Source organism: Antennarius striatus, chromosome 15 (genome assembly GCF_040054535.1).
Source record: "Antennarius striatus isolate MH-2024 chromosome 15, ASM4005453v1, whole genome shotgun sequence".
NCBI lineage: Eukaryota > Metazoa > Chordata > Actinopteri > Lophiiformes > Antennariidae > Antennarius > Antennarius striatus.
In genome coordinates this window covers 4,179,316-4,236,282 of record NC_090790.1, presented here as the reverse complement: position 1 = coordinate 4,236,282, position 56,967 = coordinate 4,179,316, and the positions used below count along the sequence as shown (strand labels likewise).

The 56,967-nt window shown below is 38.5% G+C and overlaps 1 protein-coding gene across 2 annotated transcripts; it reads right to left on the bottom strand.

Annotated features, from left to right (window-relative positions):
• Positions 1-11,102: 11,102 nt before the first annotated feature.
• On the bottom strand, positions 11,103-39,077 carry onecut2 (one cut homeobox 2). 2 transcript variants are annotated; one of them, XM_068335252.1, is made up of 2 exons: positions 37,569-39,077; positions 11,103-11,392 (listed from the first exon to the last, which is right to left on the bottom strand). In XM_068335252.1, exons 1-2 carry the CDS (start codon positions 38,794-38,796, stop codon positions 11,103-11,105), a joined length of 1,518 nt encoding a protein of 505 aa, XP_068191353.1. In that variant the 5' UTR covers positions 38,797-39,077. The 2 variants fall into 2 exon arrangements, with proteins under 2 accessions (XP_068191353.1, XP_068191355.1); XM_068335254.1 differs by lacking the exon at positions 11,103-11,392 and adding an exon at positions 14,249-14,346.
• Positions 39,078-56,967: the final 17,890 nt, after the last annotated feature.

Sequence of the window (56,967 nt, the reverse complement as noted above, 5' to 3'; positions counted from 1 at the left end):
AATGTAATTAAATATAATTACTCAAGCGCTGTACTTAGACAAAGTGTAATTTTGAGTGTTTTAACACTTCACAATTCTTCACTAGTTTAAGATATTGACTTTTTACTGTCAATAAAACTTATTAAAACAAATCTGAGCTGATGAAGGGCATAAAAAAAATAACAGGATAGGTTGTATATGGATAAGACCATTGTGATTTCTTTATTGTTTTTTCTTCTTTTATACATAGAGTGGAACAACATTAATTCTTCAAATATCTCCTTCATGTTTGATCATTTTATTCCACACCAAAAGTTTTCAGTCACCTCTCTTTTTCTGTTACAACCAAATGTAAAAAATAAAAATGGATCATTTGATTTTTCTTACTGTATGACAGTCATGAAAGAACAAGAGAAAAGAAAGAAACAAGAAAAGGAAGAAAGGGTCAGAAAACATAAATAAATAAAATACTGTTTTTGTGTTGGATGAAGTTTTGGCAGCACAGCATGTGATTGGTCAATTTTGATATTTTGGAGAGTAATCTGATTACTTAATGAGATACACTTCACATGTTGAGCTTTAAAAACTGGCCTGTTACAAGTTTGTTCAAAAGCTCCTTGACTTTTGACCCCTCAGTCATGGATGCTAATATCAGAATACAAAAAATATTTATAGATTAGTTAAGACTACAAGTAAAAAATAAATATATTCCTTAAAAGCACATTCTACCAGAATTGTGATAGTGACAGAACTATTTCAGTCGAGACCTATCGATATAGTTTTCATCGATTTTTCGACCCTAATGCTGCAAGTTTGCAAAATATAGTCCAATCAGGAAGAAAAGATGTTTGATGCTGAAACTAAACGCTTACGGAAGACAAATTATGCTAAAAATGCTGTGAAATGTAGCTTACTAACTATTGCTGCATGAAATTTAACACAAAGCACCAATTTCTTAATTTTTTTTTACTCATCTTCTTGAAAAAGAGACGGTCTTAATCGTCTTGTCTTCAGCCGGTTATCTGCCTTGCGGGTCACGGACCTGCTGGAGCCTATCCCAGCCTGCTACAGGCGAGAAGCGGGGTACACCCCAGACGCATCACCAGCGTATCACAGGACCAAATGTATTTATTTACAGGTAATTTAAAAGTTTTTATCTTACAGTTCATGATGTGAGTTAGTATAATTTACTGATTTATTCATTTTGGTTAGATCCTGTGGTCCATGATTCAGAGTGGAGGACTTAGTGTATGCTAGACTTCCAGTGTTTGTATATAATGGGATATGGTTTTTTTCCACAACCTCAAAAACAACTGGGCTGAACTGAATTTAATTTCATACACATACAGACTCTAAAGGTGTGCAGCTCACAATTGTTTCTATTTGTTAACATTCACATTTTAGCTGCATTTGAGCGTTTCTTTCATCAGTGATTGACGTTTAGGTTTATCCAAATCAACACGAATCAGGCTCTCTTGTGCCCTTTGACATAAGTGTTATCATATCTTTTCAATTAGTTTAAAATTGGTAAATAATATTTTGTTGTTATGAATATAGATAAATTTAAAATTTCCCAGATTGGGATAAATAAAGTACATCTTATCTCAAATCTGTTTTCTTAAGCTTGAACAGACAAAAAAATGAATAAATCCGAGTCATTATCTGACCGAGGGGTACCACCAATTATTGCCAGTCATCTAATTAACAATCTTTTCCTTTCACATGTTGAATTTAGCCAGAACTCTTTGTAAATCTCATTATTTTAAATAACAGATGATGTCCAAATGGGATTACGAATGTACCTCTAAGCTATCACTGGAAAACTTCCAATTACTTCTCAGTGATGAAGCGTCATCCACTGACAATGACTAAAATGGAATAAAGTTTTCTACCAGCAGGTCAGTGGTCACACTGATGTGAGCTGCAACATAAAGTGTTGTCTGACTAGCATACAGTGTCGGAAATGAAATAGCAGGATAACAATAAGGTTAATAATAAGAATCACAATGCATTACACGGCTAGCTAATCGTAAATATACACATGCATAAAATCTGGGCTATAGCGCTGCTGTTTGGATAATGGAACTGTAATGCTAGCATTATGACACAGAAAAAAGAAGGACACCAAAACAAGAGTCTAAAAAGGATGCAGAAAATAAACGTGATCATGGCTGGATTGAAAAAGAAATCGATGCATCAAAGAACACAGCATTATTCTGGATTGAAACAAGTTAATACTGGTATCATTCCAACAATGTTCCCAATCCCAAAATGATCCATATGTGGGGATAATAACCCCTACCAAAGAATCTGAGATCAAAAAACAAATTAAGATTTTAAACTATAATCTCTCAATCCTCAGCAAATTGGATGGAGAGAAAACAGTGACACATCAACAAGAAAAAGAGCGTAGAAGAAGACAAGCATCTTTCATTTTTGGTTTTAGCGCACCATTTTTATAACTATTACAAAAGAAATTACAACTTAAAAAAATGTGTAAAGCTTTGTCACCCACATTTGTTTCATTTAAAGTTACAGTTACCAAAAAAAAGTCAGAAGAGCCAGTGAATAATTAATGACATACGCTATTATAACATCATCCTAACACTAGTGTCTATGAGGTATATCTGCAACAGTTTGGTAAAGAGAGCACAGTCTGCGCACGACTCACACAAATTTGTCTCCATTTTTCTTCATCATTTAAAGCTTTACAACCATTTAAGAAAGAGAAGAAAGACAAGTAAATGGGACAAGCTGTTTCCACTGAAGCTGGGATTAGATGTTTTATTTGAATTAAATAGAAATGCTTATTTAAAAGGGTTTATCGCCATATCAAGATAATTATTTGTAATGGTGAGACACGGTCAGTTTTTTCTTGTGATCACAAATATTTCATTATATTGTGGTGACAAGAAAAATAAAATTTAATTGAGGAAACCAAACCTTTTTGTTTCCTTTAACATTTATAACTGAAGTGTTTCATGTATATTCAGTCAATGTAGCTCCAGTTCACCCTCTCAGATCTGTGTCTTAAGTTAGTCTTTGTGTTGAAAGTTATGAGAGGATGATTTTAATCTGAAATACAAAGAGCTGAAAAACACACATTTCACGTGGAATTGTAGCTCAAGAAAGAGAAGAGTCAAATGGAGAAGAAAGGCTTTGGTATGCACTCTGGAGGTGTTTGTGTTGATTGCACTGCAGTTTCAGAGATCAGAGAGGAAAACGAGGCACCGGCACAGAGCGGCAGCGCTGGCTTGTTTCTTTTCACAGGGATATAAAGTTTACAGCAACGGAGAGGTCTAGACTTCAAGCAAGGCACTCTTCCACGTTTATCACATATTTTACAATAAATACCTCTCAGGTTTTGTTGTTGGATTTTTTTTTTAATAAATTTTTTTTAAGTAACTTGGTTTGGAAAATCCATATTTCGTCTAAAAAGTGGCTCAAACCTCGTCTTACCCGTAAATCCACGGATTACCATTTGACTTCTCTGAATGATTTTTAAGCCCAACGCTTAGAGAGGGAAGTCAAATGGAGTGGCTGGATTTATAGAGCTCAGACATCTCATCTAACTGCATATTGTTGCCTCTATGAATACATTATTAAATTCAAATAATTACATAAAAAATTATATTATTTTCCATTGTTACTCGAAGCTTGGGAACATGTTTGTATGTCTTTATTCTCCCTGGCGGTTCTACATGTTTTCAGTATGCTTTTGTTTTCCAATCAGGCATGAATGATGATCAGAAGTCTGGTTGTCTTTCAATTAAGAAAGAAATCCAGGGGTGGGAAAGACGAACTAAGAAGTTTAAAAGCAACACAGGTTAGATTTCCTGTGGGCTTTGCAATCAGAATTTTTGACATAATGCTGCTGTTATGCACTGAAACACCAGCTGAGGATTCCTGTGAGATTTTGGGGAGATGTCCTGCTAAATCACCAGCATATTTTAGAAAAAGTACTTTTTTTGTCTAAGTATCAGTCAAAAAAAGGGCTGGAAGAAGGATCAATGGGTGTTTCTAAGTGACACAGATATTTAAATCACTACTGTTACCGGTGTCTGGAATAAAATACTTCAGCTAGCATTGGAGCATCTTGAGTATTCAGCTTTTTGTGTTTCAGAGCAAAACTGCGATTTATTTTAATTTCCATGTATTAAAGTTAGGAGGCCACATTATGCTTCAAAAAAAGTATTACAAGTATGTTCCTAAATTCATTTGAAGCATTCTGAGGCCTTAAAAGCCTTCTAACATTTATTACATCACACTTTAATAGAAATCATCATTTCATCAATTAAGTATTATTTCGTAAATGTCTGGGATTGTTTTTCAGCGGCTTTTGTGTTTGGCATTTCTTAAATTAGAAGCACTCTGCTCTAACTTGCTTATAACATTTTTGACCTTTGTATTTCGTGTGCCTCCTGATATCCTACCATGGGACACACCCGTCTGTCTCCCATTAATTCCTATTGTTTTTCGGGGAGAAAAGACAAATCAAGGCAAAGAGAGAAAGAGAGAGGAAATAGAGAAAGACAGAGAGAGAAAATGAAGAAGAAATAAGGACAAAATGTGCCATCGTCACTAAAAATAGAGCACAAAAGTGTGGAGCTGAGCACAGACCATACTGAAGAGGACAAAAATCTTTGGTTTCTTTGGTTTCATCAACACGATTAAAAGGACAAATGGAAAGTAAGTGAGGTAGCCTCTCTGGTTCTCACTGTTGAAATAGAAAGGTTTTTTTTTTTCTTTTTACATACACACAAAGTCAGTCTTGGAAGCAGCTAGCTTTAAGGGACTCCTCCGTTTTCCTTCGTAACGAGTGAAGTAAGTCAAGTGTGTTTGCATTCACGCAGTCACACACACATCCTACATCCTAGTAGCTAAATCGGGAACCTCACAGGTATTTTACTGTAGCATGTGGTGACATTACATCCTGTTTACAATATTATTCATACTAACAGAGAATCACCAAAAATGCTAGAGATGAGCAGCATGAAGTGCTCAGTGTTTAGAGCTAAAGAAATTTTTGTTTTATCATGTTAGCCCCTAAGTGTCCACCAGAAGACCATACAGAAACATAAAGTGCAACTTAACACTCTCTTTTTAACTTGATCACGTAATAAAAATTACAAATACGTATTAAAGCTGTAATACTGTATATCATGGCAGAATTATCGAATGAATTTTGAATTGATTTAATGCTGGAAAACAGGATTAGTGTCAGTAGATCTACATACAGCAGAAAAAAAAAATCTTTAAAGCATCTGCTGCACAAACACCTGAGTTTTTGTAGATATCAACTTAGGCCGCCAAAAATTGTGATCTCAATATTTTTTCATTAAAAAAATAAAAGACCTAATCACATTATCCTTGTTATCCTACCAAAGATTACAAGGACACTCAGGCATGAGGGATATAATCCAACTCAAATCTGTTCTACTGCAACATGCCACAAATAAAGCCTTCTTGCTGATATGCAAGAGAATGCAAAGAAATGGACAAAAAGACTTTGGTATACAACCAGTTTTTGGGCATAATAGGAATATATAGTAGGAATAATAGCTTAACCAGGATATAAGCTGCGTGGATGTAAACACACACAGTTTATTGGCCTCTCAAGGATTCCAGTTCTATTTGGTGAGTCAGTTTATATCAATGTGTGGCCCTTACTTCACCTGATCAAGTCATTAGAACATCAGTCTGAAATTCATTGCTTGTTGAACAATGGTCAGCAGGATGCAAACAAATAAAAAACAAAGCAACTGATAAATTAGCCATGAAATTCAAAAAGAAGAAAAGAAAACAGATGCAGTGCTCATCGTTCGGTGGGGCTATTACTTATCATAAAGAGATTCTTTTCAATTTTTAAGAAAGAAAAATAAGGAAAAATAACTAGATTGGCCAAAGAGCTGACATTCAGACATATGCAAGTCTAATCTGACATTTCTAAATTGTTCTTTCAAGTCTAAACATTCAGAAAACAACATTTCATTCGCTTTTTAAAGTAAAGCTAACTAAGAATAAATTAACAGGTCTGGTGTAAGCACTGCATCTTTGATGCACCTAACATTCTTAAATACTCATAAATATTCATCAAAAACAATTACATCTAATTAAATAACATTAAATTATTCTTAAGTACAAAACTAGTGTGTTCTAAAACACCACATAAATAAATACAGCATTGAACAGAAAGAAAAGGGAACATACAATGTAAACTTTGGCAAAGCTAGTCGTCATCAAGGGTAAAAGGGTTCAGAGGGAGATTTGGCAACAAAATTTGTTCGCTTAAAATCAAGTAAAAATCAAAAAGAAAACATAAATTGTGTTACATTAAAAAATCATGTATTGCAAAAACCTAGGAAGGAACACAGCAGTAATAGTAGACACGTAAGTATTAGCTAATCATTTTTAAGTATAGTTAAAAACAAGCAATGAAAACCTCAGGGACAGTTTTTTTGGTTTCATACCCATTTTTTTTGGTTTGGCAGGTTTAGCCTGTTACATCCAGACAGAACTGCAAGTGGGAATGGACAATGGCCGCCAAATCCTGAGCCATAAACCCCGCCCCTCCATTGGGCGTGGCTAGTAGGATGGGAGCGTCAGGCAGCGGATGATATCTTTGGACTAAAAGCTTTACATACAGAAAGAGAGAGAAAAAACTAAGGATAAAGCTATTTGACCGATATTTTAGCAGTTTCTCTCAGCGGGTGTAGTGGGTTTTTTTTGGTTTTGTTTCAGTTATTTTTGTTATATTTATGGAGCAGCAGCATAGTTCCTCCCCCCCTAAGAGCAAGCAATACGCATGTTCACTATGTGAGATCCTTCCTCCAGCATGGCCGTGCAGGTAGTAACAAACTGGTGAAACGTGTTGGGCTGTACGTTTTAGATTGTCCCCTGTCCATTCATTCATTTCTCAGTCTGCTACCACACATCCAAATGTGAATACTGGAAATGTGATTCTGCATGCTCTTTGAACAGGTAGCTACGTAAATGAAACTGGTCTCTCTAGATGTGTTCAAGAGTTGTGGGGAAAAAGAAAGGGAAAGGTGTCAGTGTGCCATTGTAAGTACAGCAAAAAATCTTTGGTATGCACTGTACGTTTCACATAGCATTACATTGTCACGCTCTCCACAGTAGGAGGTGTGCCAGACAACAGCCAGGTTAAGATGGAAAAGTGGCGACTGAATCCCGCAAATCGGTGGAAACAAGTGGAAGATGGAAGCATCTGAGTGCCAGTTAATCCTCTCTCTCGAATCTGCCCCCCCCAGCCCCCCCCAGTGTGGATGTGAAGGTGGGGCTGTTGTCTGGCAGCTTTTCTTACTACTTGGAGATTGTTGGAGGTAGACTTTGTCCTGTGGAGCATGAAAGAACGTAACACGGGGACTGAAAACCCCGGCGGAAAGAGCAAACAGAAACACCTTCTTCAGGATGAGTATCAGAATTTTTTTTATGTTCATGGAGGTTTGACTACCTCCTATGAAGTCTGCGTATGTCAATACCATGCTGGAGGAATTACCGACATCGAAATACTAGATGTAAGCATTTTATAATCTCAAATATATTGTACTTGTCTGCTGTGGGGAAATTAGAGAGTGCTTTTCTAGTTTATAGGTAGAATAGTAGTTGACCTGAAAGAAATTACGAATTCTGTAGTTGATAATGGTAGTTAGATGCAAGAAACACTGCCAGTGTGAAAGTTTAAGGACAAGGAAGATAGATTAGCCTACATGGTAATCCAGGAAAGATCAGAATTTGTTGAAAAAGATTTACACGCAAAAAACAAAAAGAAAAACTTATAGTGTTCCTTTTCTAGCATAATTGCGTTTTATGCGAGATTTGTACATGTTCGCTGGCAAAAAGGGGTTTCCTTTTAGGGGGGGAGAAGAACTGCTACTGTAGTCAACGGAGAATCTTTGGTTTGTTAGCTGATGAGGTTTCTGTTGTTCTTTTAACCATTTTTTTACTTTGAAAAACTGCATAGGCACACGTTAAAGACACTCTTCAACCGTGAGAGACACATTAATGTTCTGCCTTTTTCTTTGGGTCAGAGGGATCAACGGCATCCTCCGTTGGCTTCCTTCCCTCCTTCCCGTGTGGTTTCTACTCTTTTCAGTCCCCGACTTGCTTTCCCTTAAAGATGGCCTGACTCAACATCAGGCAGAACAAAGCTACTTCTCCAATCCAAGTGGTGTCATCCTTCCTCCTATCCTCCCTCCTCCTCCTGGCCGTTGCCATCCTCCATCCTCGACATCGTCGCCACTCTTTTTTTTTCCTTTTTTTTTTTTTTTTTTGGTAATAATTCTCTTCCATCTTCAGTTAGTTTTTTTTTTGTTGGAACAGTTAGGTGCAGAAAAAGGTTTTCTTTGGTTTCGATTTGTCAATAAATAGAAAAAGTCTCAAGTGTCCATTTTTTGTATTTTAAATCGTTCTTAAAGCCTTTGGCTTGCCTCTAACCAGGCTGGTCCTCAGCCTGGGTTTTCTAAGGAGCAGGGGCTGCTAACTGACGCTTTTCCTTTGGTTTTGTTTCTTTTTTGGTTCAATAGCTTGACTTAGAGATGATTGATGAGGTGATTATAGATGATAAAGGCTGACACAAAGCAGAGGTGGTGGCGGTTGAGGTTTTTTGGGCATGTTTGTATTTATACATATAAAATTTATACGCTGTGATGATATCGAGCTAAAATCAGTGGTTATAGTGGGATGTGGTAGCCACCGATGCAGAGAGAGAGAGACCGGCAGTGTGCCAGTCTTTTCAGGAAGCGTCCATCGACCCTACACGCTGCAAACAAATTATTTTTTTATCGTTTGGGTTTGGTCTTCAAAACTAGACTTTTTCCTCAAAAATAACTTTTGATAGCAACATTTCTCAACTATCAACAAGGACACAAATCAGATTATGCAACTTAACTAAAGCAATCTGTTTGCAGCGTGATGTGTTGGAAGAGACAAACTTGCCAGGCATCGTCTTTAGATTGTCCTCTTTGACTATAACAAAGGCCCTGATCTGCCTGGACAGTTCATCCTCCACGGGTCAGATGTGTTACTTGTGTTTTACTGCATCTGGTGAGAGATGTGGTCACACTCAATTGTGGTAGCTTTAGATTTGCAAAAAAGCACCTTGGCACTGAATTTGCACCAAAAGGGACCATAAACCAAGAGTGAATATCTGTTAAATTTTGGACAAACTCTCGACATGGAGAGCAGCGTGATTTCTACTGATCTTCTAGAGAAAATTAAGATTAAGATCTAAGAGTGAGATTTATGGCAAGGTATGGTCAAGTAGGATTTAAATTTCAATCTTATTATCTTAAAACTGGATAGCCCTGTAGATGTAAATAGTCCTAGACGTCGTGCTCATGTTATGGAGCTTTTTTGCAGCTACCGATGTATTGAAAGCCCTGGAGCTCTTGCTTTAAGTTTGAGTAAATCAAGGGGTCCCTGAAGAATTGCCGTAGCTGTAGAGATAATGCATGCTGGAGACTTTAGCCCTGGTGGATGAGTTACCATAATAACAAATGATGGCTGGGTTAACCCTGGGAAAACTAAGCTCAGCTTTGGTTTAGTTCTTTTGGTCAAAGTAGGAATTCTGAGGAACCATTGAGAAATGACTCATTGAATCTGTATACGTGTGTTTCTGTAAAGCAGGCGTTGTTGCTTGTCACAGTGTCACCTTGAGCGTTTGGACGTTTGGACGCTACAGCATACCCGAATGGATTCCAGCAACTGTTTTAGAAAAAAGGGTATCCTGAGTTTTCTAAGAAGTGAAGACCACTCGGCTTGGCGAAGAGCCCCCGGTTCTATTGCAAAGAAAATGTGCTTCAAGATTGTGCTCAGACATTGTATATATTCGTATATAATAAAACTAATACTCCAGAATGCTGAGAAAAGGCTTGTAATTTTACATGTTGGCTCAAACTATGAAGGATGTGCCTTGAATGTTTGTGTTTGTGCTTGCATATTAAGCCATGACCTAGCTTTTGGGAATATTCTCCGCTCCCTTTAGAGAGTCAAATCATTACATGTTGCCCCTCTGTTGGAAAAAAGGAAATGTTTTGTCCAAGAAATTAAATAAATGTCATCTCACTGAGAGACATCATTAAGTTTCGGCATTATTTAAAATATATAAATACCAAAGATCAACTGTAGAGACACATTCCTGTTAAATGGATATACAGTAGAATACTTTAGAAGCCAGCTTGTTAAATTATCTACAGCGAAAACAGACTGGTTTTACATCAGTGTTTGTGAAAGTAACGAATAAAATCAGAGACTGCTCAGACGGACTCATTACCTAAAATGAACCGTTAACCCTCAACCTTCCGATTTAGATAAATATATAATTATAAATTTGATGAAATAATCTCAGGAAGACCCACTGGATTCTCTGAGCACACTATCAGTACCAGGATGTGGGCCTCATGCTTGCGAGATTATCTGGTCAAACTATATTCATGGTCAGGAATGATAGAAATGCCTCCCCACATGTCTTTGGTTAAGAAAAATGTACTTAATAAAGGTTTACAGTCCAGCTTCACCTTCATCCTTTGGTTTTAATTGTCAATTTGGCCATGAAGGCTGCCTTAATTTTACCATACAAGCTCCGAAATCTTGACATCGAGATGCTGCCATTTTTGGACACCTGCGTGTCTGTGGTCACAAAGCTTTCAGTGGTTAGTTGTTTGTGTAGTTGGTTCCTAGCTTATGTTGCATAATAGAAAACACACATTGTCTTCTAGTCTTTGGTATTTGGGCTAGTGTGTCAGCCTAGTCTCCTAAAGAAGACATTGATGGTGGAAATCTATGATTTGAGCGACTATTTCCCCAGCGAGGTGTTTGACTGGTGAGTTTCGCCTTCAGCTACTTTATGGATCCATGAAGAAGAAGTTGCAAAAGGTATTTTAGGCTACAAACAAGTCGTCACAGTCAGCAGCCCCTCTCTCAGTTTGACAAAACAGACAAACAAAATAAAATGTAAAAAGTTTGGTTTTCTTCCTCGCTTCATCCGGACAAAACCGTGACTCCGCTCTCAACCTCTCCACACCTCCCCCTACATCACCCGCCCCACCCAAGACCCCTCCCTGTTCCTTATCCCGTTTCCCCCCCCTCCTCACTATCTATCATCACGCTTTGGTACAAGTGCTGGACGCTGACGATTGGCCGCCAGGGCTGCCTCCGTCATCTGTCCATTTGTCCAGGCTCCGGCGGCGGGCGTTCATGAAGAAGTTGCTGACGGTGGTGAGTTCAAGGCCCAGCTGCTGCGAGATGGTGAGCTGCATCTCCTTGGATGGTCGCTTGTTCTCCTTGAAGATAGCCAACAGGGTGCGGCGCTGCAGGTCGGTGAAGACCAGTCGGGACTTCTTTGGCGTGCTGTTGCGCTCCTTCGCCGTGTCCTGCTCCTTCCGCTTGCAGGCTGCAACGAGCAAATCGGAGACAAAAACACGACAGGAGAGGAAGTGGGGTGATGTGAGAAAGAGACAGAATGAAAGTGTTAGTGTTGTTTGCACTATTTGAGCAAAGGTTCAATATTAGAGAAGGCTTTGGCAGTGTGCCTCAAATTAAACACAAACAGAAGATCATGCTGACAGACGCTCATGTTCCCGTGGACCTGTTTACTTGACCTGCTGTCTGTCTCTGTCTGTTTGTCCCACTCAAAAATTAGGACACAGCATGAGAAGCAAAAAAAAAAGAAAAAAATCTGACAGGTATTGCGGTTTCTTTATCTCTGCTGCTTTCTCCCTCAGGGCTGTCAGCCCAACGAGACTAGCAGACTGAGGCGGGATCATCTCCACATCCATCTGTCCGTCCATCCGTCCGTCCGCTTAAACTAATAAATCATCATTTAAACTATCTAAAGTATCTCTGCATTTAAGTATGTGTCATCTTTCTGCATCTGTGTCGTCAGAGTTTAGAAATTCCGCTGCCAAGATTTCTGAGTTGGGAACTCGTTTTTCCATTTATTCCAACAGCACATGATTAAACTATCCACTACCTGCAACGCTGTAGGCTTCTCCATACTGTAGAAAGGTTGTGTTGTGTTTAAATTACTGACACCTTGTTAGCATCAATATGTTATCAATATGTTAGCATCATTTGAAAATACATACAGTACCTTCTGCACTATAAGGCACACATCTAATGAATGGCCTATTTCTAAAAAAAATTCATAAGGCACACTGGATTATAAAACGCATTTGAGAACTTATCATCAATGTATGTCCTATTTTAAAACTTTTTTTAATATATGGATTTTAAAAAACTGAGAAAATTAAAGGCTTTTAGGTGCGCCTTATAGTGCGGAAAATACTGTACTCTTGCTAATATTCATCCACATGAGGTAAAACAAATGCATTGATCACGCTTTGTCTGTTCTGAAATCATGTTTTGCATCTGGTTTCTACCAGTTTGCCATTGTGTATGGTAATCTGGTCCTGCTGTTTTTTCTCTAAACTCTAACTACACGGTTCAGCACATGGTCTCGCATCAGTCGATAGAATTAGATTTTCCTCCTGGAGTCTGTGCAGCGCTGATGATTTCTATCTACAAGCAATAACACCTGAATCCACCCTCTAATCACAGAGAATCCCTTGGAGTGTAATAATGTCTAAAACATGTGTTTGGCATCTTATCTGTTGACATACCCGCGTGTTAGCGTTTGATACAGTACACTTTATTTATTGTGTTTCTGTCTTTGCTGAAGGGAAAAGTTCACCCTGATCCTTCAAGCTGGTGAATTTTCTTTCACTCAAAATGTTACTGCAATATTGAAACACATTCCAGAGATTAATATTTCATGATCGAATATTTTAATGTGTTTTCTAACCGTTTGCAATCAGCAAATATCAGGATATCACTTTTAATTCCAGTATTTGAACATACAGTGCCTTGCGAAAGCATCGGCCCCCCACAAGAACTTTTTGACATTTTGCCACATTTCAGGCTTCAAACTTAAAGATAACAAACTGAAAATATTTTTCATGAATCAACAACATGTGAGAGACAATCATGAAGTACTTTTCAGTTTTTCATTTGTAAACACAATATAAAATGTCGAATAAATTTGGTTCCACCTCACGATTGTGTCTCAAGTGTTGTTGATTCTTGAAAAAATTTTTCAGTTTGTTATCTTTAAGTTTGAAGCCTGAAATGTGGCAAAATGTCAAAAACATTTTGGGGGGGGCAATACTTTCGCAAGGCACTGTATATAAGTTGACTCGCCATGGATCTGCCAAAACTCTAAAAGTCACTGCAATTTTTTTTTATAAATATGAATTCAGAGAAAAATAGCGACGCTAACAGTAATATCATATCCTCTGAATGTGTGTATTCTCTCACTGAAAAGGATGAAGAGAAGGAGGAGGAGGGTTGGGTGCGTTTGATTTGATTATCTTTCTGAATTGAGTATGCATGTGTCAGAGCCAGCTGATCAGTATGAATCAGATTAAAGACTCAATTCAGGCACAACGCTATTATGTAAGGTGAAAGTGCCCACACACACACGCACACACACACACACACACACACACACACACACACACACACACACACACACACACACACACACACACACACACACACACACACACACACACACACTGACCTCACATCACTCCTCTGACTGCTGCCTTCACCTCCTGATGGCTGAGTTAGCTGGTTAGACGCTACGTGATAGAAACACCTTAGTGATGCTGACACTGACTGAAACCTGAAATCTGCATCACCCGAGACACAATTACCCGTCAAATGTTTGGCATTTGTTAACAGTCTAGTATCTGTACTGGAATTTAGTGAAAGTGAAATGAATCAAATACAAAACTATCTGCTGTGACTTCCAGGTGGCGCTGCTGACCTATGATGGACGAGTGACACATTGAGCGCAAAAAGAGACTGATGTTTTTTTCTTATTTGTACTTTTGTACATGTCTTTTCTCCTAATGTGTTTAATAACTATAGATGGACTATAGATGGAACATGCTATGTAGTATAGAGGGAACTGAGTCACAGGATCTGTTTGCTCAACCAACACCGGAACAATCTTGGACATCGGCCCAGACTATTTACTGGATCATTGTGATGAAACATCTTTACACATTTACACATGAATATTGTCTTTAAAAAGTGTTTAATGTGAATTCAGACTTGCATCACTCTGGTAGGTAACCTGTAAAGCTGCTTAAACAACATACGACAGGAATCTGATTACTGAACCTCAACACTTGATTGGTGCTCGTAGCGCTGAGCAGAGCCAGACAGGGATAATATTTCAGGTGGGTAATGTGATGTCAACCCAGTCCTAACTCTCATTTTTCTGCTGAAGCTGCTTGGCTGATGTTCTGTCTGTTTACGGCAGACCATCTTTTAGGACTCCTGCACACAAACACGAGTCCAAAATCAGCCACAACTGAGAAATAGCTCCATCTTCATTACATTCATCATCTTAGTATATGCGCACTTGTTACATCCCGCTTCAAAGAGGTGATGTATTGTAATTGTCAGTGTTCGTGTATTCGTCCGTTAGTCCCTTAGTCCACCAAATATCTTCACAACCATTGCAGATAGAAAGATGAAACAAAAAGCACATTACTGAGGCAGCAAAGGGGAAGAAAATGAGATGATGACCGTGACCTTGAGAAAACTAGGTCAGGGTCAAATTTAAACTTTTATACATTTATAAACCAGATAAGATAGAAAGATGAGGAAGGCCAGTGTGAGTAAGACCATAGATCTACCTTAGCACTAGCTTTAAACTATGGTCTTTCTTACACTGGCCCTCTCCATATACACTAGTCTATGCACTACTCATTTATGATCATTTTCCTACAAGAATATTCTATTTTTACTTTAAAAAAATTTTTGAATGGTTTTCCGTCTCAGAGCTACACTTGAAACAAATAAAAATCCTCTTATCTCACAGATGATCAATGAGCCAGTTAGAATTAATAAATAATTCACATAAAATTTCACACATTTTGTCCATTATGATTCTTTATGTTATAAAATGCTGTTTTAACTAATGTTTTTTTAATTGAAAACAAGTTTATATTCTATATACAGTATACAATATATAAAGACAATTAATTATATGACATTATATCAATTTATTTTTATACGGATGTAATGTAATACCGATCTGATTTTTAAACTCTGGCTGACCTGTGGTTGTTTTAGACAAACAACCACATTATATGCAAATGTTCCAAATCAGTCTGCAAGTAAAAAATAAATGCTGATAAAATTCTATATGAAACACTGCTTTCCATTTATGTCTTCTGGCTGCCGGCAGCTCAGCATCATTTCAGTACAGACCTGAAAACTGCAAACATTTACATGTAAAAAACAGAGCAATCATAATCAGCCGCCCACGAGCAGCGGCCGCCACCAGAGAACCAGCGTCAGAGATCCAGTACAGGTCACAGTGATGGTGAATACACACTCACATTATTCAAAAAGGGTTTACCAGTTTGAGAGGAAAGAGGGGGAGGGCGTGCTTTTCTTTGAAGGAGAGGGTCCAATCAATCTGATCGATAACGCAGGGTTCCTCTGCCTTTCATCAGCTCTCTCTCTCTCTCTCTCTCTCTCTCTCTCTCTCTCTCTCTCAGGCATCAGGTGTTACTAAAACTGTCTCTAACAGGGAACAAACTCAAGGCAGAGAATTGCTCGCCTTCTGTATTCCGTCTCTTCATGCGAGTCAGCTGTCAGGTGAGTATCATCACTCAACATAAAACCTCAGTCATCGTCAGCTTCCCTCTCACAGCGCAGCCACTGTTACACCATCATCCATAGTCCCACAAGGTATCTCCACCATCTCTACGGTTTAGCCTAGCTAGCAGAGCTCAGGCCAAACTCCAATGCTAGGTCAACATGTCCAAAGCTCTCTGATGAAGATGTTCTGTCTGACTGGTCAGAACAGAAATCTATACGGTGGTCAAAAATGTTGAGCAAACACAGCTTTAATGAGCTCATGACAGAAAACATGAGGCAAACCAGTGCTCTTTGAACGAGACAAACACAGACACACACGCACGCACACACACACACACACACAGACACACACACACACACACACACGTAGTAAATAACTAATAGTAACCATCTAATCAATTTTTTCTACCACCTATCCACCATTATCATTTCATTCATTTTCTTGAAGATAAGACTATCAGTAGCCGTCTCATCTTCAGTCACTTATCTGAATCTGGGAAACGAGTTTAGACTGGAGTCTAACTCAGCTCACATTGAGTGGAACACAGGGTATATCCCGGGCAAGTCGCCAGTTTAACGCAGGGCAATATAGAAAGACAGTCTTACAGTCATACAAAGCTGGAGAAGCCAGACAGAACTCACTCAGAAACGGGAAGAACATGGGAAGCAAAGTAAGCAATCAAACCTGGATCCTTCTTCTAGTGCTACCCAATGCCCCACTGTGGTGCCCTCCACCAATATCATCTTTATCAATAACACTCACAGCACAGTCATATAGGCATTACCACTGTACAAGTGATCACAGTCATCCATTTGTGATTGTGTTCACCAACATTACCTCATGGTTACCCATGATCACTTTCATCATCCCATTGATGACATGATCAGACCACGGCTGGAAGAATGTTTTCGCGATCATTTGCAAGTAACATCAACTGGTTTTATGATCAATCAATCAGCTTTTATTTATAAAGCGCTTAATCACATCAACAGACATTTCAAAGCATAAGTGAAAACTCCTTAATTGAGGAAGAAACTCCGGGCAGGACCCAGACTCTGGAGGTTGGTCATCCGCCTTGACCGGTTGGGTGGAAAAGAAATACAATTGACTAAGTGCATATTTTCACCCAGCAAAGCAAGCTTCACTAACGGTAGAACCGCCAATAAAGTCTGCAGTGACATCTCATCCAAGAGACTTCTTCAGAACTGAAGAAGTCTCTTGGATGAGAGACAAAACTTCTTTAAGAACTTTCTTAACGTTCAGTGGATTGACTTAAACAGCTTTGGATAACCATGACCTGGATAACTGAGAACCTACACAGACATCTATGAGTTCAACAGCTCTGAGTGAACCTGCTCCTCTAATCCCACAAGTATCACCCCTCATCTATCCATCAGCTGGGATCATGCTCCCTTTCTTTCTCCGTGCCATCATAGTCATCCAAGCAGCTGTAATCGTGCTTTGAATTAACCAACTACATGACGGGGAACATGTATTGAAGACAACAACCCAGGAGTTGGTGAACGAAGCCTGACTTTCCCATCCCCACTTCAGCGCCTGCATCAAATTGCCTAACTAAAACCATAGACGCTGACTCTATCTGGCCTATCTGCCACTCTCTCTGTCTTTCTCTTTCTCTTACCCTGTACTTCATTTTATTTCTTTTCCACCCAACCACTCAAGGTGGATGGTCGCCCTCCAGAGTCTGGGTCCTGCCTGGAGTTTCTTTCTCAATGATGGAGTTTTTCTTCGTCACTGATGCTTATGCTTGCTCTTGGAGGGTTCTGTTGGGTTTCTCTGTCTGTTAAAGCACTTTGAAATGTCTGTTGCCATGATTAAGCGCTTTATATATGAAACTTGATGGATTGATTGGATCAGTTCATGTGGAACCACCAGGGTCACTTTGTAGTAGAATCGTTTGTATATAGAGCCACATGCAAATATGAAACACACTTGTTCACATTGAAGACCAGACTAAACTGAATAAAAGGAAATATTCTGATAACACACGCTGTACTGCAGAACAAGAGGTCGAGTCGTCCACTGTGGGAGCTGAGAGGCTTTATTTCACCTTAAAGCCTCTTCTCTGCTCACTTGAATGGGGCTCAAGAGCAGGTACCACTCACGGCCAACACAACACTATATTATACAGAGGGTTTAAAAGCTGCTGCTGAATGTCAATAGAAACATCAAGGTGATGTTTTAATGGAGCATCCATCTCAGGTGAATAAATAGAAACAGAGTAGAGAGGTTAAGTAAGAGGAGAAGGCATGAGAGTAAAAGATGGATGACACGGGAGGCAAGGAAGGAGAAAAGGGAGAATGAGGAGATCAGGTTAGGAGTGAAGACGATAGCAGAACTTTACCTTCAGATGTATTTTTTAAAAATGGCTCGACTTTGCCTGAGTCAGTTTTTGAATTTTCCCCTTTTATTATTAGTGTTGTGTCTATGGTTGTGTTGTGCTGCTGGAACAAAGGAAATGTATCCTTTGAGAGAAGAAAAAAATCTTCTCTTCTCTTCTCTTCTCTTCTCTTCTCTTCTCTTCTCTTCTCTTCACTTCCCTTCTATTCTATTCTATTCCACCACCCTGTTAGCATTAGGTGACCAGATCATCGTGTACTAACAGCGACTGGCATTGTAACCTAAGGGGGAGGTCTGGTGTGCACTGGTTTCCACAGGATGTGTCTGTTCCACCCAGAGGGATGGAGAAGAGTTAAAGACTGTGGAGTAATGAATACAGAGAGACGTTACAGACGCACAGAGTTTGATGGTCGATATACCTGAATATAAAGACTCCAAGAAAAAAAACAATAATTTAACAGAAACAGCCTCCTCTCTTTATGCGCAGTCTCTTTTGTCTCTCAGACTTTCTTTGTTCATAATTTAATCTTCTATTGCTGTCTTGCTTTTTCTTTTGTCTCCACCACTATTTCCTCATCACTTTCTCTCTCTCTCCTTTTCAGACCTGCCTTTTGTTCCTCTTGTTCTCACCTATCATCTATCTTTTTCATTGTACTCATTTTCTCTCATCCTCTGTCTTTTGTCTCCATTATCTCTCCTCTATCGTCTCTCCTCTTCTCTATTCCTCCAAAACTCTCCCCTCTCCCTCTTCGCTCTTCCTCTTTCCTGTCTCCTTGCCTGGGTGTCTCCTTCCCCTCCTTCATCTTCCTGCCCCTCCTACATTTCTGTCTCTCTCTTCCCTCCGTCTTTCTACTTTCTCCACGTCCATTCTCGTCTTCTCTCTGTATCTTTTTTTATTGCACCATTACCACTTAAGCCTTGGTATCCATTACATAGAGGGCATGTAAGTGCAGGGTAAGTACTAAAGTCGCCCTTCAACATACACTTCACTGTGTGTGGCGCCACGTTTGGATGCTTCGACACTCTGTCATGAGCCAGCAGCGCTGAGCAATGTTTGGATGAAATCATTAATTAGCTGAGCATCGTTCCATTTTTAACATGTTTGATGCCTTTGCAAGTTCATAGGTCACAACCCTCCTAAATAATGAGTGCTAACTGTCATTTGATTTTGTCACCTGATTTAATGACAGTGTTGACGGTCACATGGGTTCCACCGAGGACGATGATAGTACAATGGTCGTGCATTTTTTGAAAACCTCACTTAGACAGATTTGAATATTTATGACATCATGTTGTCTCATTTATGCTATGCTTAAAATACTGGAAGTTTTCATTTCATTGGATTCTTCCCAGTTCGTTGCCTGATCTTTCCACCAGGTCTGGTGGAAAATCTTTCAGCAGTCTTGGTGAAATCAAACCAGCCAACAAACAAACACGCTTGGGTGAAACACTCAGTACTAAAACTAAGAGAGTGAGCAGATGGATGACAATCTGGACAGGGAGGACAGGAGCCGTGAAGACAACAACCCATCACATAGCCCCTTAATTTATTGTGGAGAACTCTTACATTACCACAACTGTCCCAATGTTCACAAAATATAGAAGACAACACAAAAAAAAAACAGAATAGAATTTTTTAAGTTTAGTTTTCAGCATGTGTTGCTATGACTTACAAAATCGCAAGTTTTAATTAAAGCCTTGTCTGACGATGTTGTATTTTATGACCATGTTTAACTTGATTCAACCATTACCTGTCCAAAAAATGGTCATAGGGCAAAAACCTTTTTTTTCCTCATGAGAATATGTGACATGAAAACAAGAAGGGGCTGCTACATGAATTTTAAAAAAATCATTATGACATTTAATTTACTTGTTGTTTTCAACCATTGTTGTTATTTTTTATGACAACAAATCATTTTAATTAAGAGTGCATGTCGATAGTATATTACATGGTATTCAAGGCAAAAATTTTGATGGGTGTACAACAAAATTTTGAGAGCATTGACCAGATGAACTGGTTGAACACCTGAATGCTGCATCTTCTTCCTCTGTGCTTTTTGTGTTGCGTTGCCCTAAAGGACCCTGGAAGCCTCTGGTTGGTCTTTCAAGTGTCGTGTTACGGTTTCCTTCACAGCATCCTTTAGTTTGGAGGTTTAATTTAACATGTGCTCTCTAGAGTCCAACAGGAGAAATAAAATGAAGTATTTGTTAAAAGCGCTTCAGGCTTCCTCCTGTTAGAGCAACACAAATGTTCACGTGGAGGCTGGAGTTGTTGTTCACTTACAGTAGTTGGAATATTGCTGTATAACACAGTCTGCAGGCGTCATGAGATGTTGAGGAAAAGCCTGACACACACAGACACGCTTGATGCATTGCATCTTAGCACTTAAAGCTCACACACACTGATGCATACAGAGACATACAGCATGGTAGCAATCAGCAGTCCACTAGAAGCTTGTGTGTGTGGTTGTGCTTAATGCACCATGATGCTTTCCTGCTTCCGTTTTCAGAGAACCGGAAATGGAGCGACAGACTGAAGACTCTCTAACTCCGTTTCTCTCTTTCATCCAAACGCATTCATCTGTGAGAATATTCCTCCTTTTACATGCAGTGTTACACACTATGTCTGTAAGAAATGACACAACTAGTTAGTCCATCTCCACCCACACATCACCCACTCTCAGCCACCAATAACCAAACTTCATGTATTTGTACCTTAATCTGAGCTAAACTAAAACTCTGACTCCCTTAACTTCAACTCGGTCCTGTTCCACTGTCAACGTGTCAAGAAGACGTCACAAGTTTTATTTATTTCTCTTCCCTTTTTAAATCTGTAGTGTTTTTGACCAAATGCCTTCTAAACCAAATACATAGATTTCATCAATCTTTAGCACATTTTACCACGCTAAAACAAAATGATGAAAATTACACTAGAATCAGCATTTGTAGTATTACTGCTGTGATTATGTCAGCATATTTAGCAGCCAGCATTTAGCTCAGAGGTTTAGGACAGCCTCAACCAGCTGCTATGGGCAGCAAGTCTTCTACTCAGACGAGTCACTCAGACGAGTAACTAATCTATCACTGTTTCTGTACTAATGAGAGGTCAGTCATCTTTAAGATATTAAATATGTCCATTAAGATATGCTTGGAACTGTAAACTCCTGTAGTCTGCTAATATTTAATTTTCTTTAGACATGATTTAATGATAAATATTAATGGTGATACTGTTCTTGGCCTCAAATCTAAAACCTGCAGTAAATTCCTTTCTGACAAATGTTATCCAAACCTGATGGATCTTCTCTGTGCTAGAGAGCTCAAAGGTTAAAAACTAATGCTTTAGGACCGTGAACACACACTGGAGTTTATTTTGGCTCAGACCCACACACACACTATCCTGCTGCCCCAAATATACTCTCAAGTAATGAGTAATAACGAGTATTAATAAATTCAACATGAGCTGTTTCCTCATGTTAAGAACATGCTGCATCAGGAGTGAACACAGTGGGGCTCTGTTTGAACTGTGTTTTTGTTCCGTAAGATAATTGTGCGCATCCTGTACAATAAATGCTGACAAATCTGATTCTATGATGAGAAACAAAGAGGAGAGAAAGTGTGTGTGCAGAGAGACGCGTTATCAGTGTCTGATCTGTAGGTCCACACAGTCTGTGATGACATCACCGGACAAAGGTCTCACTCCCCTCTGTCACACACACACACACGCACGCACGCACGCACACACGCACACACACACACACACACACACACTGTAATGTATCTCCAGTTGTTTACCAAGAGGATAGCGGTGACCAATCACAGCCTCAGGTTGTCCAGTGATGTCATTGAGCTGATGAGGAAATGTCCTCAGAGGAATTTGAAGTCATGCTTCTCTTTCTCTCTTCTCTCTTTCTCCTTCTACGCTTTCTCCTTCCTTCATCTCATGCAGGTCTTTAGTTTGACACTATGCACCACACAACATCACGTAACTTATACTAAAATCAAAAACACTGACATTAGTTGTTTCTATAAACCAGAGTAAAGGATTCATGTGTTGAAATAATATCAGAACTGGATGCAGGGGACGCTTTGCAGCTGCGACATTTGACACTCAAATTAATGTGAACACAAGCCAAACCAAAAACAATGTGTTTTAATGGTTTTATGTTTTAGTCATAATGGGGAGTGTTGCATATTTGCAATACTTTGTATTAAGTGGTGGTATTTCTGCTAAATGAACTTCCACAGCTTGTTGACGTACATTCATCAAAGATATTGGAAATACAACCCCCCCGCAAATTCCTAAAAAAAACCCCACAAAAAAAAACACTCTTTAAAAAAAATCATAAAGGTAAAGATTGATTGATTTTTTAAAATTTTGTTCTAAGCCCTTTATGAAAAACATGTGAAAATTATTTTTTGCAACACAACGTTGTGAGATTTTTAGAACATGATCATAAGTAACAAATGGAGCAGCAGCAGACACAGTTAGCAAAAGCAAACTGGCCCAGATACACACCTAACAAGAGGAGAATTGTCCAACATTTTATGTTTGACTTTCACCATTGTGGATGTTAGAATTCGTCCTGTGGTGAAGCTGAATAATTCTCACTGTTGTTTTTCTTTTGAAGACTAAACATATAAATCTGTCCCTATAACATCTTATTTTAAAAAATCCCTAAAACAGGTAACCATACAACACACCATCCATCCATCCATCCATCTTCATGACCCGCTTGTTCCGCTGTTGTGGGTCGCGGGGTGCTGGAGCCTACCCCAGCTGGCTGGGAGCATAAGGCAGGGGACACTCTGGGTGCAACACCGGAGTGGTTATACAGAACATGAGGTTATACAGAACAGAAAAACATGTAAAAATATTTCACAGAAACCATGATGTTAACCTAAACGTGACGACACCTGTATCGACTGATTTAGTCTCTCATATCAGATTATTAAACATTTCATAATCTGATTTAACAGCTTTCTGAGTACTGTATAATAAATAGGTGAAGTTCACAAATGGTAATTTTTTTCATCTTAATAATATGAATAATTAGAAATGGCATCGTTTCCAGGAGTTGTTAATATAGTTAAACTGAACAACTAACCTGAGATGAGATGAAGCAGACTTCATTTATTGACTTTATGACAGTCCTAAAAATGTGATAAAATCGTCATTAAGACAAGTGACTGCACTATAAACCTTCCAGGAGGGAGAGAAAAGCATAAAAGTGTAAAAGAATTAAAGATAAATAAAAGTCTTGTGTCGGACGTGAATCATCTTTGCACAGAAATCTAAAAAACATCAGGAGAAAAAATTCACAGACCTTTAACCTGTTAAATGTTGACATGAGGATAAGTCTGTGGACACACACACAGTAAAGACAAACTAATGGCTGATGAGTTAACCAGCCTCTCACTACCTTTTCTTATCAGTGCAGTTTTTCGGCCTCCTCCAGTCATCGCCTCCCGTCTTAGAGCACAGCGCTATGACGGAGAGCAAACACGGACGGAAAGATAATCTTCCCTAATCAATAGCTTGTATTGTAATCGTTGATTGATCAAAAGGTGGTTGGGTAGCTATAAACAGACATCCTGGCAAACCGCTCACCACTGAGTTTGTCTCTCAACGATCGGTGGCATGTTAAACAAGTTGATCGTGTTTCCTGCTCAGACAGATGGAATATGATGAAACACTGAGGAGTGGCCACATACTTTTGGCCAAATAATACTTTTTTTTAATATTGTATAGCCTTTTTCTTCACTAATTCAACATTGTTGCTCTTTTAAAATATATTTGTCTGTTGTTTTTTCTGTTATTTTGCCTCAGTTATTCATTTCTACGGTAATTTTCTGTCTTCATTTTTATTTTTTCTGTCTTGTGAAACCTGTCTACATTAAAGGCTGTAATATCTACAATCAGATCCCATTCATCCAATATGAAAGGTAATCCAATAAGAGACAGATCCAGCTAAATGAATCCATTTATGTGGTACAATCAAATAGAGGATTCCCCTTCAAACCTATCTGTCTGATCCGCATCAAACTGGATGCTTTTAATGCTTTTACCACTAAATCTGCAGGAGGTGAGCCGGAGGCAGAAACGAGAACAAGCTGACCCGTCTGGATTTCTTGATCTGAACTACCAGCAGAAACAGAACAAATGAGGAGACAAGAGGTGTGTGTGGTTTGTGAGTCACATAAAGTCCACAGGTCACACTTGTAAAGTGTTCACATACGTCGAGGAGGGTTGGGGACAGAACTTCCTAATTTTTGAATCTGTGCAAAATCTTTGGACCTGAGACTAAATCTGAGTAGAGTAATCACACAGAAACACAGCACCAGTAGTTTTATAATTGTACAATTACAATGTACATTGTACAATTACAATGGTACAATTTCCTCCGGGATTAATAAAGTATGTATGTATGTATGTATGAATGTACAGTATGTATGTATGTATGTATGTATGTATGTATGTATGTATGTATGTATGTATGTATGTATGTATGTATGTATGTATGTATGTATGTACAGTATGTATGTATGTATGTATGTATGTATGTATGTATGTATGTATGTATGTATGTATGTATGTATGTATGTATGTACAGTATGTATGTATGTATGTATGTATGTATGTATGTATGTATGTATGTATGTATGTATGTATGTATGTATGTATGTATGTATGTATGTATTTATGTATCTATCTATCTATCTATCTATCTATCTATCTATCTATCTATCTATCTATCTATCTAGCTATCTATCTATCTATCTATCTATCTATCTATCTATCTATCTATCTATCTATCTATCTATCTATCTATCTATCTATCTATCTATCTATCTATCTATCTATCTATCTATCTATCTATCTATCTATCTATCTATCTATCTATCTATCTATTACGGTGCAGCTGGTAGATGCGGTGGCCTTTCTGGTGCTGCATTTTAGGTACGTCTGTAAGTTTGAAGACTTTCATGTCAGCTTCTGTCCAGCTTTTCAGACGGTTTTTGACGGTTCTGGCTCTGAGTGACCTGGACCCTGGCAGCATTATCAAAAGTCAACACTGCTGTAATCTCTGTGATGTGAAATAGACTGTAACTCCAGTGTATTCAAGAAGGAATAGCTGGAGTTACAGTACCAGTACCAGCAACTGGTATCGACTCAGAAGTGAGTGGGAACCAATCCCAAGCTATCCTAGTAGCTCAGTCCACCAGGTCTTGGCTTGGGGACCAGAGGGTTGCCAGTTCAAGACCAGACCAAAGTGATGAGTGTGGAGATGGAGGTGGCAGTTCATCTCCTGAGCACTGCAGAGGTGCCCATGAGCAAGGCACCGACCCCCACCAGCCTCTCAAAGGCGCTTCATGGTTGCCTGCCACTCTAATATCTGTCTCCATTAATTGCATGTTTACAGGCCCTTGGTGTGTGTGTGTGTGTGTGTGTGTGTGTGTGTGTGTGTGTGTGTGTGTGTGTGTGTGTGTGTGTGTGTGTGTGTGTGTGTGTGTGTACATGTGTAAAATATATATTGAGTGAAAGAATTTCCCCACGGCGATCAATAAAGTGTCTTTCTTCTTCTCTCAACAAAAACACACATTGAGGCTAATCACAAGCTAAGATAACACTAAGGTGACGAGACAAAGGTGTAATAAAAGAACATAATAACAACAAGAAGTAACAAACAGAAGTAGAACGCCCTCAGAGAGATGTCCCTCCATCATTATCATCACGATTGTTCTTCATTTGCATTTCATTCTGCTGACTGAAGGGGCCGGGTTATTTTTAGGATTATCATAAAGCCTTCAGATCCAGGCTCTCTCTGTTGTATACTGTATGTCAGCGCTCCTCTCTGCCCCCCCCCCCTCTCTCTTCCAGGAACTGGTCTGGATCAGGTTCCTGCAGATCAATGGGGATCTGGGTCCACACCGTTTACGTTATCGTTGCCAGTATTAATGCTCTTTTAATCTGCTCGGGATTACAGCCATTGATCCACATCATCTTTCTGCACGCACAGCCAAGCCCAAAACTGCTGCTTCATACACTCACACACACACACACACACACACACACACACACACACACACACACACACACACACACACACACACACACACACACACACACACACACACGCAGTCACGGAAAAGCACGCACCAATAACCTGATGGAGACAAAACAACACAACACAGGGAGCAGAAAGATAACAGACACTCTGTGTGTGTGTGTGTGTGTGTGTGTGTGTGTGCGCGTGCGTGCGTGCGTGTGTGTGTGTGTGTGTGGCAGCTGCGTTGTTTGTATTTGTTTTCACAATCTGACTATCAGAGTATTGATCAGGTAAAGATACACATCAGCTCATTTACATACAGACAACAGTCACACCAATCACAGGCTGGATCCAAGTAGTAAAGATCTGTTGGGTTTGGGATTGACACGTATAATAATGACAACAACAACACTAATACTAATACCAATACGAATGCTAAGACTGAAGAATACTAATGCTAATAATACAAATACCAATAATGCTAATACTAATGCTAATACTAATTCTAATATTTAATAATTCTCATAATAATACTGTACTCATATTACTACTACTACTAATAACAAAAAAGATTAAGAAAAAGATTCCAATCCAGGAAATAAGGAACTATATCACATTTTGTGAACTTCTCCGTAAGTCTCTGTGTGTCAACACTTCAGTATGGATTTAGACGTTGATCCACTGACAGTTTCATTAATTTCCCTGTGATCATCTGTTATGGATTATTGTGGGCATGTGATAAAGTATTTTGAAAATCACAAAGAAACCCTAACCCTAACCCTTTAACACATAAACATGACTCACAGCAAGAATGTTCTGGGTTCAGTTCCTATGGGTGGAGTTTGTATGTTCTTCCTGTGTCTGCAAGGGTTCTCTCCAGGTTGTCCGACTTCATCACAGCTCCAGAAATATGCAGCTTAGGTGCAAATTGTATGTAGTGTGTGTGTGTGTGTGTGTGTGGGGGGTTGTCTATTTTGACGATTGCAATCATCTCGTCCTCAAGAAAATGAATGGATGGATACCCAATAATTTTTATATTGAATATAATCTAAATTATTACTGGAAACAGTATTTTTATTTTTTTTAAGGATATAAAAATAGACATTTTACTAATAATGTAATAATGACAGATGCATGAGGTTTACAGAATTTTAATTATTCTATTTATTTTATTTTATTTTAATTTTTGAGTGGTCTAATTTGTCATTTTTGTAGGGTTTATAGCTTTTGTATATTTTTCAAAGTTACTAGTAGAACTTATTTATTTTCTTTTTTACTTTATCTTTTTAGATCATTTTAACTTGCAGAACGGTTGCAAAACCAACTAAAGGAGAATTGCACAGAAATTCCAATGTACCTATACTGTCCTGTATCTGTGATGGCAATAAACCATTCTATTCTATTCTATTTTATTCTATTCTTTTCTATTCTATTCTAACCACAATGATCATAACAGAATTTTTATGCACTGATTTATATATTTCCCATCTCTATAGGTTTCGTTGGACACAAGGTCAAACCACACCTAGGATTGAATTTCCTTTGTTTTTTATACGTTTCTCTTCCACCATAAACTCTGGCCGCTGCCTGACAGCTTCGTCTCGCCTGTCGTCGTTCATTACGCCTCCGGACAGACTTATTTCAGCAGCAATGTGACACCAATACTAATGAAGCCCAGGCAGGCAGGGATAACGAAAGAGCAAGGACTAAAAAGTGAGAGAAAGAAAATTCAGCAGGAAGAAGACATAAAACGGAGAAAACAAACCAGGAGCGACAGAAAAGAATTAGAGGGATTGGGGGGTGTCCAGTGGCCCGGATCTATTTTAGGGTGCTACGTTCTCCTCATAGAAACATCAATGGATCAATGCTGCTGTTGTATGAGACGTGTTGTTTACAGGTGATCGCCCTCTGCGCTGCCCGTCCCGTCTCCACCCGAACAGGGCCTCAAATCCAGGCCTCTGGCTCTGGCTCTGTTCTGGGTCACGTCTGACCCAAATTGAGTCTCCGCTATTGATCAGACCTGAACGTCTGCTACTGTGAGCAAACACACTGCTGGATCGTTGAACAAGTCTGAACACATGTTATTGTTTACAGGATCAACCTAGTGATTCAAACCAGTCTTGCAAACCAAAGGTGTAACCATGGAAACAACATTTTGGGGACCAAACACCCCCCACCCGTTTCTAAATGAAAATAACTTAATTTCCTTATGGGTAGAACTTTTTAATTCAAATAAATGCCTAGTAGTGTAGTGCTTCATAATTTAACAATTACTTCAGATTACATGTCTTTCTTTTTTTGTAAAGATTACACATTAGGGATTAATGAAGTACAACCATGGTCACAATACTCATATAATTATCATTTACGTTCAAACACGTAGATCTGCAATGTTGTTGTCTACACTGGGATCACAGTGAAGTTTACACATTTTAATTCATTTGAAAGTAATGGAGTGGAGAGACAGTGACTGACATTGATTTTATGTACTTCTGCTGGAGTACGACAACACCACTTGGACAAACCATAGACAACACTGCAGTAAAAAAAGAATGGTTGTGAATAAAATAAGGACCTATTATTAACAATCATTACCTAGTGTAACGATTATTTTATAGAATTATACTATATAAATTATACTATATTAAAGTATAATTACCATTAGTCCGCTGGGATAGGCTCCAGCAACCCCTGTGACCCATGAAAGTGGAAGCAGCAGATGCAAAGAATATATAATCATTATTTATGGGGAAATATCTTTTTTTACTTTGATTATGTTTTGGACATAATGGGTTTAAGTAATAAATATCAGTTAGACATTTCTTAAACTGTCGTTTGATATGTTTTTACTTAAGTTGTGTCCCAGCTGGTAGCATTCTCTGACAGGACGGGTTCAGCCAGAGCCACAGCTGAACCACGAGACCCAGCATCAACAGCCAGAGGGATATGTCTGCTGGGTCCTCCTGTTCATACCTCAGATGTTCATTCAGTTCATTCAAAACCTCTGCAGATCTCTGGAGACATAGAGGAAGGGCGTTGGGTTACAATCAGTTGTCTGTTCTTTTCTGACCAATAGGCTTTAACTGGCAGAATGCTAGCAGTTTGAAAGCGGCAGGCCAGGCTTACTGTAGTCACGGAGGCAAAAACGCTGGGAGGAGTTCGGGGAGGCCATGGAGGAGGACTATCGGTCAGTCTTGAAGAAATTCTGGCCTAAGGAGGGGAAAGTGGTGCACAGCCAACCCCTTTCACAGTAGAGGCGGAGAGCTGCTGACCTCGACTGAGGATATTGTCGGGCAGTGGAAAGAATACCTTGAGGATCTCCTGAATTCCGCTACCATGTCTTACACAGAGGAAGCAGAGGCTGGTATTTTCATAATCAATGCTATATTTGCACAATCAAAACAAAGAAACTTCGGTGAGAACGGCTAATTCAGCACTTTAGCTCCATTCATTCCCAATCATTTGTTAGCGCCCTCTAGCTGTGATGACGCGCTGATCGTCACACAGCAAGGCTGGATGAGTTAAAGAATGTATCACCTACAAAGCCAAGAAGACCCCACATGCTACATTACCCATAATGCAACAATCACGTCTATCAACCGCCAGTCTATCAACCTTTCTGTCAAAAAGTGTCCAAGCCCAAAATGAGAAAAATCTAATGCCATCATGACATCATTAGGGTTACTTTTCCCAGAGCATTCACTCGTCTCATGTAGATTGAGGCACAAAGACTGATGGAGAAGCCCCGTGTGTCTTCAAGGACACAACACTGGTACTAAATGAGCTTTTAACAATGCTGCTGCAGAGAGATATTACCAACAATGCACTGCTTTCACAATACATTTGGTAAATTATGGAGAAAGTTCTCAGAGCATGATTCAGAGTTATGTTCCTGTCCACCATGCTGCCTCTTACCTGTGTGTGTGTGTGTGTGTGTATGTGTGTGTGTGTGTGTGTGTGTGTGTGTGTGTGTGTTTGTGTGTGTGTGTGTGTGTGTGTGTGTGTGTGTGTGTGTGTGTGTGTGTGTGTGTGTGTGTGTGTGTGTGTGTGTGTGTGTGTGTGTGTGTGTGCAGCAGCTCTGTCTGTCGGTGCCATGTATTCTCTGAGCGCTCCACCTTGATGAGCTCAGAGGCCCGGTGTCACGTTTGATTTGACCACCGTAATAAAGTAGCGACAGGACCATTTTCTCTTCTCAACACCAAGCGCTCAGTTTGCCCCAGCAACACCTCCACTGCTCCGGCACGGCCGGGCGACATAATCGTTGTGGACAGTCTTAACAAAAAAATCACTAAGCCATTTCTCTGATTTTCTTATTGGGTGCTACAGTGACGGTGGTGGATTGTGTGATCACACAGGGCTGTTTGGAATTCACCGATTCCATAACAAGCTTGTTGAATTGCTGACCGATGTCCGACACTCAGGACATGCGTGTGCTCTATGTTTCTGAGGTCAAGTCTTCCACGTTATGTTGATCATATCTGCACTGCGATCAACAAATGAGCTGCAGAAACCGTTGTTCAGGTCGGATCCACCAAACCTGACTTCAGCAGCATTTTACACATCAGAGCAGTAGGGTGGCCATCGCTGTTACTGTTGCATCTCTTGATAACATGAGTGCAGGGAAGCTCAACGACTGTCCAAACATCTGCTTTCTAAAATGATGACATGCATTTCAATTGGTAGTCAAGGATACCAGCTCAGAACTATTAGCTTAAACCGCCACAGGAGGCAAGACGATGGATCCAGAGGTCTCCCCAAGCTGCTTCAGTTAGCTTTGCTGATTAGACTAACATTACAAACACTGTAACACTGGTACAGTCAGAAAAATGTCATGCATGAGGAAAGAAAAGTGCCACATCGGAAGTGAACAGTTTTGCTAATGTCTCTGCGGTTGGCCAAGATGCCTAATCCAATCCCTCAGATCTGGTCCAATCCAGTTCTACTCTGGTTGTTAACGCAAATAAATGACAAATATTATTTGTGTTACACCCCAAACCATGCCTTTTCTTTATCTAGACATCACATACCAATACCTGCTTTTATACTACAGTTCATGGTCTAACAGAGGTGGTTTTCACACCAAACAGAACCAACAGGATGTTATTAACACATTATTTCAGGGATAGACTCAGATGTCTCATGCTAGCATCAGCTAACGTAGCCTAGATCCTCCAGAGATTAGGATCTTCAGTCTGATAGCATCGCATCTGTCCGGCTCGGCCCAATCTGACACTGACTTGAATGACATTGCTTGAGTCAAGGTGTGTGACTCACACAGTTTCCTCTGGAGACGCAACAGCACCAACACAACTATTCCACAAATGCAGCGGATCCACAACACCTCCAAACACACACGCCATTCCCCTGTGTCCAGCCTCCATCTATTATTACTGATCAATAGCAGACATGAATATAGGAGGTCAGAACAGAAACCTGAAAATAAGAACAAACTGAGCTCCCACCGACTCACACTGCAAAATCAAACACACACACAAACACACATACACAACTGCTGCTGGTAATCTGTGTCATAAAGCAGAGTCCGCCTCATAAATAATGCACGGAGACTGTTAGCAGCAGGATGCATAAAATGGAAAATATTTAGGTTCAGTCATTCATTGTACAAAAACTATTAAAAATACATCAATGAGTCGTGTTCCTGCAGGACTATGAAAAGCTTTCAGCTCGGAGCACACGAAGCCGCTCCGGTAGGCTTTTAACGCCAAGCGTCTGGAGGACGTGCTGGGTTTCAGCGACGGCAGTTTAACGGCAAGTGAGAAAAGTAGAAGTGATTCGAACATGTATGTTAATGAGACGCACTAGAGCAGCGGTTGTGATGACGGTGCCAGTCGCCTGGTGAAATTTGTGCTTTATCCTTCATCATCCATCCCTGCTGCTGCAGGGCCATCACTTTAGTCCTTCACTCGCGTCGTTTTCTGACCTCTGTTTGCTTTGTTCACTATTTTAATGAGCCCTGATTTGGACATCATTGTCTTTTCATCCATTATTCACATAGAATCCTAGGCAGGCAGTCTCCTCCAACCAAACAATGGACTCCTCTCTCTCTCTCTCTCTCTCTCTCTCTCTCTCTCTCTCTCTCTCTCTCTCTCTGTCTCTCCCTCTCTCCCTCCATTTTGCCTGGTTAACCCGGCTCTGAGGTGAAGAAGAAGTGAAGTGAGCAGACCGAGGCAGGTCACGCCGAGATTCCCATCAATAATTCATCGGGCCGCTGCTGCCTCTGCTCCTGTGTTCAATTCCCCCGACGATCACATAATACCTCCCCCCAAAAGAGACGGGCAGGGCAGTGGGAAGGGAGGGGTGGCCAGAGAAAGAAGATTAAAAATGAGGGAGGAGGAGAGGAGAAAGGAGCATGAGGAAACGCTCCAGAGAGACATTTAGTCTTTAAGTATAATTCACTGGTTACTAACAAGCATACCGTTAAAAATCAGAATTCCTACATGTGTTCAGTAAAAAGCCCTGACATGACTCCCATCTAACCGTAGTCAGGAGGTCAGAAGAGTCAATCAGAGGTACGTGCTATAATTACCACCATTCTAACATAATAAAACATACATTTTGAATGGAGACTAGTTTGTAATCCTTCAATGTCCCCCCCCATGAAAGCTGAACTTTGAGTCATCAGCATCCATCTGCTGCATCAATCTCTGGAACTCAGCAGCAGGAAGTCAACCGCTCAGAAAACATGACTAGAAGGACACTGATTGATCAGTTTGTCCAATTAATCAGGAATAAATGTCCTCTGAACCAACATTTTTTTGTTAGTCCCAGCTGGATGCTAGTTGATCAGATGTATGGGCTCATTTATGTGACAGCAATTCAGTTGAACTGTTATAAAGTTTTTAATGACATTTTTGCTATGCTCCACACTACTGTCATGTGTACTTTCTTGTGGTATTTAAAAAAAACACAAAAACGCTACAGTTTTTGTTGCTGTATTTCACTCCAGGATAATACTTGGAAGATGGCATTCATGTTCTTAAACCCTTTTATTCTGTCAGCCTGTCAAGAATTACTGCAATGTTGGATTTGATGGCACCAGTTCTGACACTAACCCTGAGCTGACCACTGAAATATGGCCAGCAGCACATCTCCATAGGTAGCACTATCGACAGCACACAGGCTAAACAGCAGGACAAGTTAATTCATGCTAATGCTCCTGTCAGACAGCATTAGCATGAATCACTGTAAAAAACAAAAGGTGCAATTCAGGCCAAAGGGACCTGAGAGCAGGATGAGAAGTGTCCAGAAATATAGAAGGTGAATCTGAAATATGTATTTGAATTTGAAGGAGAATTGAAGGAGAATCACCTCTTTGATTTAAAGAATTTACATCCAGCTAAATGAGAAATGTTTTTCATTTCCGACTGAAAACTCCACTTTTCTGGACACAAGTTTTTTTTTTTTCATGGGTATAAAAATTCTCCATTTTGGATGGTTTTGTTTTGTCTACTGTCTGAGAGATCGTATAACGCCAGCAATGATTTGAAAAGAACCAATGAGAAACATTCCCGTTCAGCATCTCCATTTAGCACCAGTTTATAGCTTCTGCATCCTGGGAAATAATATTGATATTATAGGCAAAATCATTCTGGGACTATTTCTCAAAGAATGCAGCTTAGATGATTTAATTCACTGAGAAATTAATCCATGCATTTGAATCTTCTATAAGTATAAATAATTTTTGATTAAACTAAAATATTTTTTTTAAAAACCCATAATGGTCATTTTGCTTAAATATTTGCAGCAACCGCATAATTTGACATTTAATATAATGCAGAGAACAGAAAAGAGGAGGAATGTGACTTGGGATGTTTTTACATTCACTAATGTTTTATTGTAGAGAAAGTAAAGGTGATCATGTCTCCCACCTCTGTCATCTATGTCCTCCCCCTACATGTGCCTCCCTGCTCCTCTCTTGGTCAGGGGAATATTTGCTCCATCTATTGTCTCAGTGTTGCAGCTCTGACCTTTCACCTCTGCTCTATTGGTTGCTTGTAGTGCCGTAGAGGGAGAATGAAAGCTCCTTCTGTCTATATAGTCATTTTAGAATCACAGCAGAGGAGGATGTAGCTATTAGCGTAGCTCCACCTCTGCATGTTTAATATTGGCTGCTTTATGAATGTATTTCTATAATAGGTATAAATAGAGCCTGCAAAGAATTAAGCATGAGCCCCATCAGAATAGTAGTACTCCTGCGAGGCTACTCAGTGTGCATGTGATTCTGTTAACATTTTACAACATATGGAGATAATGCAAGTCACATGACCCCTCCTGCCCAGTTCCACCCTCCACCCACCTTAGCTCTGTTAGCCTCACCAGCAAACTAGAAGCTAAACCTGCAGACATAATTCAACTATTAGTGAATCTAGAGTCGCCACACTGGGATTTTTGGATATTTATGTATGAAAAAACATGAACAAATTACTTTCCTTTCTGTATTTTCTTCTCTATCACATGAATTATGTTCAGACAACCCTGTTTTGTTCATTTATTAAATAAAAGTGAGAAACTGAAGATAAAACTCTGGAAAAATTAAAAAGATACTAAACAAATACGACCAAACGTTGCGTTATGATTCAGCTGCAAAATATCAGAGACTGCACCAGGATGGAACCAAATTTCTATCACCATAAAATATTAAAACTCACTATTAAATTTCACAAACACAAATAGAGCTAAGAACAGCATAAACTCAGGGATTTATGAAACATATGCTGGTGATCCTGTGGAGATCGAAAGAATAATGTAGGAATATTTCACACAAAAAATAGGTGAGACATAGGATCTTACTGTAATGAAATTATTACAGACACTTACTGTATAATAAAATCAAATTCTCAGCAGTTTGTGATAATTGTGATGTTCCTGTATAAAATACAGTATTATTCATTATTATATGTACTAGGGATGTATTTTGTGTTTGATTCTTTGTCTAATTTATTACAAACCACTAAATAAAACTGAAGTAAGTCATAGAAAATGTTGACTGTTGTTTATTTTACTCTGCGTTTTTTGTATAGTTGTATTTATTGTTTTTTAATCTTGTTACACAAGCATTTTTCAAGAAGTAGTTACTTTAAATAAGGCATTTTAACACTGTTGAAGAATGTATTAGTGGTACACAGGTTGTGTCTAACAAATTAACATTACATTAATTAATTTTATTTTATATCCTTTCATTTTGAATTTCCTTAGAAAAATAAAGTAGACATGTTTTATCAGACATGTAATTTAGAGTGTTTTAATTAAATAGAAAAATATTCAAAGAACTGTAACAGTTGAATCTTTTATACTGTATATACTGTATACTGTACTGTATCTATAAAATACAGATTTTTTGGATGTATTACAGAAAATAAAGACACACAACACTTCAGAAAGTGTGACTGTAGTGGGAATATTTTTATTAAATATTTGAACTGTAAAATGAATTTTAAAACCACTTCATTGTGGAAAATATTTCACAAAATGAGCTCAAACTCCTGTAATTAAATACAGGTCAACATTTACAGTGTAAAACCTGCAGCTGCGGATTGTCTTCAGGATGGATTACTGTTAATTCATTTCCTACGAAATGCACATATTTCTAAAATATTTACAGCTTTGTTTTAAGCTACATGAGAATTTATTTAATTAGCAATTCAGTAGAATAATTTTATCAACACGTAAAGGAACGTCTATTCATCAATTTGATGAAATTCTAATATTGACAGTCATAATTATCACTTACTGGACGTTAGAATTTGTTGTTCTGTAAATATTCTTTGATGATGTGAACATATTTATAACATACCTCCTGTCTGACATTGTGTTTAATCAACAAACAATGTATTTATTTATAACATTAGTTATCAGTTTTTGTCTGCTAAACTCTGCACAGTTTAGCTGCATTCAAACAGCCGTTTCTGTGTTCTTGGTTTTAATGTTATATTCTTATATTTCTATGCAGCAGCATGGAAAAGCAGTAAACGCTCAATAATTTTAGACTGAATATGCAATATTAAGATGTTCCAATAAATGACACAAAATATTATTTCATTTTATATTCCATCCATGATACTGAGTTTAAACTATACAGAGAACAAGAGTATCTTACAAGTATTTGGCCAAAACTTCATAGCAAAGGGAAATAAGTCTCTCCTTCAGACCAGACAGCAATTTATTACCTTTCATGATAAAAAATATTTCCAATTATCTTAATGAGCTCAAAATTAACTCAAATATTTGTTACAATTTGTCAGCCAGCCAGAATTTGGAATCTGACCCCACAGCATGGATTGAAAGGCTCAGGAGCTTAAAAGAACTGAAGGATGAACTGAAGCTGTTCTGAACCAACACCAACACGTGTTTTGAAAGCAGCTAAATGCTTTCTTATACCTCTATAAAGGTATTTAAGATGAACTCTGCATCCAGCTGAACATCCAATCATTTCATTTTCCCATGAGTATTAGTCACATGAAACTATGCTTCCCTTTTCATCTTTTGAGCTGAATTATGTTTTTATTTTATTACTGATTTGACTTCTTCCTTTTTACACCTCAAGGACATCAGTCTGTGGATAATCATCATCATCATAGTCACTTTCAGCGCATGTCTCACAGATACCAGTTTAAACACTTGGAGTCTCTCCTCTCCTACATCATGTTATGCACGTGAACGTCACACGATGACAATGGTGACCGCGCTCCGGTCTCTGCTGCGGAGACAATGAAGGGGACAGCAACCCAGTCCCTCACTAGGGGGGGCACCAGACCCGCTGATGCTGCAGACCCTCACGTTCAGGTCCCTGTCTGGTCACCTCCAGCTTCCCCCCACTGCTCTATTCTTTATTCTCACACCTCTCCGGTGATGAATAAGAACATACAACACCAGGAGTCACACACACACACACACACACACACACACACACACACACACACACACACACACACACACACACACACACACACACACACACACACACACACACACACACACACTTCACACTTTTCAGTCATAGAACCTAACAAATAAATCTTATTATTAAATAGTTGTTTTCCCCAATAATTCCGCCATCCTCGTTTATTTCTTCTGTTGTCTTACTTGTTCACCATATGAGCCCATTTTTAGTGTGGCTCGTCAAAGAGTTGTTTGACAAGCAGGAAACAGGAAAACACAATCTGTGTCAGCACACAGCGAGAGAGAGGGGATATCCCGCGACCTTGTCATTTGGCATCGATCTCTTTTTGTTATTGATCAATAATGGTAATAACAGGAGTGATTCTAAATAAATTTCCCTCCACAGCGGAGCGCCGTGCTGGAGGAGAACACGAGGATACACCCAAACAGAGACAGCCACAGATAATAAACTGCACAAATCATCTCCTTACTGGTTCTTTTTCTTCTTCTTTTTAATAACTCATAATCCCAATCCTAATCCCGAACACAAACCAAACAAACTGTTTGTCTGCTCTTACCTGCCAGTCTGAGGGCCGACATCCTCTGGAACTCGGGCTCCTGCAGCCACTTCCACATCCTCCTGAAGGTCTCCCGGCCTGACTTTAGTTTACTCCAGGGTTTGGGGTTCCTCAGGAGGTCCGACAGGGTCCCCTGGGAGCGGCACAGAACCCTCTGGGCGAAGATGGCCTGGGGGATGCTGTACCTCTTCAGCTCCGCCGTGATCCTCTGAGCGACCTCCTTGGTGTTGATCTCCTCCAGCTGCCCCGAGCTGTTCACCCCCTGCGTCCCCGAGGAGGAGGGCGGTCTTTCCCTTGTGGAAGCCAACACGGGCCCGAGGGATGGAGACTGGAGATGGGGGTTGGAGTGGGGGTGGTGACCCGCCGAGGACGCAGCCGGATGCCCGGGGTGGTGCATCCCGTTCAGGTGCGGCATCATCCCGGCCGCCGGGCCACCGAGGCCCCGGTGCTGGTGGTGCTCTCCCCGGGCCAGCATGGAGGCGGTGTGGTGTGCGTCGAAGTTGAGCATTTTATCGTGGCCTCCGTGCGCCGTGGTGCCGTAATTGTGGAGACCCTGCTGGGTGTTGTGTATGGAACCCAGGCCGTTGCCCAGCACCGGGGACAGACTCTGACCCATCCCGGACATGTGGTCTTTGTGGTAGGGGCTGTATAAGTTGTTCATGCCCGGCAGCCCCCGCTCGTCCCGCATCAGGGTGAAGCTCCCGCTCACGTTCCCGGAGAGCCGCTGGTGGTGGTGATGGTGATGATGGTGGTGGAACTTCTCTGACACGGTGGAGATGGGGGGCAGCGGCTGCAGCGGGGTCAAGGTGGTGTAGGTGCCGCTCATCCCCATCCCGGGAGAGGACGTGTCGCAGGGGACGCTCATGGCGTGGTGCAGCGGCAGGGACAGCTCCGGACGGTACTCCCCACTGCCGTCCAGGATCGTGGCCATGCCGGTCACCATAGCCGAGCGGGATGACGCGGCAGCGGCGGCCAGGTCCTGGTGTATCCGCAGGGTGGACGCCGCCGCCGCTGCCGCCGCCGCCGCCCCTGTGTGTCCCCCCGATGAGCCCCCGCGGCCGTGGTGCGGGCTGTGGCCGCCGATCAGCTCCACGTCAGGGACCACGGAGCTCACAGATACCCCGCCATGCAGGCTGCCAATGCCGTCCATTGTCATGTCCGTGTTCATGGCGTAAGCGTCCAGATCCTTGGCCAGGCATCTATAGGCGTTAGTGTAGGCAGTCTTCATTCATCTGTCATCTCAGTCCATCAGGTCGAGCGGAATTATCTCTCCTTCTCCTCCTTTCTCTCGCTGCTTCTCCCTGATGCCCCGGGATGGGTCAGTAGCCGTAGTCCTCTTTTTCCTTCACTTCCTCGGTTGTTTCTCTGTTCTCCTGTTGCCTCTCCAGCCCGATGTCTTTGTGTATTTCCCCCGGAATGTGCACATTAAAAAGTGTATTTTTTAATATTATTTTTTTTAATTTTATCTCGATCGTACGGGCCTGTGCTGTGGCTCCCCCATATCCAGCCCTCTCCTCCTCCTGTGTTACTCTGCTCTTCAGCCGGGAGCTGTCCACGGTCCCCTTCCCGACCTCTCAACCCAACTTGCTAACGATAGAGGAGGGGAAGAAGCGGGCTCATCTAGGAGGCGTCACCCAACTCGACAAATGACATGGAAGACCAATCAGAAAAGATATGTGGTTCCAAGGGGCGTGGCGTACAAAACAACGGGCCAATCGGTGTATTTGGTGAAAGCAGCGGGGTGAAACGCTGTGGGTTTGAGTGAAAATCATTAGCGTGTAGTAGTCCGGTGAGTTGATGCGAATAGTACGAGAGTGACGTGTCTGTGGATTTGAACACGAGAGTAATATTATGTATGTGGAGTTATGTTTGACTACAAGCACAATCTTGATTGAAAACTATTTTTATTTCTAGGATTTCAATCTTAGATCAATCACATCAATCACTGTTGTGTATTTGTACTTTAGCTTAATTTGAATATTTCTTTCACCTCCAGGGAGTTTGCGTAGTTTTTCAGTGAAAAGTCCTTAAAATAATGAAATAATGAAGCAAAAGCTTGAAAAAACAAACAAACAAACAAACAAACAAACAAAAAGCCCTGAAACTGAAATAAGCTACATTTCATGTCAGCTTGGTGAAGCCCACATTTTATAAAGAAGCTACGTTACCAAAATGAGCACAAGGTGATGTTTTTGGTACTAAATTCTGTGTACTATTATTAATTCATCTATTTTTAAAAGGAATTAATATAAATAATTATTTTGCAAATATACAGTAAGTAAGAAAACAAAGAGAAGAAAATGAGAGCCAGTAAAGCAAAATCAAAGAAACTGTAAAAGCTCTATGTTTATTCTAAATAATTTCAGTGGGTTTTTTGTTATCACCAAGCTGAATAAAAAGAACCGATGAAAAATGACCTTGTGTCAGAGGAAAAATTAATGTGAAATTAATGCAGTCTTCGTACAGAATGACTGCGTGGCTGAAAGCATCCTGCAGAGACTGTGTGGAAAGTCAATTATTTACCTCTTCATCTTGGAGATATTCACAAACATTCATTCTTCCTGTACTGTGTGTGAAACAAAATTTGGATTTCATCAGTGAATTTCTGTATAAAACCAATGATGCTGTTTTATCTCATCTTCTGCTCGAGCTGTGGCAAAGCGGCAATCTGACCACAGATCATTAAATTTTGATCCCATCTCAGCTCTCATCTCATCACCTGCTGCCTCTGATTTCTGAGATAAAGTAAGGTGATTGGAAATAACACATGATAAAAGCATGATGAAGCCAGGACGGCTGTGATAGATGATGGAACCTGCCCCAGTAATGAAAAGCATCTAATTTCTTTTTCCATACAAAAAGGTCACTTCTATAGTGGTTTAAGTCTGACTTCAAATGTTGATGAATTTAAATACAGCACCAGGTCATCTTAAAGGTTTACTCATAAATTTAAATAAAGAAAGCAAACAAGAAAGAAAAAAAGCCAGCATTGAAGAAACAACTGAGGAGAGTGAATAAACCTGATTTTATATGAGATTGTCACAGTGACAAGAAATACCTTGATCAGGAAGTTAAAGGAGAAGACAAGGAACATTTGATGACATCAAATGAAACACCATCTCATAATGTGTGTTCATTTACTAAGACATAACATAATGACATATACAACATATCATGACATGATATTGCCATGGTGGTGACATAATGAGAGCTTGATGTGACATTTTAGAATAGAAGATGAACGTGACTCCTAATTGACATATAATACCAACATGGACCAAATAGGATGTGATATGACTTTACACAACATATATAATATGACAGCATCCAATGACGTCACATAATGTAAAATTGAACAAAGAGAGTACTGTATAACAAAACATGACATTACATAATACTTAACATGACTTGACATAAGATGATGTGACATCTTATAGCTCGATGATGTGGCATAATAAAATCACATGACAGATTAGAATGTGATATTACATGGCATGACATAAAACAATATAGCAGGGTAAACAACAAATAACACTACATCGTGATACGAGAATATATCACGTCCTGTGATGTCATAATAATGTAACGACACATGACATGTTGCAGCTTGATCAAACTTGACATGAACTGTTTGGTGTGCGTGTGTGTGTGTTTTTGTGTGTGTGTGTGTGTGTGTGTGTGTGTGTGTGTGTTTGCAGCTGTGTGACTCAGTGTCGATGACACGCTGGTGTGCACTGGGACGTTATCGACAGACTCTGGGTGGAGTGACGAGCATGTGAGATGCACTGAGAGAGCATTATGGCCTGTAGCCCGTTCAATTTACAATTCATTACACTTCCAAGGACAAATAACTCTGTCTGCCTCTCTCTCAGTGTCTCTCTCTTTTCCTGATCCATCATCATATATTAAAGAACAACATGAGAAATAGTCAGACACTTATTTTCGATTAAATTACAAAAGATTTCAGTCCTTCTCCCTGCAGTTTATAATGCAAAGAAAGAGAACCCCACATTGGTGTTTATTTGAGATATAAAGGGGAAAAAAAACATTGATTCTCAACACAGTCAAAGTCCTTCAAGTGTGTTCTGCAATCAGGAAATCATTATAATAAGTACAACATGATGTGGTAGGTCTGTGTAGCTAGATTACCACACTTCACGGGCTTTGTTTATTAAGTCGGATTTTGTGTCCATGCTGGATGGTGTCTCATTGAAAGTTGGGGCTATTTTGAGTTTTTTTCCCCCTAACCAGTCATATGAAAGTGAACCATGTGTTCATTCTCCATTTATACTGATTTGTTCTGGAAGTTTCCCTGCCCTGTTATAAACTAGATCCTGTTTAGGCTCTGGTAAAGGAATTGAACCACTGAACATAGTCTATGTCATCCCTACAACTACAAGCAAATTGTCTGATTCTTTCAAGGAAATTCCCCAATTTAGTTGAGGTGTTGAGAAGGAAGATGAGCGGCTGTAAAAAGGAGAAAAGATGGTGGAGGAGACTGAAAAGGAAGCGAGGAGGAGCAGGATGGGTAGCATGGCAGATGTTGCTTTGTTTAAAGACTGTTGTGTAATTAAGGACAGAAGAACAGAAGCCTGACCCATTTTCTCCTTTTGATCAGCTGTCAGAGAGACAGGCAGGGGGTCTGGACCTGTTTGTCCGTCTCCCCTTAAAACTTTTAGCTGTCCCGCTGGGGAAAGAGAAAAGGAGAGAGGAAAGATAGGAGCAAATAAGTGAAATGAACAAGTGATATAAAGGAGGTGTGGAAGGTGGAGGAAAAGGTGAGGAAGGTGAAGAAAATTACTTGACATTAATGAAAAGAGAGGAGGATGAGGAGGAAGTAGAGTTGCATTGAAAAAGAAAGTTGGGAAGAAGTAGCTGCGGAAGAAGAGGAGGAAGAGTAAAAAGATCCAAGGCGTGGAAGGAAAGGAGGAGGAGAAGAAACAGGCATTGGAAGTGTGTGTGTGTGTGTGTGTGTGTGTGTGTGTGTGTGTGTGGTGGGGGGCTGCAAAGGAGCAGCTGCGAGGGGAGGAGGGTCGGGAAGGAGAGACATAGGAAGTGATAGAGTTTGGAGTCAATATGGCGGTGTAAATAAAGCACTGACATCACTGCCAGGCAGGGCCGAAGACTCCGCCCCTCACAGGAGGCTTTTAAATCCAAGGTCATTTTTATTAGCGTCCAATGACTACAGCTCCCAGGAGTCTTAGCCAGAGGCTATCATGACCTCAAAGTTTCCCGATAGTCATGTAACCATACAGGCCAACTGTCCATCGGCTGTAAACACTCAGTTTGAGAGACTGAAGGGTGTAAACAAGACGGCAAAGTAGGTTTTGTAAATTAATATGTTTTTGTACATTACAATCAATAATTTAATCCATCTATTTAATTTATTGAGCTATTGGTAGATTTTAATAATAAGAATAAGTGTTATTTGTCCTTTTGAAAAGCCTCCATCCTATTAGCTCCTCCTGAAGATGTTGAAGAATATCCTCATGTTTATTAAATGTTATCATCAAATCAATGCCTGAAAGAGTTGGATGCTAGTTTTCGCCAAGTCCTACTCAAACAGTAGGGGAAGTTAATTCTGTTTGGAACTGTTTTCACTCGTGGATTAATCCACGTTTGATCTCCATGGAGAGGCAAGATGGTGTGAAAGGATTAAGTCACTATAAACTCCAGTGTGTGTTTGTTGAAATGAGGGAATATGTCACCCAACAACAGCGTAGCACTCTGACACAGATTTAATGTGGTGTAGTCTCAAGTCTATACATAAAGTTTATCATATGAGAGTTGCTGTGGTAACAATTTAATAGTATAATTATAAAATGTTCATTGTGAGTTTCTGTTTCTCATGCTTTCTTCAAAATAATTAATAAATGTATTTACTGTATCAGGTGACAATATTTTTGGTGCTCATCAACCCATTTATTTGAGTATTTAATAATATTAAACATGGAATTAAAAGTAACAAAACTGTGAATGTGTAGATACGACATCACAACAACAGACCGACTGATGATCATTGACTGAGAAAAATGAATTCATCATTTCTTCTTTAAAGTTAATTCTCCCTTTCTGGGCTTGTAATTATTTTACTTATATATCTTTTTTTTGTGTTATATAGTGAGTCTGTCATAATACAGCTGTCACAGATATTATATTTGTGTTTAATTATCTAATTATATTGTTTTGGGTTGTTTCCAAATTTTTATTATTATTATTATTATTATTATTATTATTATTATTATTATTTGTATAAAATGCACTGAGAGCTTCTCTTATCTCTACTTTTATAGCAACATTCATCATTATCTCAACATAAATGTTATATCTATAAAAAATATTTTTCAGTATTCTTTACTTATTGTTCTAGTAAGAACTTGAGTTCTTTCTCAAAAATTGCTTTTATTACATGAGGTCAGCGAAGGAGACCATGAACCATCTCATCAAAACATGAAGGGATTAATTTTTAGACACAAGAATCCACAGCACTGTGGCCATGTAAACATATTTGAATTTAAATCCTAATATGTCAGAAAACTGTCCGTTCTGTTCTCGCAGAGAAACTGTTTTTCACTGCTTCCTAGACTGTCAGAGACTCAACAGTCTGTTCCTGTTCTTATAGAGTATCTTTCTCTCATTTGGTTTTGTTTTTGACATTGGTTTGAAATGCAGGAAGAATCAAAAAAAGTATCACAAGATTCTAAACTTTCTTCTGGGCCAAGCAAAGAATGCGATTTATTTAAGCATGTGGAAAAAGGTTGAAGTTTCGTCTGACTCCGGTGCAGAAGCCATTTTAAGAAGAATGTGTCAAACAAGAATCAGAATCCATGTTTAACTATTTCAGAGCTATGAATGATATAAACTTTTACAAACTTATGGTGTCAGAGGGGTCTTATGTTCCGTGTTGAGTGAGGAACTTAATTCACATATATTTTCCTTATGTTCCTACATATTATTTGTTTTTGAATTCTTGTTTGCATGAATCAATTTTGGATTTTGTGTCAATGTGACTATGTTGTCGATCAGGTTTGGTGAGTAAACATGATTTTAAAAATCAAAATCAAATCTCTCTCTCTCTCTCTCTCTCTCTCTCTCTCTCTCTCTCTCTCTCCCTCTCTCTCCCTCTCTCTCCCTCTACCCCCCCCCCCCTGTCTCTCTGTCCCAGACCATCTGCTGTGTACAGAGCAGCAGTATTGATCTGCAGCTTTGTGCTGGAGACCACATGCTAATCTATAGCGTTAGTGACAAACACTGCTCTGCTTTGCCTGGCATCTGTCCCACTGACTCTCTCTCTCTTTCTGTCCATATGAAACCAGTGTCATCCTCTCCCTCTCTCTCTCCCTCTCATGACCCAGCAGTTTTTTGGACAGGGATCCATCTGTCCGGCTGCAAAGTCTTGGCTCCTGTTCTGTGTTCAGTTTCATGGCAGCCATGTTTGTAGGTGTGATGGGATGGAGACAGATGTAGAGAGAGAATAAACACACTTAAACCTGTCAACACAGACTCTGATTTCATTGAGCTACACATTTCATTTATATACTGTAATTATAAGAGTGATACTGATAATAAAATTATATTCCAATATATAGACATTTATGTTGGTGTTCGTGTAGAGAAAAGTGGATTGAGTTTTGCATGAAGGTTATTACAGATTTCCACTTAATTATGTTGATTCATGAATCTTCTTCTTTCTTCTTCTCCTTTCAGCTTTTCCCTTCAGTTAATAAACCATTCAATTTGAATGTATAAAGAGATGATAGAATTTTCTAAATATCTTGAGTAGTTTATTATTTTCCATTCAGTATTTACTATTTATTTAAAAATATAGCATACTATAATTAATAAACACAGAAACAAAACATGGTAGACTTACAGAAAATTCAAAGGAGAAAGTAAAATTTTTCATATATGTATATCAGATAAAATAATTGTTAGGAGGTAAAATATAATAAATAGAGATACAAATAAATACATGTATTTAAAATAACCCATTTAATATATACATTAATATACAGTGATAGAGATTAAATATTAGAACAAGAACACAGACACAGACAGACACATACACACACACACACACACACACACACACACACACACACACACACACACACACACACACACACACACACACACACACACACACACACACACACACACACACACACACACACACATTGTGTAAGTGTAATATGATAATCACATCTTACAGCCATTTGTGAAAAACCTAATGTCAGGCACACTTCCATCATCTTCCCGCTTTCTTCTATTCATCTTCCATCCTCTCCCCTTTTCATTAATCTTCCATCCCTCTCCTCTTTCTCTTCCTCCTTTATACTCTTCAAGTCTTTTCAAACTTTTTGGACCTGCTGCCTCTTTTGTTGTGGTTCTGTTGCCCGTGTAATCGGCTTTTAATGGGAGCACAATGGCCGCGTGCAGAGCCAGCCCGCTGTATTCAAATGTGGCCGCCCGCCATTACCACCATGTTCCCAACTCTAAATAAATACTCATTTGACAGCCTTCATTAATTTGAATATATATTAGCTTCTGCTAAACTTCAACCAATGACATGGATTGAAAAATTCACACTTAACTATATTTATTTTGGACACGAAATGCAATTCTTAAATCAATTGTAATACAACCAAACCTCACAATATGACAATGAATTTAATATGAATTTTTAAGACATTCATATTACAAAGAAAGAAACAAGCAAAATAACCAGAAATCAATATTTCTGAACTGACTCTGCTTTAATTCTTAAAAATGAAGATTTATTTCCTCATAGTCATTCCTCTATTTAAACAGTGAGATTCATGTAGCAGAAACCTGCATGAATCTCATGCAACAATAGGACACAGAAAACAAACAAGCAGCTTGAAGAAATCTCACAGAGAAGTATAATTATTTACCAGGGTTTCATTAATATTAATATTAGGGAAAAGGAACACGTTTTGTTTTTATTTTCTGCTATTATTGCTCAATTCTGTTTTCTGTGAGTTCTACACTAATAACCTTTGCTTTTAATGAGTGTTTAACTTTAATGTACTCTGAAAAAACTGGAATTAGACTGTAAAATACTGATCATGTGTGATTTAATTGAAGGTAAACTTGTAGTACAACCCCAGCTTTTCATCAAATTCACCCCTCAAAAGAGTATTTCCTCAACAAAGGCTATCTTAAATATTCAATTCAAAATTCCTCTAAAATATTTAAATGTAAAATAATCAGTAAACAATAAAAATAGTGTTTGAATTCTCTGACGTTAAATGTAATGGGTTGAGAAGGATAACATGATACTGTTAAAATAATGTGAAAATTAAAGAGTATAATTGATTTTCCCCACGCGAGCAGCATAGCTTTTATTTTTGCAACACCAAAAGGAAGTGAACAACGTGGGATGTAAGAAGTAAAAAGAAAATATGTTCAACATTTTTAAATCACAATGTAATCTGTACGTTTCTATAATTCTAAATTATCACCTCTAACCAAAGGCCCTTCACACATGCAGCCGACAGTTTCAGAGCGCTACGCCTGTCTTTGATGCACAAGTATTTTCTGAGCAAACATCAGAAAACATGGCCACAGGCAGAGGCAGCTCATGCTAATTCAGATCAATATTGGTGATGAATTTCCATGAGAGCTCAGTTTCCTCTCAGAGAAGCAGCTCAGTGATCTGAGGCAGCTTCGCTCTCATCTCGGCGCATTAGTCAACACTGATCTGTCTGTCTGTGCAGAGTGGAGGCAGAACGCTGGACGGACCCGCAGCCAAAATGTAAAATAACCTCAGCAGTGGTTGAAGACATGGAGGCTATGTCCCCACGTCTCTCCGTAGAGATGGAGGCCTGGAGATAAGCTCTCATTTCTGTTTTTGTTGTTGCTTAAATGAAATATTCAAATGAAATATTAAAAAATATTAGAAACTATAAAATCTTTTACCATATTTATTACATATGTAATATAAATGTTTGTGAATATTTTCAAGGATAAAGTCTGGCATTCTCAGAATGCACCACTGACTGAGCAGCTACACTGCAGTGCATTGACATATGAGTTTGTAATAATAAAGCTTTATAATTATAAGCATTTCAGGTAAACTGTACATGCTATGATTGGCGTCATCTGAAAATGTTCTAAAATTTATTTATTTTTAAATTACTGAAGACTTTTTGAGAAAAATTGAAAGTATTGTTTACATGAAATTGAGTTTGTAAATTGGAAGCATGTAACTGATGCTATTTTACTGTGTGCGACAGCAGCTTTAATTTAAACTGAATGTCTAAAATTTTTAATTTGCAAACTTCTCAATCTTTTTAAAGGACTGAAATTGTTCCCCAGGGAATATCTGGTGTATTCCAGCTCCCTCTTTACTCCAATTTCTTCTGTGCATGTTTGTGTGTCTGTCTGTGCTCTGAAATGAAACATATTTTTATTTGTAAGAAATAAATCCTGGTCAAATGAAGGACTGGACTTTAAACTCTGCTGTTTTGATAAGTCAGCATAAATATAGAAAGCTGTTCTATATATGCCTGCTGTTAATAATTTATTAAGTGTGTTTTGAACAACATTATGACAATACAACCACAAACCAGACCTCATCCTGGAATTCAGCTTTTATTACTCAATGTGTGCAGTAAGAGTCATTCTGAGAGCTGGGGTTGGTCATCAAGACAACAAAAGCTATACATATAAAACAGGGGTTCTAAATTGTTTCTAAAATATGAAGAAGATACAAAAGTGAATGACGAATGGCATTGAAAAAGGACGAAACGCTAAAAGATTAAAAAGAATACAACAAAAAGACAAATAAATTTGAACAAACAGATGTAAAACAAATGGATAGAAAGAAGCTGAATTAATAGAAGTGAAATAATTAAATGATCAAATAGGAAGAAGACACTTATTAATAATGACACACAAATACAACAAAACAATTAAAAATACACACCAGGCAGTTGCTGCACATGTTTGCTCATTAACACAAATATTAGTGCTCTCTACACTCCCCAGTTATTTCGTACTTGGTACAGTCCTCCTTCTGGTCAAGGCCTTAAACACTGCACGCTAAAGACTGGACAGAATAAAAACACACACTGGCTGTGTTGAACAGGACAAACTAACATACAGCTTACATAACAGTTCAACAGATCAGCGTGTACTGCACAGAACCAGTACCAGCAGACCACAGCTATCACACGACTTTATGGATGACATCACTGCACCTCTAACATACAACATTACATTCTTTTCAGTGTAATACTTTACGAACTGCTTTAAGGCAAAATATGATACTTAAACACTTTAGTGGTACATATTTTTCTGTGACATATTGTTTATTGTCTATTGATTATTTCTCAGTGCTAGTTGCAGGTCAGTTTGACCGTATCCCAAGGTGTGAACATTTAATCATACACCAACCACATCACCTTACATGTTTGTCATGGTCATAAAAAAAATGTTTCTTGAAACCAAAACCCTTCTGTTACATTCCTTTAAGGATTACTAGAACAGATAATAATATTGATTTTGTGTTACTTATATTTTCTGAGATGGTTGCGTTACCATAAAAATCCCATTGTTACTGCTCCTCCACTGTGATCTTGTGTCATATTCACTCGCAATTATTCACTGATATGGAATGCGGCCATGATTCTAACTAGCCAGGGAGCATATGCCATTGGAAAGTATGAAATGATGCAATGCATCTTGGGGAAGAATAATATGTTCAGTAAGCTCAATACACATACTGTATGTTAAGAAATGTTTGTTAATATTTTTATACCAAAATGTTTTTATGCCTCAATTTCACGTCATACTTATCTTGACCACGTAGCTTCAAACAGTAATTTACTGCACCCAGTGTCTGTTTCATATTTAATTCTGTTACACTTCACAAAAAAACATGTTTTATCATACACCTTCTTGACAAAGAATTCCCCCAAATTGCTGCTCAGAATCATCATTTATTAACTACATGACTACAGCAGGGGGCATGATTATTTAATGTCCTCTGGCATGCTGCTCTTTTAATCATAAAACTCGATTTATTGATTTCCTCCATGCCTGAAGAAGGCTCTGACAATCAGGGCGATGGCTGTAGATTGAGGGTTTCTGAGTTTTCACACTTCTGATCAGAAAGAAAAGAACAAGAAGAACAGCATTAATATTTCAGACGTCTGCGTGGTTGAATCAGAGACGACAGCAGATTAGCAGAACTGTTTCATGTGTCATAACAGAGTCAAACGGTCCTCTGCTGTCAAAGCACTCACCGTTTTAGATGCAGCATGTTGAAAAGAATGGGTTAAAATGGAAATTTGTCATTTTAGTTTATTTCTTTACCACCATACTGTTTCTGTTATTTTATACATGCTTTTGTGTCTTTAAGTAAAAGAAAACCTTATCTAGCATTTTTACTTTTTAGTTACTTTATTTCATTTTTTCCCCACAGAGACGTTTTCTGTAAATAATAACATGTGTGATATACTGTAATAGTACTTTTGTCAGCTTAATATAGATACATTTACATACATAATGTACATATGTAGCTGTTTTTATTTTGCTGTTGTTCTTTTTCATTTGCAACAAAATTATATTTGCTCATTATAAAAAATATGTTCAGAAAATATTTTGCTCCTATTTGATTTTAAATGATGAAGATTTCCTTTAATGCCACATGTGTACGTGATCATTTAAAGTCACCTTTGAACCTACAGTAGGTTCCTCCATTTCAAAAAGTTAATGATTAACTGATCACTGCAGTGAACGTAAAGGTTGTACCGTGCAACAAACTCAAACACTAGCTCATTTTTGTAATTGTGAATTTAAATATTTAAATTAAATTAATTTAAATAGTCTCTGTAACAAATGGTCTATCTCCATAAAAATAAGCTGCTACTTTTTTGCTTATTCGTATTGTTAATTATTTATTTATTGACATATTTTCATATCCATTTTCCCATTTGTGTATATATTTTCTCAGCTGTCTGATTTCATTTTTCACTGCTGCATTGACCAGCGTCATTCCTGCAAGTGTCCATAAAGGTTCATTTTGTCAGTCATAACAATGTGATTGTTTTGTACACCATAATGTTCTATTTACTCTTTAAAACTTATTACTCTTCTCGAACAAATCTCTTTCATTTTCATGTGTCAGCGGGGAGTTTGTCTCTCACTCTATTCAGTAAAATGTGATTGCTAAAAATGCATCATGGCTTTTAGTCAATATGTAAAATAAAACCAAACAAAAACTCAATCCTCCATAAAATATAATAAAGGGGATATACATTGTTGTTCTTATTGGAACTCAAATACAAATTGAGTTTAACTGTTTTTATTTCATACTTTATATATATATATATATATATATATATATATATATATATATATATATATATATATATATATATATATACACACACACACACACACAATGTATTAAACACTTTATATAGTATTATATAATAAATAAATAAAAATATTTAAATATAGATCTCTGCCTGATTTCAATATTTCGTGTATCAAATATTTGTATACTAGACATTTACTAAATGACTTTATTCAGATGTAAAATAAAACCCGTCTGTGAGATTAAGAAGGCCTGTTTTAAATCCAGCTGTTCTTGTTGACTCGTGCAGATCGTCTTTTGTTACCAGCTGCTGACATGAAGCAGTGGGGCTAAAAGGGTCAGAGGTCAGAGGTCAACCACCCCCGGCGTACGCCATCTGACCTCTCTCATTTCCATACACGCTGACCTACATTCTTGTGACAGTTGTTTCCGTTAACATGTTTCACATAAACACACAAGAAAAGTTTTTTATTTCATTATTGAAGGTTCAGTTAATATTTTCATATTTTATAATCTTTTTTGTTTTCTGTAAAAAATATGATTGTAAATCCAAATGCAGTAGAAATATCATGATTATAATTATAACAAAAAATAATTCTTAACATCACATTCAGTATAAATTCTTTCATGCATTTCACTTGTTAGGTTATAAAAGGAAAAAATAAGTAGTGTGTATTTGAAAGAAACTGAGTAATGCAATGAAAGATTCACCAACTCACTGTGTTGCAGCAGCTCCACCTTTGATTTTGACTGCATTGATAACTTTTTTATGGAAAACAACAAAAATTCCAACAACAAAAATTGTTGTGGAAATTGTTGTTTTCTTCATTAGATTTTTAAAAATTCTTTTATGAATCTATAAAGCACATTATTTTGATAATTTGTCACCTTTTGTTATCCTCTTGTCTGGACACTCAGTGGTTCAGAGGAGTTTCACTGACCTCTGACCTCTGAGGCTACGCAATCAACCTGACTCCCTAAAACCAACAGCTCAGTATCGACCGAAACGCTCTCTCTCTCACATACACATGCACGCACGCACGCACGCACGCACGCACACACACACACACACACACACACACACACACACACACACACACACACACACACACACACACACTTTATATTCAGCATATACTGTATGTATTGTGAGTTGAAGTTTTGGATTTTTTTATGTTGAGACACAATTACGGATATTTTAGTGAAGCATGTCTCAATTCAGTAAAGTCATTGTAGGAAAAAATAAAAAATTTATTTATTTTGCTGAAGTAAAGCCAGTAGATTTTGCAGTAAAGAGAAGATGTTTTATGAAAATGAAAACATTTTAGTAAAGTTAAGTCAAGTTCAAAGTGTTTTCCACAGCTAAAAAAACAATAAAAATAACCTTGGTGATAAAAATTCAGTGATGTGGCCATATTTTGAAGTGAAGACATTTTGGTAAAAATATAATTGTAATGTGAATGATCTTTTAGAAAAATTAAGATGTTAGTAAAGCAGGGGCACTGTAATAAAATGAAAATATTTTGGTAAACTGCAGGACATTCTATTTAAAAGTACAGAACATTTAGTAAAACACTGAAACATATGGATATTAAGGAAAATTTTAAAACAAGGCAAATTCAGTAAAATGGAATCTACTGTATTTTAGTACAGCAGAGACATTGTATTTGGATATTAATTGGATTAATATTTTGTCGGTATTGGTGTTTTCCTGCTGTTTGTCCCTCCACACTGCGTTTTGGTCAGTCTCCTCTGTGTTCATCCTCAGCTTCTCCATTGTGAGTTCGATTACCAGCCTCTGCGTTGCATATACAGTATAGCCTTCACTGACATTATTGTAATTGTTGAAACACAGGAAATTATTGATCGTTTTCTTTTATCATAAAAGACAGCAGGACAGAAATTCCCTTCAAATAGATTCTTTTATTCATTTAATGATAAATGATTAAATAAATGCAGTGTATATAAGTACTACATTAATAAGACAAGTTCGCTGAAATGCACCATATTGTGGATGATATCTAAATGTTTGTATATTACACATCATAGAAATGCTCTTAAAAGATATGAATAGAGCCAGCATCATTCAAAAGGCAATACATTCTGGAAGAAATTTAAGAAAAAATAACACGAAACAGCCGAGGTGCTCTGGCGCCGTGCCCGGAGTCTCCCCCGCCTCACGCCCTATGCCAGCTGAGATCGGCTCCAGCTCCCCTTGACCCGCTACGGCGGATAAAGCAGCAGAAAATGAATGAATGTATGAACATGAAACAAAATTTTATAGCATCGACTTAAACAAGTTCATTTCATGAGTATGAGAAAAAATTAAATAATTACAATTATCATTAAATGAGTTTAACCGTCGCGCCAACAATCTTTCTGTCAAAGTCCTGATAATGTCATGTTTCAAGTAATAGGTCGCTCAAGTTGGATCGAGATGGTTGAAGACTGAAAATCAAACAAGAACCTGATACGATTCAGCAGCAAATTACAAAATAATCCTACATTCACTCAGCTCTAACATTTTTGAGCAGAAAGAGCAAAAAAAAATAAAAAAATTTTAATCATTCGTATTTGATATGCCCAATAATGTCTGAAAGTAAATGAACCTCTGAAATGTGATTTCACATGTAAGACAGTCATTTGTTCTTTTTCAGTCATTTGAGCATTTTCAGGCTGTTCTTATCTCTTTAACTACCAGACACATTCACTGTAGATTTCACTCTCTGTATAAGTTTAGATTATTTTATATATTATGTTTCTTTAAGTAGAGAGCTCCAATGCAAACACCACATTGTAATCCATGAGTAAGTACCAGTACAAACCACAATGAAAATTGTTGATGGACTTCAAAGACGTGAACATACCATAAAATACACAGAAATGCTGCTGAAAAGACACAAACACAACCTGAAGCAATAATTAAGAAGCAGTTTGTACAACGGTACCAATTCATAAAAACCTGAGTATGCAAATACACAATGTGGAATCACAAAGGATCAATGTTTGTGCCCCATATTTACAAAAAGGATAGACTCAACCAGGAAGTAGTTTTCCATTACAGCCAGAGAAAACATTGGTTGAATGAACAGGAGAACAAAAATAAAACATATCATACATTTTCTTGAAGATATGGTTATTTTCTTTTAATTTCTTGTAAGTTCTTTTTCATCATCTACAGTCATCCACAGTTCGATCAGTTAAGCTGCTGACTTTAGACTCTATATTTGTTCATTCCGTGAATTTGTTCATCAACTGAGTGTCCCCAGAAATTTTGTTCATTTTGAACAAAATTATATGTAGTTTATGGTCAATGCTAATATTTAGTAACTATGCAGGAAGTAGCTTCCCCTCTATGGGATGAGGCAGAATGTATGGGTGTACACATATAATGTTTGCACACAGCTTTATCCAAAATCTGTTCCCTCTACCCTTGCCCATTGTGGTTTCCTCCATCAACAAGTTATTTGATCAGCAATGTCTATTTGCTCATTTGTTTGTTTGTCCACAAGATATTTTACAATACAGTAGTCAGATTTTCAATGACAACAACGGTGTTGTGCTGCCAGAGGCATGAGGCAACATTTATAGGATATGTTAGCTCTTATGTTAATCACAAACACTTTATGAGTGTATTACTGTCATCTTCTGGCAGTAGTACTGCATTACTAGTCAGCGCAGGTAAAGACAAGGTACAACTACTCTTTATGACAAAACAATATTGTTATACTGATTGAATTTTAATCACTTAATGACTATTTGAAGATTTGCATATCACAGCCTATCCTAATAAGTTTCACTGTGTTGGCCAGCTTGTGTATTCTAAAACAAGGCAGGAACTAATATTTAATATTGCTAAATATAATAATATTGCTAAATGGACTTCTATTGCTAAATGACATTCTAATGGGGTGGTGAGGTTACATCAGTTGCCAGGGTGACAGTTCGTCCTTTGACTTGTTGCCATACTGATGTTAACAGCCCTTGATCTGCAATTTTTATTTATCCAGTGTCAAACCTTTTCTATGTGCTTCTGTTTCATTATGAGACTTCTCGTGGAAACAAAACCTGATGCTGTCTTATGTACAGTAGTTTCTGGCTGTGCTACTTATTGCTGTGATCAAATGTGTACAGCATATCCTTATTTCTAACATTCAAGCTCTAATTAACCCATGTACACTGATAACATGGCAGAAAAAGTGAAGAAGAACAAATGTTTAGTGGATAAGGTTACAGATATGTTTCTCAGCAGACCAAATTGGAGTCACAAGGGAGATTGTTTGACTTATCAAAGATAGTTTTAAATCTTACCAATAGTTGACTAATGGGGTAATGTTAAGTATAGAGAATGCTCTAAGGACAGTCTGCTGCATTTTAATCAGGTTCTGGTGTTTCCAAGTGTTTTCAAATTAAAAGAATGGTGCTTAAGTGCACTAAAATCTGTGAAACGAGTTAGTATTGTTTTTATAGATATGTCTAAATGACCAAGAACATGAAAGACCTCATTTGACAAGAAGTCATTATGTCAGAGCTTTTACTAATAATTAAGTTTGGATGAAGCGTGTCAATCATATATGTAGTAGCTAGAAAAAACCATGTTGGAACAATCGTCTGTAACCTGAAACATCCTAGAAGTCTATTCCTGGTAGGCTCAGATGTTTTTATTTCCAACAGTGAAGGCAACACATCTATGTGACATGTCAGCAACAAGCTGTAGTGAGATCTGTAAGAGGCCACTCTGTCTGGATCAGACAATGTGAGGAACCTGATAATGACCAGACCCAACAGACATGAGAAGTTGGGAATGAAAACAATGTAAAGACATTACAGTAGAACCTCGAGATACAAGTTTAAGGTGTTATGTGACTCAGATTGTAAATCGAACAACTCGAAAGCCATATATTACCCCATTTAAAATAACAAAAATCATTTTAAACCAGCTTTGTAAATTATTTAAAAAATCCTCCAGATTATTTTTATCAATCAATAGACATGCATACTTTGCCTGTGCATAATTAATTATACACAAGTTATGTAAAGAAAGATAAACACATGAAAAGAAACGTAAAAATCACGACCTATGTCTTTACTCCGCGAAAGAGAATGAGATGAGGTCTCAGCTGATGTTGTATCCATCCACCAAATAGCAGTGGTGTCCCGAAGCACGGCTCGTATCTCGTATTCTGTTTATGTCGAACAAAAAAAATGACCAGAGCGACGGCTCTTATCTCAAATAACTCGTACGTTGAGCAGCTTGGGTATCAAGGTACTTCTGGATTTTACTTCCTTTCATCTAAAAGAAATGCAGTCACCATGATATCAAATGAGCAAAATGGTGCACGGATTCCCCCAAAGCAATCATTTTTCAGCACATGAGATGTAAAAGATGATTGATCAGAATGTTAAGGATTTGCTGTCTGTTATGTTTCTTGACTAAGTCACAGACAAACGTAAGGATCTATGGTTGCCTGATTTGACTCTCTCAACAGCAGAGATATTATGTAGCCTGACACCAGCCTAATAAATGTTTATCTAGCCACTGTGGCCACACAGATTTATCCCAACGGTGTCTTTTTAGGTTACTTTGACCAGAGGACTAAAGCATGACTGTGTTCATAGTAGCATGATGCTTCAGATAGCAGGGAGATAACAGACTAGTAAGAACAACTGATCGAACCATCGACCCATGAGGTTGAAGGTTTACCGGAGCTTGAAGACTGCACAGCAGTTTTGAATAAACAAGGAAGGGACCTCTGGAAGGTTCGGTGATGATATCTTCTGTTACAACACATCTGACCACAATTGGGGTTCCAAGATGATGTCACGTTGAATTATGACAACCACTCGGCCATGTCCAACTTTTTTTTTGTCATGATGTTGGGATCTGAAATGGATTAGCATGTTAGTTCCATAAAAATGAAACAAGAAGTGGTCTGTCTTTAACAAAGTACTGATGCCTGTGGTTTTACATGGTCAATTTGCTGATTGGTAGTTGTTGTGCCAAGATTCAAAGTTATGATATTAAGAACACTGCTGCCTAAAAGCCGAGGC

What these genes read in the sequence shown, in the direction of transcription:
- onecut2 (XM_068335252.1), bottom strand. Translation starts at nt 38,796, where the DNA reads ATGAAGACTGCCTACACTAACGCCTATAGATGCCTGGCCAAGGATCTG. An exon ending in GTCGGCCCTCAGACTGGCAG is followed by an intron (nt 11,393 to 37,568) that starts GTAAGAGCAGAC and finishes TGCTCGTTGCAG; the next exon opens with CCTGCAAGCGGAAGGAGCAG.